This window comes from Nicotiana tabacum, chromosome 12 (genome assembly GCF_000715075.1).
Source record: "Nicotiana tabacum cultivar K326 chromosome 12, ASM71507v2, whole genome shotgun sequence".
Classification (NCBI taxonomy): domain Eukaryota; kingdom Viridiplantae; phylum Streptophyta; class Magnoliopsida; order Solanales; family Solanaceae; genus Nicotiana; species Nicotiana tabacum.
In genome coordinates, this window is record NC_134091.1 from 25,619,049 (window position 1) to 25,691,137 (window position 72,089).

The following is a 72,089-nucleotide window of genomic DNA, read 5'->3' on the forward strand; positions in this document are numbered from 1 at the left end:
AGTGAGAGCAGGTACCTTTCGAGAGTGTGTATTGAGGGCTGAGAGCCGAGGGTATGAGCTGTTGAGATGAGTTGAGTGGCTGCTGCCTTGAGAGGATATACTTGCTTTTATTTATTGTTGCACTTAGTTGCTATCTGATGTTGTTATGAAATTTCTGGAAGATTCATATCTATTTTACTTGAGCCCGAACGAAGTTGACTTATACCACCGGATTTGAAAGCATGTTCACTCTTTACTGAAATTTTTTGAAATGATCTATATTATTATAGTTCATCACTGCTTCTCAGTTCCTTATTTATTTCTGTTACTTGCTGAGTTGGTTGTGCTCATGCTACACCCTGCACTTCATGTGCAGATATAGGTGTGTACGGTTTTGGCGATCGCTGAGTTCGTGCGCGAGCTGATTATCGGAGACTTACGAGGTAGCTGCCGGCGTCTACAGTCCTTGTTTCTCCTTTCTTATTATCTTTTCTCTCTTGTATTGGCAGACTGTAGTAGACTCTGTTTTCTAGATTGGCTGTTAGATGCTCGTGACTTAGTGATACCCTGATGTTGGGATATCATTCCGCACTTTTGTTTTGGGTTTTTACCCTGTTATTATGTAAACCTTCAGTTAGTTTAATTACTTTAGCTCACTTCTGTTATATATTGAAAGAATATTGAGAATGTCGGCTTGCCTAGTTCCACGTTAGGTGCCATCACGACTGGTTGGGTATTTGGGTCGTGACAATTACATGACTAAAGATATTTACTTGTTTAATTTTTTATGAATCAGACAGTCGGAAAGTAATTATACCTATAGGATTCCTAATGTATAATATTTTGTCCTAAAACTAATATGATTATAAGGCTAGTATCTAGAATTTCGGTTATGTCATTTTATTATGAGATATTACGCTTAATATTATAAGGTTATTTTTGTAAACCGACATTGTATTCATGCTTTTATAATAACTAGTATCTATGAACGTGCGTTGCACGTTAATAATGGCACATGATAATTTAAACATTTATATATATGAAGGATCAATAAAATTTAATTAATGAGAGAAATTTTATGTATAATAATACAACAATCAGCTAAATGCTGAAAATTATTATTACATTAGCATAATACATGAATTTAAAATAAAAGAATATCATCAAAACTTACACAAATGATCAATTTTGTCATGTTAGTTGGATAATTATGTATTATAGTTTAAAAGTATTTAATATGGTGGTATCGTAATGAACACTTCTTTGTGGACAATATTTTTTGTGTATGTTTCTGTCACGGCCCAAAATTGTAATGACTCGGCCGGTCGCTTTGAGTATTTCAGCCTTGTTCCCCCATTTACTTCTCAATTTGTGCTTTACAGTTGTTATGTGACTCGCCGGGGTGATTGGTTCGGGTCCGATGAGGTTTTGGAATGAATTGGAACACTTAGTTCCAAGGTTTAAAGCTTAAGTTAAAATAGTGACCGGATGTCAACTTTTGTGTAAACAACCCCGGAATAAAGTTTTGATTATTCCAATAGCTCCGTATGGTGATTTTGGACTTAAGAGTGTATCCAGAAAATTATTTGGAAGCCCGTAGCTAAATTAGAAATTTAAGTTTAGAAGTTTGATCGGGGAGTTGACTTTTTGATATCGGAGTCGGAATCCAGTTCTGAAAATTTTCATAGCTCCGTTATGTCATTTATGACTTGTGTGCAAAATTTGAGGTCAATCGGACTTGATTTGATAGGTTTCGGTGTCGAATGTAGAAGTTGGAAATTTTTAGTTTCATTAAGCTTGAATTGGGGTATGATTCGTGGTTTTAGCGTTGTTTGATGTGATTTGAGGTTTCGACTTAGTTCGTATGATGTGTTAGGACTTGTTGGTATATTAGGTTAGGGTCCCAGGGGCCTCGGGTGTGTTTCGGATCATTTTAGGCTACTTTGGATGCTGATTTTCTGATGTCTGGTGTTGTTCTACGCGTTCGCAAGGAGCCTGTCGCGTTCACGAAGAAGTATTTGTGTCACGGCACAATTCTCCCTCCTTAAGATGTCGTGACGACACCTAGTCTCTACTACTAGATAAACCTAAGAAAAATGCGGAAATAAACAAATGAAAGGAAAAATTAACAACTAACAGCAATAGATAACTGATAACAATACCGCTCGGCATGTACAACACTCTAGTAATACACGGTATTCCCAAAACCCAGAATATCATAAGTCATAATCTACAGAGGAAACTAGAATCTCTATACAGCAGAGTCTAAATAAAGAAATACGGAATAACCAACACTCTAGTAATACACGGTATTCCCAAAACCCGGAACATCATAAGTCACAAGCTACAGAGGAAACTAGAATCTCTATACACTAGAGTCTAAATAAAGAAATATGGAAAGTAGATGACATAGAAGAGAATAGAGGGGGACTCCGAGATCTGCGGACGTGGCAGATATACCTTGAAGTCTCCGTACAGCAGCAAGCACTCTCACCTAGTAGCCGGGCTGAAAAGAAGTACCTGGATCTGCACACAAAACATGTGCAAAAGAATAGCATGAGTACACCATAACGGTACCCAGTAAGTACCAAGCCTAACCTCGGTAGAGTAGTGACGAGGTCAGGTCCGGGCCCTAAGACTCAAGCTTCCGTTTAGGGACTAAGTGTCCCAAAACACCCCAAAAATGAAAACAAACCTCCCGGCAAGTCTCATAAGGTGAAACAGATATGGGAAAGCAGTAAATAGTGGATCGGGGCTATAACTCTCAAAACGACCGGCCGGGTCGTAATAATTTGGCTTCTAGGATTTTGTTCTTCGCGTTCGCGAAGAAGGAAATCTCTGTTGCATAGGTCTGACTTTGGAATTTTATATCTCGCAATCTATAAGGAATCGGGAGATGAGCAACAAATAAAAATTATAGCCCTTGATGTCTAGTTTTCAGAAAGTTCAACCATTTATTATTTGGAGTTGTGTACAAATGGTTATGACCATTATACAAGAGACTATCTAGGAAGAGTTTGGAAATTGCGGTTGAGGAATTTGTTCATCGCGAACGCGAGGGGTAGGTCGCGAACGCGAAGAACAAACCCCTGGGGACAAAAGAAGCTCGGGTGAGGCGATGTTTTGAGAGTTTTTCAAGGAAAACATTGGGGTAAGAATTCCAAACTCGATTTTGGTTAAAATACATGAATCTATTATTGTTTTTATCATGAAATTAGTGAATTGGTTTGAAAACGGTAAAAAAATTCTATACCTTAAATTGAGAATTTTGAGGTCGATTCGTTGTCGTAATTTGATAAAATTGGTATGGTTAGACTCGTAGTTGAATGGGCTTTCGAATGTTGTAACTTTCGTCGGGTTCCGAGACATGGGCCCCATGGACGATTTTTTAGTGCAATTTTGGATTTTGTTGGAAAATTGGTATTTTCACATGGATTTAATTCCAATAATTTGTATTAACTGAATCAAATTAATTGTGGCTAGATACGAGGCTTTCAGAGACCAATTTGCGAGGTAAAGGCATAGCGGAGTGAAGAATTACACGATTTGAGGTAAGTAACACTTCTAAACTTGGTTCTAAGGGTATGAATCCCTAAAGTACGTGTTGTATAAATTGTTTGGAGATGACGCACATGCTAGGTGACGGGCGTGTGGGCGTGCATTATAGGAATTGTGATTAATTGATTCTGTGGAGTTGCGTAATTAAATAAATATCATTATCCGTATATCCTCTATGTGTTAGATAAATTGAGCTGAGACTCATATTAAAGATCATATTTAAGCTACACGCCGATATATTTTGGGACCCACATGGGTCGTATTGTTGTTGAACTATTTGTTTAAAATATAATTTTGTACTCAGTCACATCTGTCACTTGCATATTATATCTCGGTCTCTCTTGTCATTTATTGATACATCATATCATTATGTCAGGCTGATTTTCATGTCATTGAGATCCCGAGAGACTGGATATTCTGAGTGATATTTATGTTTATTTATTTATGCCTGGGTTTGGATATATAGCGCTTGGGCTGAAGGGCCCCCTCCAGAGTCTGCACACCCCCCTAGTGAGCGCGGTTGATTTATATTGAGGGATAGATCTTCCCTGGACATGGATCTTGTCCGAAGCATTTATATTGAGGGATGGATCTTCCCTGGGCATGAATCTTGCCCGAAGCATTTATATTGAGGGATGGATTTTCCCTGGACATAGATCTTGTCCGAATCATTGATATTTGGGGATGGATTGACCTTATACAGTACTGGGCGACTGACTGTCAGTAGATGTATACATATATACGAGGGATGGAACTTCCCTGGGCTGGATTGGCCATATACAGTACTGGGTGATTGAGTATTTTTAGATTGTGAGTACACGAAGTTTTCACTAAGGTGCATCACATACGGTATGTACATTGGCATTAGATACCGAGATGTAATATTCCTCATATTGTTCAGAATTGATCTATTTTTACCTATGCTGAGTTTAACTGTTGAACTTGAAAGCATGCCTACATTTCTGTACCGTTATTTCTGTTATGGACTGTACCTGCGGAGCTCGTCACTACTTTTAGCCCAGAGGTTAGTCTTGTTACTTATTGAGTTGGTTGTACTGATACTACAATCTGCACCTCATGTGCAGATCCAGGTGCTTCCGGACACGGCGACTGTTAGATCTCAGAGTGTCATCAATTGGAGACTATCAAGGTAGTTGCATGGCGTCCGCTGACCTTGACTCTCTTTCCTTCAGTTATTGTATTGTTCTATACTTTTAGACAGTGTTTTATTAGTCAGGATTTGTATTTATATTAGATGCTCATGTACTCAGTTACACCGGGCTTTGGGAGTATTTATATCTATATTTGTGAGATTTCTTCCACTGAATTTAAATATTATGTTTTCAAATTTAAAAGATAATGTGTTTTATTGATATTGTCAGCTTACCTAGTACTGAGATAGGCGCCATCACGATAGGTGATATTTTGGATCGTGACAAGTTGGTATCCGAGCCTAGGTTACATAGGTCTTACGAGTCATGAGCAGGTTTAGTAGAGTCTTGCGGATTGGTACGGAAACGTCTGTCTTCGAGAGGCTGCCAAACCCTTAGAAAATTTCACTTTCTTGTATTCTATCGTGCGACATTGATTTAGCTTGAAACATAACTCTTTGAGTCCCTTCCATGCATTCGTGTGCGCATGTGAGCGCTCGGTATTGTCTGTGCATTGCTGGCTTGTGATTCCATGAACGAGGTTAGAGATGAGTATTCTGTGTTTTGGTGATGGGCCAGTCTGGAGGACTTAAGGCCAGGGTTAGACCGCAGCTTAAGCTTGGTAGTTTCGGTTGTGAGAACTTGTGCGTTTGGACTTATGCGTTCGGTAGTATCCCTATAAGTGGAATTTGTGGCTTGATGAGCGGTTGAATGACTATATGATGAGTATGATGTGAATGTGGGATGTGTTCAGATGGGTTGAATGAGACAAATAAATTTTACTTGTGAATCAAGAGTTTGCTATTGGGTACTTGATTCCTGTTTTGATGTGACGTACGGTCTTGAGTTGTGTGTGCGTTAAGGGATCTATCATGATGTTTAATTGTAGAGTGAAGTAGATTTTCATGTCGTGTTGATGAGTTCAAACTCAGAAATATTAAGTGATTCGGTAGTAATTGTGGCTGTGAAAGGGCATATCAAGATGCCAATTTGAGGCTAAGCATGTGGGTTATCTCCTGCAGGGTAATCTATGTATGTGTGTTCTTTATAATGTCGAGTGGAGGGTTTCTTTTCTCCCAGCGGTGTATATGCGTTGAGATTTGAGTTTGGATTAGTTGAGAAAGTTGACTTGACCGTCACGGGGATGAAGGCGAGCTTACTAGATGATTTGAGGTATTTTATGGTTTGTGTTACCTGAGCTTGTGAAGAATTTTCGTGGAATTAACTGCGGGATTATGACAATAGTAGAGTATGGGTATGGTGAGTTATCAAATATTTTGTTATATGGCTTTGAGCCAAGTGGGGGAGTCTGCTATCTACGATTTTATTGCACGCTTATGTGCGTTATTGGTTTTGGTCCAAGACATACTTGTTGATTAGTTATGACTTGCATAGATTGAGATCGGGGATGGCTCGAGTAAGAAAATTTCTTGAATGCGGGTTATATTGCACTTTATGAAAATATGAAAAACAAATCATGAAATGATTAAATTGTTATTTTGAGGATGTAGTGCGCACGAAGTATGAATTTGATTGGTGGTGTTAAGGCATGGTTACTTCTTTGGGGGCTGTTGTACTAATGGGGCTTGTGTCTTTTGACCCGTTTAGACGGTGCAATTTAGATTTGATCATAGTGGGTGACTTTCGAAAGGGTTCTAATGGATTCAAAATGTATATGTGTTAATTGAAAATTTTTCGGAATTTGTATATCGCCAGAATTGGTTATTTACATTGGATGGTATCAGGACTTGCGGTAATTCTTTATGACTATGGATTCTACATTTCAGTATAAAAAGGAAAGAGAAACAATTTTAAAATTCATATAAGGTCCTTCAGAGTGGGTGTGTCGGTTGTGGTACTTTTATGGTGCTTAAGAAGAATACAATGGCTTATGGGCCTTGGGGCGGTATGGTTTTATGTTAGGATGTCTTTTAGTGAGCTTTGGGTAAGGATCGTAGTGTTCTGAGAAGGAGAAGTGTCAACTTGAGGTAATTATGATGTGGTGAGGCTCTGCAGATATTTTGGTAGCAATATTCTTGGGTTTGGTGACCTGCATTGCTTGGTCGAGTTAGAGGAATTTAGTTCTGATAGCTTGATTAGGTGAAAATGAATTTCAAAGTGTTCTTGATGGTTTCTACCATGGTTTGAACCGGATATTTTCTACCGGTGTGGGGAACGTGTTATGTATTGCGATTATCTCCTGGAAGGAAGCAAGAGGAAGGTTTCTAAATGACTGGGTATGTAATTTGCTAGTTACCAGAGTTAATAACGAGATTCTTGTGCTTGTCACATGATGGCATGATAGATGTGGTGTGTTGTGCGGGATTAAGGTTTACATGTACAAGGTGGCAGTTTATTCTTGAAGGGAAGGTCACGAATTCTGGACAGAATAGTCAGTTTCAGATATTTAGATTAATGTTATAACTGCTCGGTAATCCCTGTGAAGGGTGCATATTTCAGAAGGCGCATTGTGTTTTGACTTACAGATGTTCATCGGTATTGCGGTACTCACCTGGGTGATAGGCTGCTGATATTCCAATTATCGCTACGCGGCACAGAAGAATTATGGAAGTATTCCTAGTAGGATAATTGTGCATGAAAGATGTGTTAGTCATTCGAGTGTTGGAGTTGGGATCAGTTACGGTGATTCATGTGTTCTATGAATTTGGAGACTGGGAGTTCTCAAAAGCATATTGTTTCAGGGTGGCGGCCTGTTTGAGGTGAGTGTTTTTATTTAAACTCAATAGATAATTATTTGTGATAGCTACGCGCTATGAGGGCACATATATCTATGGTTTGAGCCCATATGTGGGCGTCGGAGCAAGTATTCATACTCAGAAGAATTCCTAGGCTATGATATGCCTAGAGTTGACTGTTAAGCGTAAAGTTATAATGTTTCTCGTATTCGTACCTTTGTCGAGAACTATATGGACCACACTTGAGGTTACAAAGAGACCAATTCCCTGAATAAATTAGGTAGTTACTATTTCTGCGTTAACTTGCCGATTTGAGTGGTGATAGCACACTTTGCACCTGCCTACTCTATGGCGTGTTATTTATACCAGTCCAGAAGCATGAGAATCTTAATTCATTTATCATATACATGTGTACTTACTCGATTTTTCCTGTATGATATGCTTGGACTAGAGGCATGTGGCAATGCCATGCGGATTATATTATTGGCACGTGAGTTGTTCGTGCGGATCCATATATTGATATTATTGGCACGTGAGTTGTCCGTGATGGTCTAGATATTGATACTATAGCATATGAGTTTTCCGTGCGAGTGATGTTAATGTGAGCTCTAGAAGAGCTGGTTACTGTTATTAAATTTGTGTGTCTTGGTTCTACTATATATAATGAGCTTATAGCATTGCAGTTGTGGTGGTGCTTATTGAACTCGCAATACGGTTCTCTTCTTTGAGACATTTTCCATTTTTGGGTACACGGGTTGCGCAGTTGTGGCTTGAGTTATATTGGTATGGCATGTCTTTGGGATAGTTATGTTTAATAATATAAGGTCATTGGGCCTAGAATGTGTACTATCGAATTTAGTTATGGTATATTTGGGAGGATGACATCGAAAGTCAGCTTAGAAAGTGATTATGGTTCGGGTTGGGGTGAGAGAGCTCCATGACTTGTTGATCTAATAAGTGGTTATGAGATTCCACGTGTTTCTTTTAATATCAGCATTATACAAAGGTTTTGGAATGAGGTTTGACTTGATATGGGGTTTAATACTATTACCGGGTTAGTTTGGAGTAGTTACTGTGATCGGGAATGGTGCTGCGAGCATGCGAGTTGCGTAGTATGTTACGTGATAATATCTGGGGTTATGGTTATGGCTTGATACAGCTTGTTCAGACTCATACAGTGTGTAGATGTGAGATTCGGGTCTTGAAAAGAAATTCTGAATGTTGGAAATTGAATTCCAAGGTTTATGGGCTAAGGTTGAAGTAATGATCTTCAGTTACGTGGTATTGTCATGCCTATATGGAATAGGGTAGCATGGGATCACCCTCAGGTGTGTGCGTGGTAAAGTGGAATAGTGATGTGATGGCTTGGAAACAACTCTTGGCACGTTCAAGGACGAACGTATGTTTAAGTGGGGGAGAATGTAATGATCCGGCCGGTCGTTTTGAGTATTTCAGCCCTGTTCCCCTATTTACTGCTCAATTTGTGCTTTACAGTTGTTATGTGACTTGCCGGGGTGATTGGTTCAGGTCCGGTGAGGTTGTGGAATGAATTGGAATACTTTATTCCAAGGTTTAAAGCTTAAGTTAAAATTGACCGGATGTCGATTTATGTGTAAACGACCCTGAAATAAAGTTTTGATGATTCAAATAGCTCCGTATGGTAATTTTGGACTTAGGAGCATGTCCGAAAAATTATTTGGAAGCCCGTAGCTAAATTAGGCTTGAAATGGATAAAATAGAAATTTAAGTTTGGAAGTTTGACTGGGGATTTGACTTTTTGATATCGAAGTCGGAATCCAGTTCTGGAAATTTTCATAGCTCCGTTATGTCATTTATGACTTGTGTGCAAAATTTGAGGTCAATCGGACTTGATTTGATAGGTTTCGGCGTCGAATGTAGAAGCTGGAAATTTTTAGTTTTATTAAGCTTAAATTGGGGTATAATTCATGGTTTTAGCGTTGTTTGATGTGATTTGAGGTTTCGACTTAGTTCGTATGATGTGTTAGGACTTGTTGGTATATTTGGTTTGGGTCATGGGGCCCTCGGGTATGTTTCGGATCATTTTGGGCTACTTTGGATGCTGATTTTCTGATGTCTGGTGTTGTTCTTCGCGTTCGTGAGGAGCCTCTCGCGTTCACGAAAAAGGATTTGTGTCACGACCCAATTCTCCCTCCGTAAGATGTCGTGACGGCACCTAGTCTCTACGACTAGGTAAGCCTAACAAAAATGCAAAAATAAACAAATGGAAGGAAAACTTAACAACTAACAGCAATAGATAACTGATAACAATGCCACTCGGCATGTACAATAACCAACACTCTAGTAATACACGGTATTCCCAAAACTCGGAACATCATAAGTCACAAGCTATAGAGGAAACTAGAATCTCTATACACCAGAGTCTAAATAAAGAAATACGGAAAGTAGATGACATAGAAGAGAATAGAGGGGGACTCCGAGGTCTACGGACGCGGCAAATATATCTTAAAGTCTCTGTACAGCAGCAAGCACTTTCAGCTAGTAGCGGGGTTGATAAAAAGTACTTGGATCTGCACACAAAACATGTACAGAAGAGTAGCATGAGTACACCACAACGGTACCCAGTAAGCGCCAAGCCTAACCTCGGTAGAGTAGTGACGAGGTCAGGTCCGGGCCCTACTGGTATATAATAATAAGACATATGCTATAATAAACATGAAGTAAAAACGAAGAAGACAACAGCAAGTATTCACAAAGCAATAACAACACCGCACAATGATAAAACAACAGGGGCGCTCCCGAGGTACTGCCTCGTAGTCCCAAAAGTAAATATGCAGGGAGAACTCCCGAGGAACCGCCTCGTAGTCTCAAAAGTAAATGTACAGAGAGAACTCCCGAGGAACCGCCTCGTAGTCTCAAAAGTAAATGTGCAGGAAGAACTCCTGAGGAACCGCCTCGTAGTCTCAAAAGTAAATGTGCAGGGAGAACTCTCCTGCTCCGGCACCGGCCTCTTGCAGCTCCAACAGGGGGCGTGAGTGTTTGATCATCAGATCAAGTTGTACGTGTCCTCACCATCTGTGAGAGAATAGAAAGACAATGGTTTAGAACTTCAAAGTCAACAAATGTGCACTATGAGGAATCAAAGAAGTGAACATATTCCTAACAGTTCCATAGCCTCCCGAAGATAAGTACAGACGTCTCTGTACCGATCCGCGAGACTCGACTAAACCTGCTTGTGACTCATAACACCTATGAACCTAGGGCTCTGATACCAACTTGTCACGACCACAATTCACCCTCCGTAGGATGTCGTGATGGAACCTATTCTCTAAGTCTGAAACTCAAACGTCAATAGTTTTAATAGATGAAAACTGCAAGTCAAATAACTACAATCTCCCAAAACCCAGTAGAAACAAGTCACAAGCTTCTAAGAGAAATACTAATGTCTCTATACATCAGAGTCTACTAAAATAAGGAAAACAATATGATAAGGATAGAGGGGGACTCTGAGGTCTGCGGACACTGGCAGATGTACCTTGAAGTCTCCGTATACATGTAGCTCAGTGATATCTGGGCTGGTAAGAAGTACCTGGATCTGCACAAAAAGATGTGCATAAGTGTAGTATGAGTACACCATATGGTACCCAATAGGTGCCAAGCCTAACCTCGGTAGAGTAGTGACGAGATCAGGTCAGGCCCTACTGGAAATCATAGAAAAATATGATAGAGGATATAATAGTATAATGAAATAACTGAAGAGAGAACAACACAGCAAAAAAAGGTAAAACAATAGGGGCGCTCCAGAGATAGTGTCTCGTAGTCCCAAAAGTAAATGCTCAACAGGGGATCTTCCGAGATACCATCTCGTAGTCCCAAAATAAATATGCAAGGGGGATTTCCCGAGGTACTGCCTCGTAGTCCCAAAGGAAATATGCAGTACAGGGGGATCTTCCGAGGAACCGCCTCGTAGTCCCAAAATAAATATACAGTACAGGGGGATCTCCCGAGGAACCGACTCGTAGTCCCATAATAAATATGCAGTACATAGGGATCTCCCGAGGAACCGCCTCGTAGTCCCAAAATAAATATGTAGTACAGGGGGATCTCCCGAGGAACCACCTTGTAGTCCCAAAGTAAATATGCAGCAGGTAATCGAAGGATAAATAATAATATATAGATAATATATAGATTATCTAATATCAGCGATCTCGCACCTGCGGGCCAAGAATCGCACCTGTTCCACCGCACCGGCAGAATTCCCATCGCAGGTGCGGATTCCTCTTAAAAATTTAGCATCCTCTTCTGCTATCAAAGGGTCGCACCTGCGGATCCATGTTCGCTTCTGCGGTCTCCCCTTCCAGCTCACTCTCCGTATCTGCGGAACCTTAAGCGCATTTGCGGGCTCGCAGATGCAAAAATTCCCTCGCACCTGCGAACCCTAGCCATCTCCCCAATATCGCCTTTGCGTTTGGCCTCTTGCACGTGCGTGTCCATACCTGCGGCCACCCCACTGCAGGTGCGATTACACCAGAAGCTTAAAAGCTTCAGCAATTACACAAGTCCAAATATCGATCCGTTAAGCATCCGAAACTCACCTGAGGCCCCCGGGACCTCAACCAAACATACCAACAAATCCTAAACTACCATACGAACTTAGCCGAGCCCTCAAATCACATCAACCAAAGCTAAAAACATGAATCACCCTCCGATTCAAACTTAATGAACTTGAAACTTTAAATTTCTACAACCGATGCCGAAACCTATCAAACCAAGTTCGATTGACCCCAAATTTTGCACACAAGTCATATTCAACATTATGGACCTACTCCAACTTCCAGAATTGGAATCCGACCCCGATATCAAAAAGTCCACTTCCGGTCAAAATCTCCAAAAATTGGACTTTCGCCATTTCAAGCTTAATTTAGCTACAGACCTCCAATTCACATTCCGGACATGCTCCTAAGTCCAAAATCACCCAACGGAGCTAATGGAACCGATGAAACTCCATTACAGAGTCATCTTCGTAGAGTTCTAACTACGGTCAAAATCCTAAGACTCAAGCTTCCGTTTAGGGACTAAGTGTCCCAAAACACCCCAAAAACCAAAACAAAACCTCCCGACAAGTCACATAAGCTGAAACAGATACGGGAAAAGCAGTAAATAGGGGATCGAGGCTATAACTCTCAAAACGACCGGTCGGGTCGTTACAATTTGGCTTTTGGGATTTTGTTCTTCGCGTTCGCGAAGAAGAAAATCTTTGTTGCACAGTCTGACTTTGGAAACTTATATCTCGCAATCTATAAGGAATTGGGATATGAACAACAAATGAAAGTCGTGGTATGATTGTCGGGCCCTCTCCTCGTTCCGCCCATCCTATTGGGATAGCTACCTTCGGGCTTTGCCTACCCTTTATAATAAAAAATTCCGGCTCGGCCTGGGAAAGTGCTGGCAACAACAGAAAGGAAGGGGTCCATGTAGCAGCTGTGTTTGCCCCCTTCTTATTCAATGGGGCACAACAGCTTTGGCATAGACTACAAAAGAGATAATCCACTTCAGATAACCACGTCTCTGCTAGGCAGCCTGTGTAATGGCCGAGAGTGGACCTTTTTGGATATATAATCCAAGTTGAGAGTAGAGTTATAGGAAAAGTCGTCTGATGGAAAACTACTTTCACGTTCAGTTCAGAGAGAACTTTTTTTGTTGAGAATTCCTCGTTCCCTGTTGTGTGAATTCCCCAGCAGCGAATTCAAAACTTGTGGGTAGTCCTTGGTGTCTAGTTTTTAAAAAGCTCAACCATTTGTTATTTGGAGTTGTGTACAAATGGTTATGACCATTATACAAGAGACTGTCTGGGAAGAGTTTGGAAATCACGGTTGAGGAATTTGTTCATCGCGAACGCGAGGGGTAGGTCACGAACGCGAAGAACAAACCCCTGGGGAGCAAAATAAAGTCCAAATGCGTCTCACTCTTCCATTTTTGGACCAAGGAAGCTCGGGTGAGGCGATGTTTTGAGAGTTTTTCAAGGAAAACATTGGGGTAAGAATTCCTAACTCGATTTTGGTTAAAATACATGAATCTATTGTTGTTTTTATCATGAAATTAGTGAATTGGTTTGAAAACGGTAAAAAATTTCTATACCTTAAATTGAGGATTTGAAGGTCGATTCGTTGTCGGAATTTGGTAAAATTGGTATGGTTAGACTCGTGGTTGAATGGGCTTTCGGATTTTGTAACTTTTTTCAGGTTCCGAGACATGAGGCCCCACGGGCGATTTTTGAGTGCAATTTCGGATTTTGTTGGAAAATTGGTATTTTCATATGGAATTAATTTGAATAATTTGTATTGACTGAATCAAATGAATTGTAGCTAGATACGAGGCTTTCGGAGACCAATTCACGAGGCAAAGGCTTAGCGGAGTAAAGGATTACACGATTTGAGGTAAGTAACACTTCTAAACTTGGTTCTTAGGGTATGAATCCCTGAAGTACGTGTTGTATAAATTGTTTGGAGATGACGCACATGCTAGGTGACGGGCGTGTAGGCGTGCATCATAGGAATTGTGACTTAATTGATTCTGTGGAGTTGCATAATTAAATAAATGTCATTATCCGTATATCCTTCACGTGTTAGAGAAATTGAGCTGAGACTTATATTAAAGATCATATTTAGGCTACACACCGATATATTTTGGGACCCACATGGATCGTATTGCTGTTGAACTATTTGTTTAAAATATAATTTTGTACTCAGTCACATCTGTCACTTGCATATCATATCTCAGTCTCTGTTGTCATTTATTGATACATCATATCATTATGTCGGGCTGATTTTCATGTCATTGAGAGCCCGAGAGACTGGAGATTCTGAGTGATATTTATGTTTATTTATTTATGTCTGGGTTTGGATATTATAGCACTTGGGCTGAAGGATCCCCTCCGGAGTCTGCACCCCCCACAGTGAGCGCAGTTGATTTATATTGAGGGATGGATCTTCCCTGGACATAGATCTTATCTGAATCATTTATATCTGGGAATGGATCTTCCCCTAGGCTAGATTGGCCTCATAGCATTTATATTGAGGGATGGATCTTCCCTGGGCATGGATCTTGCCCGAAATATTTATATTGAGGAATGGATTTTTCCTGGACATGGATCTTATCCGAATCATTGATATTTGGGGATGGATCTTCCCCTGGGTTGGATTGGCCTTATACAGTACTGGGCGACTGACTGTCAGTTGATGTGTACATATATATATGAGGGATGGATCTTCCTTGGGCTGGATTGGCCATATACAATACTGAGTGGTTGAGTATTTTTAGATTGTGAGTACACGAAGTTTTCACTAAGGTGCATCACATACGGTATGTACATTGGCATGTAGATACAGAGATGTAATATTCCTTATATTGTTCAGAATTGATCTATTTTTACCTGTGCTGAGTTTAACTATTGAACTTGAAAGCATGCTTATATTTGTGTACCGCTATTTCTATATTGGACTGTACCTGCGGAGCTCGTCACTACTTTCAGCCCAGAGGTTAGTCTTATTACTTATTGAGTTGGTTGTACTCATACTACACTCTGCACCTCGTGTGCAGATCCTGGTGTTTCCGGACACGGCGACTGTTAGATCTCAGAGTGCTATCAGTTGGAGACTATCAAGGTAGTTGCCTGGCGTCCGCTGACCTTGACTCTCTTTTCTTCAGTTATTGTATTGTTCTATACTTTTAGACAGTGTTTTATTAGTCAGGATTTGTATTTATATTAGATGCTCATGTACTCAGTGACACCGGGTTTTGAGAGTGTTTATATCTATATTTGTGAGATTTCTTTCGCTGAATTTAAATATTATGTTTTCAAATTTAAAAAATATGGTATTTTATTAAGATTGTCGGCTTGCCTAGTATTGAGATAAGCGCCATCACGACAGGTGAGATTTTGGGTCGTGACAAAAATCCACCTAGTCGTGATGGCACCTAACCCAACCCGTCAGGTAAACCAATTAACAACTATCCAATTCCATTAATATATAACTGACTCTAATACACTTTCCAAGGACTGGTAGCACAAATCATGAGCTTCTAAGATTAGAATTTACAAAGTTGGTATGAAATAAATACATCATCTGTTCGAAATGTATATAAACAGATTTTTATAAATCTAAGGCTATCATGAACAAGAGGCAGCTACGACCGAAACACATGTACATCTTCAAATCCAGCCCCCGTCGATCGCAGCAACATCAACATCCAATATCTGCACGCAAGGTGCAGAAGTGTAGTATGAGTACAACCGACCCCATGTACTCAATAAGTAAGAAACTTCACCTTAGGTTGAAAGTAGTGACGAGCTGGAACAAAGGTTAGGGTCCAACACCAATAGCCAAAAACAGTTCATAACAACACAATAGAAGTAATAAAAGAAGTAGCTCTGAGATAAAATGCTCAACTCGTTCACAGTTCCAGAAAAATAGTCCTGCTTTTCAAATATATCAGTAAAAACCCAAATCCTTTACCGAAATCACCAAATTTATGAGTAAGTTTGAAAACTGTGATTTTTTCCAAAACATTCAACAGGTAAATATTTTATTTTTAAAAGGCGTGAGAAAAATACATCTCTATGCCTACATGTCAATATGTAGGAGAAGTCATGAATGACGCAATATTGTACAGGATGAGGAAAATATATCTCTATTCCTGTATGTCAAGTGTGCATGTCAATACGATGCAACTTAGTGATAAAACCATATGCGTACTCTCAGAGTATCATTTCACTCAGTCCTCCCAGTCACTCAGTCCTTCCAATCACTCAGTCCTCACAGTCACTCAATCCTCCCAATCGCTCGGCACTCGCACTCAATAGGTACCTGCGCTCACTGGGATGTGTACAGACTCCAGAGGGGCTCCTTCAGCTCAAGCGCTATAACAAGACAATCATGGCATAAATCAATAAAACATGCTACGGCGCGCAGTCCGATTCCATAAATATTCTCACCATCAGGCCTTCGGCCTCACTCAGTCATCAATCTCTCCAGTCTCTCGGGCTCACAATGTCATGAAAATCGGCCCAAAAATGATGATATGATGAATCAATAAATAGCAACAGAGACTGAGAGATGATATGAAATAAATGAATATGACTGAGTATGAAGTTACAATTTAAACAAATAATTTGACAACAAAAATGACCTCAGTGGGTCCCAATAATACCAACATTTGCCTAAGCATGATTTCTAACATGAGTCACAACTCTACGGAATCAACCGAGTCTCAATTTCTACGGTGCATACCCACATGCCTGTCACCTAGTATGTGCACCTCCAAACAATTCACATAACACGTATAATCAGGGTGCATACCCTCAGCTCCAAGATTAGAGATGTCACTTATCTCGAATAAGCCGAATCCAATGTCGAGCAAGCTAAACAATGCTCCAGAAATTCCATTCTGCGCGTATTAACTTCCGAACGGCTCGAATCTAGTCACAATTAATTCAAATCAGTCAACAAAAATTATAGGAATTAATTCCAAATCAAAATACTAATTTTCCCACAAAATCCGAAACTACATTCAAAAATCGCTCGTGGGACCCACGTCTCGGAACCTGACAAAAGTTACAAAATATGAATGCCCATTCAACCACGAGTCAAACCATATGAATTTTACCAAATTCTGACATAAACTCGACCCCCAAATCTTCGAATTAAACCAAGAGGATTTTCTAAATTTTCCAACTTAATTCACCAATTAAATGTTAAAAACAACCATGGATTCGGGTAATTTGACCAATATTGAGTTAAGAACACTTACCCCATTATTTTTCTTAAAAATCTCTCAAAAATCGCCTCTTCCCGAGCTCCAAATCATCAAAAATGGAAGTCCCATTTTCAGATCTTAAACATTCTGTCCAAACCTTTCTTCTTCGTGAACGCGGCCACTTCCTCGCGTTCGCGAAGCACAATTTTGTTCTGCCTAGTTTTCCTCCTTCGCGAATGCGGCACCTCCCTCGCGTTCGCGAAGCACAAAGTGCTACTTCCCCACAAGCTTTATATGCAGATGCGAGGAGCCTCCCGCGAACGCAATGCATGACTGACCCACCTCTTCGCGAACGCGACCTCGACTACGCGAACGCGTAGAACAAATGCTACGGTTATCCCGCGTTCACGATGCACCACTGCCCAGCCCTTCGCGAATGCGGCTCCCACTTTGCGAGAGTGAAGCACAAATATTCACCTGCCACCAACTCCCCTTCGCGAACGCGGAACTCCCCTCGCGAACTCGAAGAAGGAAACTAGCAACTGAAACACTAGATTTTCTACAATTCCAACATGTCCAACTCTAGTCCGTTAACCACCTGGAATCCACCCGAGGCCCCAAGAACCTCACCCAAACATACCAACAAGTCCTAAAACATCATATGAACTTAGTAGAGTCTTCAAATCACATCAAACAATGCTAAAAACTCGAATTATACCCCAATTCAAGCTTAACGAAACTAAGAAATTCCAACTTCTATATTCGATGCCGAAACCTAACAAATCAAGTCCGATTGACCTCAAATTTTGCACACAAGTCATAAATGACATAACAGACCTATAAAAATTTTCAGAACTGGATTCCGACCCCGATATAAAAAAGTTAACTCCCTGGTCAAACTTCCAACTTAAACTTCCTATTTCCGTCATTTCAAGCCCAATTTAACTACGGGCTTTCAAATAATTTTTCAGACACACTCCTAAGTTCATAATTACCATACGAAACTATTGGAATCATCAAAACTCTATTCCGGGGTCGTTTACACATAAATCAATATCCGATCAACTATTTCAACTTAAGCTTTAAACCTTAGAACTAAGTGTTCCAATTCATTCCAAAACCTCACCGGACCCGAACTAATTCCCCCGGCAAGTCACATAACAACTGTAAAGCATAAATTGAGTAGTAAATAGGGGAACGGGGTTGTAATACTCAAAACGACCGATCGGGTCGTTACAGTTTCCTCCTAATGCTTTGGTTGCTCTACCTTAACTAAAACTCTTGTTGTCGATCTTGATATCTCTCTTGAAAGTGCAACATGCAGTTGTTCGTGCAAGAAAATATATTACGGTTAAATATAGTCTAATATTTAGTATGTTTGTCCTTGTGCTTTATTTATTATATTTGCAAAATATAAACATACTAAAAATTATTTTCACACAAATTTAAAAGGATATTCCTTAGTTTCGGTTGACGAAAGTTGAATTCAGGGATAAGAATATACTTAGAATCACATTGACCAGTGTCATAATTTTTGCATGTATGACATTATTGTCAAAACTTCTATATACCATCTATGTGCTATTACATAAGTTATTTGGCATATCTAAGTTTTTCAATAGCATGACGAGCAAATTTTTCTTCAAAATCAACTTATATACAATGGAAGATCAATTTTAGCTTAGTCTATTATATAAACGGTGACACTAACATACGTATGAAATAATAAACTTGACAATAAATATTTAGCACTATTACTCTGCTTTGAAATATATGTGATGGTTATTTAAGTTGTTTGAAGACGTATATCAAATCTAAAGTGGGTGGCCTCACAATAAAATTATTGTTGGTACACCACTTGCTATTATTGTTAACAGTGGCATGCCTCTTGATATGATATTTACAAGTAATGCATGACATAGATATATTGTTTCGATTCCGCCGGAGGCATCTACAAAGAATAATCTCGTTATAGCGGAGTCGACTCTTTAAAATATAATCTTGAAAGCTTGTTCTTGTTTAGGATTTAGCTTTGATTGTGCTTCATGAGACACTTCTATGGCATTTTGATTCTTAATAATATACTAACCTTTTCACTTTGTGTTCTAACTCTCTTTTTATGGAATAAATTTATGTACCCTAAGATTATTTTTTTTAACTTGAATAAGAATTTTACTCATATGATGAATTTAAAAAATAATTGAATTGGATTCTCTTGCCAAATAATTAATTAAAAAATTTAATTATTTGGTTTTAACATAAAAAATAATTTATTTTATGTTGATTCAGATCTTAATATTACTTCATCTCTTTGAATATTTAATATTAATTATAATTTTAGCCACCATAAATTTTATTTTCAAAGAGTAAAAGATTGATATGACATTTCACTTTTAGATCTTTATGTTTGTAGAATCATTAGTGGTATAAACTCTTACCAACCATTTTTTTCTCTTTCTCATACATTTATATTCTTAAATATATAATTAGTTGTTGTTTCATAATTGGGTACTTTTTAATATTACGCAAAAAATTGATTTAAAATATTATTTGAGTAGAAAAATAGTTCAAATATAATATAAAAATATATTATCGTGGGGGTATTTGTTTTTCAATTTCAACTCTTTATGCAGTCCATTTAATATTACTTTTATTTTTTCTTGGTATTGGACATTATGGAGTGATAATGTATTGCAAATACGGAGGATTCTTATGAAATTGATTTTATTAAACCTTCCTACATATTTTTAATAAGAATTTTATAAACAAAATTTTATTAATTTTAAAATCTTAAATATTAAAAATTAGCATAGAAGGTATTGTAATCCAAAAGGTAGGTTATTGCAGTTATGTCTTGTTCCTATGAGTTCTTCGTTTAATAATTTAGGGCTATTTTGATATATTATTATTATATTTATGCTTTTATAATAATACATGCTCTCCTTTTTCTAAATGAATTTGGACAATATAATACATTCTCAAATTAAATTAGTAATAGGACATTATAGTACGTTTTCAAATTAAATTAGTAATAGGAATTTTAAGAAGTATATCCTGAAAGTAATAGGATTACATAGACTAAAGATATTTACTTGTTCAATTTTATATGAATTAGTCAGCCCGAAAGTAATTATACTAATAGGATTCCTAAAGGTAATCATGTAGGATTCTAACGTGTAGTGTTATGTCCTAAAACTAATAGGATTATAAGGTTAATATCTAGAATTCCGGTTATGTCCTTTTATTATGAGTTATTATGCTTAATATTATAAGGTTATTTTTATAAGCCGAATTCACATCAGAAATCGCCAACATGAAGACAAACGAAATCTTGAATTGCGTATAGAAACAAAACGAACCACTTCTATTCTCGGAGCTGAGGTATATGATCCGATTCAAGATCATCGAGAGGTAATATTCATTCATTGAATTTACAGGCCAAAGATTTATCATCTCTATGGGTAACTGAATGCGTATCCGGTGTGGCACTTGACTTTCAATTGATTCTTTTATCACACTGTGATATTTTACATCCTTGAATGGCCCCATAAGGATTGTTTCCAGCCATGAGTTCCCCTATGACATAAGCGCTCTTGGGTGGGGTGGGCCATTCCATCAAATCTTTGAGAAGGGGCCCAATCTCGTATTTGATGGTCGGCGTGGCGATAGGCTTCGTTTCTACGACTGCCTTCCCAGCCGTTGAAAGACTGAGCGAGAACGGTAATTGAAATAGAAATTGTGAAATAATAATAGAAATTTTCTACCAAGTCTAAAACTAAATAGATTTTCTCTTCCATTGAGTCCTATCTTTAGCTAAGTCGGTATTAGTTCCAAGGATTTGTAGGTATTTCGGTACAACCTCATTCCATGTGATTTTAGGTCTAGCCCGTCCCCCTTTTAACAACTTCCCCTACCATGGTTTCACACCTACAGACCGGTCCATCTGTGGGTTGACGCAGGACATAAAACTTGTTACAGCTAATAGTTTTGGAAAATAAATTTACATCTTTAGAAGTTTTATTTTATAAGAAACATATATTAAGTTTGATCAAATTTACATCTTTAGAAGTTTTGTGTTATAAGAAACAAATTCAATTTGATCTTTGTATCAAAGAACAATAGAAATAGAAAAATATTTCATCCATAAGTAGAACGCCTTCAAGGAAATATTCAGTTTGATCTTTTGTTTTAGATACTACAGTATTTCTCAAGAATCAAAGTTCTAAGTCAAAATAGTTATCTTGTTCATACTCTATCGAGGATCTAATGATGTGATCGTGACTTCATTATTTGAATTTCCTGCCTGCGGTCCTGAGTTTTCTGGACCAGGTACCTTTCTTTCTGTGAAAAATCCTGGTTCTTTAGCTTCTGACAGTACAATCTCATTACCCAACATCATAACTACAGAAGACATGTTTGGTCTAACTTCTGGACATTGTTGCACGCATAACAGACCCACTTGGATTGACCTTAAAACTTGAGATATATGGCAAGAATCAGCTAGCTGCTCATCAATTAATTCCAAGGACCTATCTTCTTTGTAAAGCTTCCATGCCTGTTTGAATTTAGATCATGGATCATGACAAATTCCATATATGTATAATAGAGACTATGTATAGAGTGCCTACATGACCGAGAAGGTTAAGGTTGTGATCTGGATGAAAAAATCCTCTATTTCTCTTGCAGCTCACAATCTCTAACACCAAGACGCCAAAGCTAAATACATCTGATTTTACCGAGAAGATCCCATCTACTGCATATTCAGGGGACATGTAGCCACTGTGCCAAAAACAATATGTATGCTAAAGAAATGTGATGTCATATGAAAGTACTTTGTATGAAATTAGAGATTCTTACTGTGTCGCAACCACATGGCTTGTGTTTGCTCCCATCTCATTCCCTGCAACGCTTCTAGCCATACCAAAGTCTGATATCTTTGGGTTCATTTCTGTATCTAGCAAAACATTGCTTGCTTTAAGATCTCTGTGGATAATCCGTAGTCGAGAATCTTGATGGAGATACACTAAGCCACGAGCAATTCCGTTTATGATGTCAAAACGCTTTGGCCAATCAAGTAATTTGCTCTTTGTTTGATCTACAAAAAAGCTTTCTGATTAGTTGTTTCTGTGAACATGTTTCTGCCTGTCTTAATGTACATGTGTTGACTAATAGAATAAAGCATTGTTATTAAATTAAGCTTGTGTAGTAGGTGAGAAATCCAAACCAAATATGTAATAATCCAAGCTTTTGTTAGGCATGTATTCATAAATCAATATCTTTTCTTCCCCTTGAATGCATAAACCCAGAAGTCTGACAAGACTGCGATGCTGAAGATTGGCAACATAGGTAACTTCGTTCTTGAATTCATCAATTCCTTGCTTGGAAGACTTTGAGAGTCTCTTCACATCTATTTCATGTCCTTCTTCAAGAGCTCCCTACAAATGGCAAAAGTATATCAAGAGAACATATATTTCACAAAGACAAGAATCTTGAGCATAAACTGGTTTCTACAAATTTGCAGTGTGTACCTTGTAAACAGGTCCAAATTCGACCTCTCCAATCTTGTTGTTAACGAAAAAGTTATTTGTGGCTCTTGTTATTGTCGACAATTGGAACAGTTTCTCAAAATCTTCTTCAGGTTTTAGTTTCTTCTTTTTCCATAAGTACAAGAACAAAATCAGGCCTAGTAGAATAATTGCCATCAATAATGAGTATCTCCTTCTTTCTATTTGAACCTGCCTCAGATACTATAACCAATTTTTTCTATCAGCCACTACAAATCGAAATAGGCCACTAATTTTGCATAACACCATCTCCATGTGTTGAAAAGCTAAGGTTAGAAGACACATCATAGGAAATCTCTTAAACATAAGTTCTTACCTAGCTCTGAAGAATCCATCCTGATGTAAATGTCTTGCCCTCTTCCAGACAGCTTTCTGATGTCTATTAACTCCCCAAACCAAAACAAGCAACCTTTCTCCACATTGATTATATCTAGACTTGAATAAGCTGTGCAAGAGCAGTTCCTGGAGCATACTTGCCTACAACCTTCGAGTGTCATGGTCTTATCATACAGAGAGTACTTAGTATCCGGCAACTTGATTCCAGAATATTTTAGAAATATATGTTCCTTGTTGCAATCGAATGGTTTCCTCCGAACACACCCTTCTGACCAATCTCTCTTTTCCCATTGTAGCGGATATTTAGCTATAAACTTATCCAAACATCCACAAACGGGGGAACTATCTATGTCAAAGCTCCCATAGGCACCAAATAAGCTATATGTATCACAAGTATCCAGAGGTACATTGAGGTAAAGATGCCAACTCTTGGTCCGATCCACCCAAATTGAAATGTACATATGCTACTTTGTATTAGTAGCAGTGTGGGTGCCCCACTCCACCATAAACCATTCCATGGTCCTGCCCGAGCTGATACATTTGTGCCACGTCTGATAAGGCCCTGTGGATATCCAGTGGGATCAATGTGAAGACTGAATTCCCCTGGAGTTGGATCATTATTGTTCTTCCATGCTGAAATGTAAAACTCATGGCCAGTTTTAAAATTCTTGCCAAGCTTCATATCTGGCAAGAATGTATCAGTTGGGTCATTAAAGCTCTGCCAGAGGAAATCTTCTGGGTTGCCATCATTTGCATCTTTCACAACAAGATTACCATAATCCAAAAGTAATGCAACTGGATTTTGGACTGATCGTGTGGTGCTAGTAGACCATATAATTTCATTCTTGTCATTGATAAGAGCTAGTATTCCTGGCTTGGTCACCTTCAAAACAACTAAAGATGTGTTCATGAGTGGTTTCTCTCTGTTGGCAACCCATACAACTGTCTGCACATGAGGAAGAATTTGCTTGTACCATATCCCAATATATCGCTTTGAGGAACCATTGGGGCTGAAAAATCCCATTTCAAAGGTTCCACCAGATGAAACAACAGTTTCACCATCTACAATGGAGTGATTTGTAGTGATTAAATCTGTTGTGGTAGAAATCTTGTGTATAGTAGAGCAGAAAAACAATAGAAAAAGTAGGAGGAAACTAGCTTCCATTGACGATGCCTAAGCCCCTTTAATTTGGTCGCCTATATATCGCCTATGATATTTTGACTTAAGGTGTTGTTTCAGAGTCTTGAAATTGTACGTTTTACTTCACAACCTTTGGGACACAACACTATACTTGTTTTGTTTCGAGTCCTTATCACATATTCCAGTCCTGAAGTTTACTTCCAATATTTGAATAGTAGGGACCATTTTGGAGAAACAAGACTGAAGGCTATGACCAGCCCACCAAGACCTGAGAGGTTCCTCACAAAGTCTCATACAACTTGCAGCAATTGTTCACACTCGGGTTCGGCCCTTCTTCAAGCGTTTGCTTATGCGTTGTGTTTCTTTTTCTTTCCATTATGAAGTGGCTACTTACTAATACTTCTGGTTAACAAATTAATCACTGCGGACCTACATTGAAGCTGCTGGATTCTTTAGCACCCTCTTTTTTTACCCAAACATTATATTTACTAGTAATAACATTTAAAGATATTGACTAAGCACCCAATCTTAGAAAGTAATTATAGATTAAATGCAGTTGGGTCCGCCAGACTCTCTTGCTCCTCTCTCACTCTCTCCCTTCTTTCCGTTTTTTTGGGTGCTTAAGTTGTCAATTAGCAGAACTTTCGACGATGCAAGTAGTCATTTACTGGCTACAAAAGATCTCATCGTGGCCCGTATATGCTCCATACTCCATTGAAATATGACAATGACATTGCTTGGTCCGATAGTCATTGGGCATGCAAGCAGAAAAGAGATTTCTCAGATCAACTTTTTAGCTTTGACAAATAAATGGTAATTGGGGAGTTTGGAGATAGTTTTCAGCTAGTGTCTCTATACAATTTTACTAGCTGGTCTTAGTCCCAACCCCCAAGCACAAGTTTAGAAATGAAGGGAAATTTTGATACCCTGTGAAGTTTCAATTTGTAGCAGAAATTAAAGAAGAAATTGTATATTAAGGCTTGAGAAATGAGAGGTCGAAGAGGAATGAACCGCTGAAGTTTTATTCATCTGTGTAAAAATGAACTCTCTTTACTACTGAAGGTTCTAAAGTCTATATTTATATACAAGGGTAAAAGTGTAAAGAACTAATGCTAATTCTGTGGGCCGACTCGGCGAATTACATGTGAATAAGAAAAATGAATGTGGGCTGCTAAGCCCAATACAAATAAATATATTTCAGACTTCTGCATAGTCTATGCCAATACCCCCCTCCCCTCAAGTTGGAGGGTGGGCACACACCCAACTTGGCAGCCACAGGATGAACCCCACCTGTCAAGCACTTGGTAAAAATGTCAGCCAACTGGGAAGTAATAGAAACATGATGTAAAGAGATCAAACCATCAGCCAACTTGGTCCGGATAAAATGACAATCAACCTCTATATGCTTGGTGCGCTCGTGAAAAACAGGGTTCTTGGCTATGTGAATGGCAGCTTGATTGTCGCAGAAAACAGGGAGAGGAGTAGAGGCTTGCAAGCCCAGGTCAGATGACAAATGGACCAACCAAGACAACTCAGCAACAACTTTGCTCATGGCCCTATATTCAGCCTCAACAGAGGATAAAGAGACCACCTATTGTTTCTTGGACTTCCAATTAATAAGACTACTACCCAAGAACACACAAAAATCACTAACAGAGCGGCGAGAATCAGGGCATGCAGCCCAATCACTATCACAATAACCAACCAAAGAACAATAAGCAAAAGTATTAAGAAAGAGACCAACATCAGAAGTCCCCTTTAAGAATCGTAAGACATGTAAAGCATCAGCCATGTGAGGGACTCTAGGTGTTCGGAGAAAATGACTAAGGTGTTGGACATCAAACCAAATGTTAGGGCAAGTGTGGGTAAGAAAGTTAAGTTTCCCTATTAGGTTGCGATATGTATCAGGTCTGGGCAGAGGGTCACTAACATCAGAGTGCAACTTAACATTCAAATCCAATGGGGATACAACAGAAGACACAGCAGAACAGTCAAAATTAGCAAGTAAATCAGTAATGAACTTTTGTTGATGCAACAGAACACCAGAAAAATGATAATGAATCTGAATACCCAAGAATTAATGGAGAAGCCCGGGATCCTTTATTCGAAATTGGTCATCCAGAAAACTTTTCAAGGCAGCAATTTCAAGCATATCATCCCCTGTTAGAATGATAGCATCTACATATACAGCGAGAAACACAATAGACTGAGGTGATTTCTTCATAAACAGGGAGTAATCATTTAAAGAATGGCTATAACCTCTAGAGCAAAGGGCATAAGATAATTTAGCAAACCACTGGCGAGAAGCCTGTCGCAAACCATACAAAGACTTATTCAACTTACACACCAAAGTATGAACAGGAGAATCATAAGCAACAGACACCCCTTGGGGAAGTTTCATGTACACTTCTTCATCCAAATCACCATGCAAAAAGGCATTATTGACATACAATTGGAATAAGGACCATTTCTGTTTAACTGCACAATCTATAAGATATCTAATATAGTACACATTTTGACTACAGGAGAAAAGGTTTCATGAAAGTTAATACCCTCTATTTGTGTATCTCCCCTTACAACTAGTCTAGCTTTGTATCTTTCCAACTACCATCAGCTTTATATTTGATTTTGTACACCAATTTACAGCCAATTAGTTTTTTACCTTTGGGTAGTTCCAAAATATCTGAAGTCCCATTAGCTTCCAATGCTTCAAACTCTTTCCTCATAGCTTCCTGCCAAGCTGGATTAGTAGCAGTCTGAGCATAAGAGTGAGGCTCAACTGCTGCAGGTTGAGCAGCAGAAGTCGAGGTAGTAGAGGAGCATGAAATAGAAGGGGGAAGTTGAACTACATAGTTTTGAAGATGATAAAGGAGGTGATGACTTCTAGTAGACTTTATGACTGCAGGTAGATGGGAAAGAGTAGCTGGTGCAGAAGCAGGTGAAATAGAAGTAGGAGAAGAAGTAGCAGATATAAGTGGAAGGGAAAAAGAAGGAGGAGGAGGAGAGGGAAAATTAAAGGTAGATTCATCAAAATAAGGAGGGAAACTAGGAGGAAAAAGAGAGGAAGGAGAGGAAAAGGAAGGAGAATTTAGATTGAGGGGAAAAATAGACTCATGGAAGAGGACATCTCTGGAGACAAAAATAGACTTGTTTTTAAGGTTGTAAAGCTTGTACCTCTTTTTGCCAAAAGGATAACCAATAAAGATACAAGGGACAGCCCTAGGTTGAAATTTATCCCTATGATACTTGGGCACACTTGCATAACAAAGACAACCAAAAGTTTTTAAATGACTATAAGAGGGTGTTTTGCCATAAAGAATTTTAAATGGGGATTTGTTAGATAAAACAGAGGAAGAAAATCTATTTATAAGATAAGTGGCTGTTAAAACACAGTCCCCCCAAAATTTTGTTGGAAGTTTGGATTGGAACATAAAGCTCTTGATATTTCCAACAAGTGTCTATGTTTTCTTTCAATAACCCCATTCTGTTGTGGTGTATAAGAGCATGTAGTTTGATACAGGATCCCATTGTCAGAAAAGAATTGGCAAGCTAAGTTTGAAGAACTAAGCTCCAAGGCATTATCACTTCTGATTGTTTGTACAGAAAGATTAAATTATATTTTGACCATGGCAATAAAGGCTTTAAGTAAAGTAAAGGCATTGCTCTTGGAACTCATTAAATGTGTCCAAGTTTCCCTACTAAAGTTATCTACAATTGTCAAAAATTATTTAGCACCAAAACAAGTTTGGGTATGGTAAGGCCCCCATGTATCAATATGAATAAGTTGACATAGAGAAGTAAAGCTGGATGTACTATTAGGAAAAGGCAATCTAGCTTGTCTGGACAAAGGACAAATAGAACAAATAAAAGACTGTTTAGTAGATAAATTAGAAGAAACAGGAGGTATATATTTCAATTTTGCAAAAGGAAGATATCCCATTCTATTATGCCAAATCATATCTAGATTATTCATATATTGTACAGAATGAATAGAAGGAACAGATGGAACCACACTTTCATTTAGACTACATACAGAAGTATTCAAAGATGAAGGATACAGAGTCTGCAAATCATTATTCAAAGTATAGCTAGATACATTCTGCACAACATTATTCAAAACAGAACCAGTAGGGGATGAAATGGGAAGGTGATGAAGTTTGTATAGTCCTTGGTGCAGTCTACCAAGAACTAGAAGCTTCTTCCTGAAAAGGTCCTGTATCAAGCAGGAACAAGAAGTAAAAACGACTATACTATGAAACTGTTGAATCAGCCTATGCACAGAGATGAGATTGTACTTGAAAGTAGGTATGTAAAGCACTTGGTGAAAGACAAACGAAGGATTCAGAGTGAGTGACCCTGTGCATGTGACTTTTACTTTGTATCCATTAGGTAAAGTGACTAAGTAAGGACCAGAAATAGAATAATGTCAAAAGGAAGTTCTTTAGAAGAGGTCATGTAATTATTGCTCCATAATCTACTATCCAAAAACTTCTAGCTACAATAGTTAACATGCAAACAGAATAAGCAGCAACACCATTAAACTCGGGCAAAGAGGGATTACTACCAGGAAAGTTAGTAGACTCCACAAAGTTGGGTTGAGGATTGGAATCAACAAGACTGGATTATTGCAGCAAAGTCAAGAGTTGGGAATACTGCTCTATGGTAAGACCGGGTATGGCAAAAACTGGACCATTGGAACTAAATGTTGCAGGAGAATTAGAGTTTTCAGAAGTGGAAGACTCAGCATTTGCAGCAGTCCCAAACCTTTTACCCTTGGTAAACTTGAAACCTTGGGAAAATCCAATCAATTTATAATACTTATCAATTGTATGACCACTCTTTTTGCAGTACTTGCATAATAAGTCTTTGTTCTGATTAGAAATCGGCCTCTGATTAGGTGAGTCAAAATTGACTTTTTGAGTGTACTGCCTTTGGAACTGAAAATGAGGAGGAAACCTAGTAGGAGTAGTTGTATTTTCATTGAAAGATGCTAAGTCAGGTGTAAAATGATTATTAGGAGTCACTTGTCTCTGCTTTTCATCTTGCAAAAGAATGTTATACATATTATCAAGTGAAGGGAGTGGATTCATCATGAGAATGTTGCTTCTAACAGTTATATAAGTTTCATTCAGGCCCATTAAAAATTGGTGAACTTTATTTTCTCCATCTTCCCTCAACAAATCATCCTTTGCAGCACAAATGCATATATTTGCATGATTTAAACCCATAGTCCCCAATTCATCCCACAATTTCTTTAACTTGTTGAAATAACAAGCTATATCAAGAGGTCCCTGACATGTGGAAGCCAATTCGTTTTTATTTCAAATTATTTTGTTCCATTAATAGTTCCATACCTATTGTTCAACTGTTTCCAGATGCTTTCAGCAGTGTCAGAATATTGCACGCTCTCAGCAATCTCAGGTGTGAGTGAGATGGTTAGCCAGGATATAGCCATGTTGTTATACCTGTCCCACTGTTTAGACTCAGGGGAACCAGTAGTTTGCTTGGAAAAACTACCATCAATGAAAGCAATTTTATTCCTAGCCGACAAGGATACAATAATGCTCCTTCTCCACCCACCAAAGCCACAACCAGAAAAGGGAACAGCAACTAAGGACATCCCAGGTATATCAGATCAATGAAGGAATAATGGACTAGAAGCACGTGGTGTAAATTCATAATCAACAATAGTACTACTAGACCTATTAGTCATGTTTGAAACTAGACGGAGCAACACCAGCAGAATATACCACAGAAATCAGCAAAATATACCACAGAATTTAACTTCAATCAACCATGCTCACTAACCGGTAGAGTATACTCATTAAACTCTACACATGCAAAGTACTAGCAGAAGCAGTATAGAAAATAAAATGCATTTACCAGCCTTCTTCGCAACCGGAGAAGAACGGCCTTGAAAACAAATACACGACGCCACCAACAAGAACAATACACCGGACCAGGTAGACTCACAAAACCCTAGTTTAGAACCTTCTCTCGAAATTGGAGAAAAGACTAACAATCGGAGTGAAACCTCAACAAAGCAGAAGAAAACCACTATGAAACCAACAAATCTTCGCCGGAAATTAAGAAATCAACAATGTGAGTGAATCCCGACGAAAACAGACCTGAACGGAATTGGACAAGGGTACCATCGATCGACTCGAGAGATGAAGATCTACAATATTCCGGGCTTTGATACCATGTGAAGTTTCAATTTGTAGCAGAAATTAAAGAAAAAATTGTATATTAGGGAAATTGTATATGGGTTGTTAAGCCCAATACAAATAAATACATTTCAGACTTCTGCATAGTCTATGTAACGCCAATATACCCAAATAAACTTTATAACGGTCGGTCAGAGATACAACTAATTCTAAGTTGGGTCTAATTTGTTGAAAATTAAATACAAATTCAGAGCCATGCGACGGAAATTAAATCGAAACTTACTTCAGACATAGCTTTCCAAGTGTTGTACCAAGTCGCCTTTGATGTAGTATTGACTTGTAACCTTGAATATATTGATTGAAACCTAAGGTCTTCTAGCCTATGCTTATTATAGGATGTCATGCTAATGGAGTCACAAACATTTTAATAGGTAGTCTAAGGTTCTTTACCAAAAACTTTAAGTAAATTTGAGTGGCCTTTAAATTACAAAAAAATAGTTTTCTAACTTCATTGATAACTATGTACCTTCTTTTGTTCTAAAAAACAAACTTTGGTTATTTTCATTTCTGGTGTACTTCTCCAGCATGTGTCTAAAAGCGAACAAAGTTGATCAAATACAAGCACTTTGTTTATTTGTGTTGGTATAAAAAGAATATGTATATGCCTCAGCATCCTCCCATATGTAACAACTCAGCCGGTCGTTTTAAGAATTTAAGTCTCGTTCGGTGGCATAAGGTCTTGAGCAACTTCGTATTATGTATATTGACTTGCGTGCGTGGTCGAGTTCAGTTACCGGATGATTCGGTGTCAAATCGGAAGAAGGATTCTAGTTTTGGAAGCTTAAGCGGTAAGAGTTGATCGGAATTTGACTTTTGTGTAAACGGCTCCAGTATGGGTTTTGGATGATTTCAACAGTTTCGTATAGTGATTTTAGACTTAGGCGTGCGTCCGGATTTGGATTTGGAGGTCTGTAGGGTGATTTGAAGCATTTCGGTAAAAGTTGAAAAAAGTTGAAGTTTGGAAGGTGGACAAAAAAATTCATCATTTCTAAGAATCTTCAGGTTCTTTAATGGATGCCCACTCAAATTTTCAGTAATTCGTCTCATCGTTATTGATCCAGGATGGCCCAAACGGCCATGCCAAAGCACAAAAATATTTGAATCAGTAAACTTCTGGTTTGCGATAGAATATGCTTTAACTGTACTAATCTTTGAATAGTATAAGCCAGAAGATAAAGTTGGTAACTTTTCTACAATGCACTTCTGGCCAGAAACATTCTTTGTAATACAAAGATATTCCATATTCATTTCATCTATCATCTTAACATGATACACATTTCGACGGATATCTATAAAACTCAACAAGTTTCTTCGGGACTTGGAGGAGAATAATGCATTGTCTATAATGAGTTTTGTTCCCTTAGACAGAAATATAATGGCTCTTCCGGAGCCTTCAATCAAACTTATATTACCAGAAATTATTGAAACATTTGCTTTTTTCTTATACAAACAAAAAAAATATTTCTGATCTTTGAATATGGCATGAGTTGTTCCACTATCAATTGCACAAATATCTTCATGATTGGTTTTTGATCCAAACATAATTTGAGGATTATCCATATTTTTCAAAATGACATAAATAAAATATATTATAATAATTATCATTATCAAAGCATAACTTTTATTTATGTACAACAATTACATAACCATACTATCTACTACAAAAAAAAATATATTTACATTTCTACAGATTCATCACTGATCACATGACTTGTTTCTCTACATCCAAATGCATGAAATCTAAATAAAATTTTATCGTTAGAAATAAAATTTGCTTCAGCATTTTTCTCTGTCTTCTTTAGGGAAGCTTGATAAAGCTCAACCAGGTACTTTGGCGTACAACAAGTACGTGATCAGTGCCCTTTTTCTCCACATCTATAGCATGCATTTTCTGCATTTGTTGCTTGCACCGCTTCATGCTTTGGTTCCTTCTTTTTCCACTGCTGGTGGTGAGTAGGATTTATTGGTGCATTATTTTTACCATGATTAGAGTTTCTTCCCCGACCATGGCTATGATCACGGCTGGGGCCATGACCTCTTCCACGCTTAGCTTGGTGGAAGTTCATCTCATTCACTTCAGGGAATGGACAAGAACCAGTAGGTCGGCTTTCATGGTTTTTTATTAATAGCCCATTATTTTGCTCGGCTATAAAAAGATGTGAGATAAGTTTAGAATATTTTTTGAATCCCATCTCTCGATATTGCTGTTGCAGGAGCATATTTGAGGCATGAAAAGTGGTAAAAGTTTTCTCCAACATATCATGATCAGTAATATTATTACCACATAATTTCAATTGGGAAATAATTCTGAACATAGCAGAATTATACTCAATGATAGATTTAAAATCTTGTAGTCTTAGATAAGTCCAATCATAACGTGCCTGTGGAAGAACGACCATCTTCAGGTGGTCATATTTATCTTTCAAATTATTCCACAATATGACTGGATCTTTAACAGTGATATATTCTATTTTCAAGGCTTCATCAAAGTGATGGCATAGAAATATCATTGCTTTGGCACAGTCTTGGTTTGATACTTGATTTTTATCCTTTGTGGTGTCTGCCAGACCCATCGCATCAAGATGGATTTCAACATTACGCACCCAAGACATGTAGCTTTTGCCCGATATATCTAGGGCTACAAATTCAAGTTTAGAAAGATTTGACATTATTTAGTAATAAAAAGTTCGTACCTCTGATACTTTCAAAGTATTTGCTCGAGATGGCAAAGTCTTGTGCTGATAACGTATTATAAAGTAAAGACTGTAAAGTAAAGACAAGTATAGAGAAAAATTGATATATTATTCAACTTCAAACTGATGTACATAATGAACTGAAATCTCCTCTATTTATAGAAAAAATGAAGCTGATGTGTAAGCTGCTACTGCAAGCTACTATAACAAGTAAGCTGTTATTGTACCAGATATAGATAATCTTCAACCGGAGGTAATATTTATCCATAATGGAGTACCGAATGGATAAGCTTTTTCACGAGACTTATTTCCAAAAGAATACTAAATAGATAAATATATTTACGACGGAGTCCCATATGGATAAGCTTTTTCGTGAAGCTTATTTACAACGTAATACTAAATGAACATCCATAATATAATATATTTATAACAAGCTGGTCCTTTTTATTTTGTTTTATGTACCTTTATTTCTTTTGGAAAAAAGTTCCAAAATTTGATCATGTAAATTCTGCTTCCTTTAAACTTTTGATCAATTTATATTTTATCGTTATCATAGTGTCCAGGGGCAGAGCCAAAGTGGAAGATGCTGGTTTGGCCGAACCCAGTAACTTTTGTTCAAATCTTATATTTATCTTAAAAAAATTATTGAATATATATAAATTTTTAATTTAGAACCCAGTAATTTAAAAAGATTATAATTCTGAATCCATAGGCTTTAAATCCTGACTCTGCATCTGATTGTGTCTGCATATTTCTCCTTGTTATTAACGAAGCTCTAATATGAAATGAATAGACTCCACGTGTCCAAATATTTTAAGAAAAATGGTTCAAATTTACCCCTTAATATTTTTATTATATTTAAAATTACACTATGGTTCAAATATAATATTTTCCCTTATTATATTTAAGGGGGAAAAAACACGACTTTTCCCCCTAACGACACAGTTAGTATTAGACGAAAGTTTAACAGAATAAAGTTACTGCATTTTTGGTGGAGGGAAAAAAAAATTACTCCATTTTGAATATTACTGATTACACTCACTAATTTCCTTTTTAGCTTTCCTATTTTCCTTTATTTTGCTGCATCTCTTCACCCCATCCCACTCCAAGCTTTACTTCGAGACCTTTCATCTTCCGGAACTCTCCCGTTCCGTGACTCGGCAGTCGCCTCTCCATTTTCACTCTATGGGCCACATATTTTGGTATACTTCTTTCTTTGCTGCTATTTTAATTATTTTTATTTTTATATTTGGGGCAAATTGGTGACAGTGATACTGCAATGGAGCTGTGAGTTTAGTTAACTCAACCATTCACTTTTAAAAATTACTACTTATTTAAGAAGAAAAGAATCTGATCACATTCTTTTGAAACGACTTTCTGATTTTCCTTATTTGTTATTCAGAAAACAGGGGATTGTTTAGGGGTTTCAATTGTATACTTATATCTCTGATTAGAGTGCTCTGACCCTTAAATGCTTATCTGGGTTTTGAATAGTTCAAATATGTTGCTTCTATTTAACGGAAGTTAGTGAGATAAAGAGAAGTTGTGGGCTGATAAAATATGACAAATGAAACCTAACCATTTTTGGTCTCATGTTTGAATGGGCATTAGTTGGTTATTGAAATCAGTTTCTTCTCCTTTGTTTGTTATGCAATTCAAACAAATTGACGTTGTTGAGAATTATTTATATTTTTCCAAGAAGTATAATGCTGCTGCAGCAACAACAACAACGACCCAATAAAGTCCCACAAGTGGGGTCTGGGTAGGATAGTGATACACATACCTATTCGATAGACCCTCGGCTCAAAATAAGTATAATGCAAATATGAAAATTCATGTATCATAAATGAATGAGCAAACTACTTTTTGAGGTGAATGCAGGTTGTTGAAATCAAAATGAGCTGCGATGATTGATAAATTTGTGCGTATTGGTTCATAGCTTTCAGCTCACAAATTTGTAAATTTTTCTTTTATCTTTCAAAAACTTAAATAGTTAGGATTTAATTTAGTCGGCTAGATGTGTGATTTCCCTATTGAAAAAGAGGATGTGTGTTTTGTTATTGTCTTGTTGTTTGTGTTGTAGATAGAGTGAGGCATGAGTAAAATAGGATTTTTAAATGAGTGTTTAATTCATTATGCAGAGGTGAAGTATTTGCTTGTCTAGTAATGTGCTATTATCATCGTTTCCAAATGTGAAAATTAATAGATGACAATTGTGAATTTTTTTTTTTTGTTATGGTAATATACATGATAACACTCATTAAATTTTTTCATTGTCAACTTTTTTTTTTTTTTTTAAACGGATGGTGGCAACTCTATGTTAATGGCGGTGGAGCAGCTATTACCTTGAAATCTTGGGTCTGACACTAGTTCGACCTTAGAAATATAATCAAAACATAATAAGCAATAATAGATTTGTTTCTTTGTAGGCTAGGAGAATGCTAAGTGCATATTTGAGAAAAGATTTTAATAATACACCCTGTAATACTATCAGTGCAGTTTAACCTGCGAACAAGTTAATTATCTTTTTTACCAATTAATGGTTATCGTTCAGATTTACTTATAATTATCTTATAAGTAGTTTGATTGTATGAATATATATCACATTGTCACTGCATAAAACTTAAACTCATAGGAGAAATAATAGACTCGTTTGTACACAAGTGGACTGAAAAACAAATGGCATAATCAATTAAACCTCATTTCTCCAAGAACTACGCATTTCACTTTGTTAATCCCCATATATTTCTCCATTACTTATGTTAAAGAGCTATTTATTCTGAAGTAGTGTTAGGAGCTAATCTATGGGGATATCCATTATTTTCGATAGCAAACTTGACCGTACTTTGATGCCAAATTGAAGATTTAAATATTACGTTATTATTGCGGCCTTGGTCTACCGGTAAAAGTGCAATTCCTCAAGTAGTGTTAGGAACAAATATGGGATATCCATTCTTTTAGATAGCAAACTTGACCCTACTTTGACCCCAAATTGAAGATGTAAATATTACGTATTATTACCCTCAGAGCCTTGGTCTACTGGTGAAAGAGTTATGCCTCATGTGTGGGTTACGCATGTTATAGGTTCGAAATATTTAAGAAGAAATTTGTTGAAATATTTAATTATTAAAGCTCTTGACGCAAATAGGGTGCTATTCTCTGAACAGAAACATTACAAACTCAAAAGCTCTGAAATTATTATTGGAGTTTACATTTTCTTAGTAAGATGCAAAATTCCTGTATGTCTCACAAATTCAAAAAGAAAACAAGTTAAGGTAAAGGGCTGCTTAAATTCCGATAACAACTTTGTACCATTTTCTAGATAATTTAACTAAAAACTGGAGTTACAATGTGCAAAATTTTCATTACTAATATTCATTTTTGTGATTTCCAATTTCACGAGAAAATTGTTATAGCTAATAGTTCAGGAAACAAATTTATAACTTTAGAATTTTTGTGATACAAGAAACATATCTAAAGTATATATTCAAAGAACAATAGAAATAGAGAAAACATTTCATCCATAAGTAGCTAACATCTCCAAGTAGAAAAATTCAACTTTATGTTTTATTTCAAATACTACTGTATTTTTCAAGAATCAAAGTTCTAATATATTTTTCCTATTCGTGTGCACGCAAGTCAAAATAGTTAACTTGTCACACACTACCGAGGATCTAACAATGTGATTGTGACTTCATTATTTGTACTGGTTATCTGCGATCCTGATTTTGCTTCATCAAATATGTTTCTTTCTGTGAAAAATCCTGGTTCTTTAGCTTTTGGCAGTAGACTCTCATTAGCCAACATCAGAACGACAGAAGACATGCTTGGTCTATCATCTGGATGTTGTTGCACGCATAATAAACCCACTTGGATTGACCTTAAAACTTGAGATACATGGCAAGAATCAGCTAGCTGCTCATCAATTAGTTCCAAGGACCTATCTTCTTTGTAAAGCTTCCATGCCTGTTTGAGTTTAGATCATATGGATCATGACAAACTCCATGTCTTGTAAAGTTAAAAAAATGAGTTCTGTGTGTAATGAAGATTACACAGTGCTTACATGACCGAGAAGGTTAAGGTTGTGATCTTGATGGACAAATCCTCTATTTCTCTTGCAACTCACAATCTCTAACACCAAGACGCCAAAGCTAAATACATCGGATTTTACCGAGAAGATCCCATCTACTGCATATTCAGGGGACATGTAGCCACTGTGCCAAAAAAAAAAAAAAAATGTATACTAAAGAAGTGTGATGTCATATGAGAGTACTTTGTATGAAATTAGAGATTCTTACTGTGTCCCGACCACATGGCGTGTTTTTGCACCCATCTCATTTCCTGCAACACTTCTGGCGATGCCAAAGTCTGATATCTTTGGATTCATTTCTATATCTAGCAAAACATTGCTTGCTTTAAGGTCTCTATGGATAATCCGTAGTCGAGAATCTTGATGGAGATACAATAAGCCACGAGCAATTCCGTTTATGATGTCGAAACGCTTTGGCCAATCAAGTAAGTTTTTCTTTGTTTGATCTACAAAATAAGGTTTCTTGTTAGCAGTTTTTGTAATCATGCCTTGGTCTGAACGTACATGTTATGACTAATAGATCAAAGTATTACTCATTTTAGCTTGTGTAGTAGGTTAGAAATCCAAACCAAATATGTGTGCATTCAGGCTTTTGTTAGACATGTATTCATAGATCAACATCTTTTCTTCCCCTTGAATGCAGCAACCTAGAAGTCTCACAAGATTTCGATGCTGAAGCTTGGAAATATAAATAACTTCGTTCTTGAATTCGTCAAGTCCTTGCATGGAAGTCCTTGAAAGCCTTTTCACAGCAATTTCTTGTCCATCTTCCAACACTCCCTAGAAATGGCAAAAGTATATCAGGAGAACATAGATTTTGCAAAGATGAGAATCAATTGCAGAATGAAAATTATCTCTAACACACTAATCTTGATCATAAACTGGTTACTCTTCCAACAATTTTTCACTGTGTACCTTGTAAACAAGTCCAAATCCACCCTCACCAATCTTGTTGTTGAGCGAAAAGTTATTTGTAGCTCTTGTTATTGTAGACAATTGGAACTGTGGCAGCTCAAAATCTTCTTTAAGTTTCAGTTTCTTCTTCTTTTTCCGTTTGTATAACATAATCAGGCATAGCAAAATCATTGCCATCAACAATGAGATACTCATTGTGAGTATCTTTGCCTTCTTTCTATTTGAACCTGCGTCAGATACTACTACCAAATTTTTCTATCAGCCACTGCAGATCGAGATAGGCCACTATTGTTGCATAATATGGTCTCCATGTGTTGAAAAACTAAATTTAAAAACACACCATTGGAAATTTCTTAAACATAAGTTCTTACCTTGCTCCGAAGAATCCATTCTGATGTAAATGTCTTGCCCTCTTTCAGACAGCTTTCTGATGTCAATCAACTCCCCGAACCAAAACAAGCAACCTTTGTCTCCATTGCTTATATCTAGACTTGAATAAGCTGTGCAAGAGCAGTTCCTGGAGCATACGTGACTACACTCTTCGAGTGTCATGGTCTTATCATACTGAGAGTACTTAGTATCCGGCAACTTGATTCCAGAATACTTTAGAAATACATGTTCCTTGTTGCAATCAAGAGGTGTCCTCCGAACACACCCTTCTGACCAATCTCCCTTTTCCCATTGTTGTGGATATTTAGCTACAAACTTTTCCAAACATCCACAAATAGGGGAATTATCTATGTCACAGCTCCCATAGGCACCACATAAGCTATATGTATCACAATTATCGGAAGGTAAATTGTAGTAAATATGCCAACTCTTGGTCCGAGCCACCCACGTCAAGCGTTGGACATAACCATTGCTAGTGAGGACTAGTCTTGATAAAACTGAGCTGTTAATGATTGAAAAAATATAGTAGACCTCCTCTGTATTGAAAATAAATTGAAATGTAAAAATGCTGCTTTGTGTTAGTAGTTGTTTGGGTATCCCACTCCATCTAAAACCATTCCATGGTCCTGCACGAACTGATACACTTGTGCCACGTTTGGTTAGGGCCTGCGGATATCCAGTAGGATCAATGTGACGAGTGAATTCTCCCGGTGTTGGATCATTATCGGTCTTCCATGCTGAAAGGTAAGCCTCATGGCCAGTTTTAAGATTCTTGCCGAGCTTCATACCGGGCAAGTGCGTATCAGTTGGAAAATTGAAGCTCTGCCAGAGGAAACTTTCTGGGTTGCCATCTTTTGCATCTTTTACAACAAGATTACCAGAATCTAAAAGCACTGCAACTGGATTTTGGATTGATCTTGAGGTGTTAGTGGACCATATAATTTCATTCTTGTCGTTGAGAAGAGCTAGTATTCCTGGCTTAGTGACCTTCAAAACAACTGAAGATGTGTTGGTGAGTGGTTTTTCTCTATTGGCAACCCATACAACTGTCTGCACAGGAAGAATTTGCTTGTACCATATACCGATGTATCGCTTTGAGGAACCACTGGGGCTGAAAAATCCCATTTCAAAGGTTCCACCAGATGAAACAACAGTTTGACCATCTATGATGAATTGATTTGTAGTTATTACATCTGTTGTTGTAGAAATCTTGTGTATTGTAGAGTAGAAAGACAACACAAAAAGTAGGAAGAAACTAGCTTCCATTATTGATGACTTGATGATGCCCAAGTCTTTGGTCGCCTATATACTATTCCCTCCGTTTCATATTAAACGTGGTAGTTTGACGGGTACGGAGTTTAATAAACAAGAGTAGACTATTGTCAAATCACCTTAAGTACCAATTTTACCCTTAAGGGTCCACATGCTAGCTTTTTAATGAAAATCATTATAAAGTAGATACTAAATCAAATGTGCCCACATGTCCACTTTAACTAAGTCAAAAAACTTTTTCTTCAATTCTCATAGTCTACTAGCTACTCGCTATTCTTAGAAATTTCTTCAATTCTTGTGGCGCCAAAAAAAAAATGTCTTTCATTCTTGTGGCGCCAAAAAAAAAATGTCTTTCATTCTTGTGGCCCCAAAAAAAAAATGTCTTTCATTCTTGTGGCGCCAAAACTTCTCTTTTTTAATTAGGTGATAAGCTTGTCTATTTATGTAGAGATATTTGAGATTATTCACTTATGCTTTCAGTGTTTCTCTTCATAATCCTATTGTTTCTCCTAGTGTTTCTAATTTTCTCTTACATTTTGATTATTTTCTTTAATCCTATTTTATCTAGCATATGAGATTAATTATACACAAATGAGTGACTCGCAATTAGACTCAACTATTAGAAAAAGAAGACTAAAAATTGAGGAGTGTCATGCTATAACCGAATGGCTTTTGAAGGAAAGCAAAAATGGAGTTGTTAAATATGGGTCTTTAAAACAAGCTGTGATTTTATTTAATACTTCAAGGAGTATTGTGGAAAGAATTTGGCAACATACAAAATTAAGTATCGCTAACGGTACTCCATTAAATGTGTCTCCCCATATTGTAGGTAGAGTTGGGAGAAAACAAATTCATGTCGATATTAATATGGTAAAAAAAATTCCTCTTTGTCGCCGAACAAATATTCGATCTTTGGCATATGCTATGGATATGTCAACGTCAACTATTTTTCGACGCATCAAAGAAGGAGCTATAAGGCCACATACCAATGCCATAAAGCCTCATTTGACGGAGGAAAATAAGAAGGCAAGACTTCAATTTTGTCTATCAATGATTGAGTCTGGTACGCTAAATTCAAATCCTATATTTTCAGACATGTTTAATTATGTTCATATAGATGAAAAATGGTTCTTTATGTCGAAAAAATCTGAAAAGTTTTATCTTCTTCCTGAAGAACAAGAGCCAAACCCATATAGATCTTGTAAAAGTAAAAATTTCATAACAAAAGTTATGTTTATGGTTGCTGTTGTGCGCCCTAGGCTTGCTAAAGATGGAACTGAGTTATTTTCAGGAAAAATAGGAATATTTCCTTTTGTGTTCAAGGAACCCGCCAAAAAGAATAGCAAAAACAGAGTAGCTGGAACTTTAGAAATAAAGCCTATTTTATCAGTCACTAAAGATGTCACTAGGACTTGTTTAATTGAAAAAGTTCTTCCGGTGATTCGATCAAAATGGCCACTTTCGCAGTCAAATACTCCTATTTTTATCCAACAAAATAATGCGAGACCTCACCTTAGTGTTAATGACTTGCAATTTACCGAAGTTGCTCGGCAAGATGGATTTGATATTAGGCTTTGCTTTCAACCTCCTAACAGTCCAGATTTAAATGTTTAGGACCTTAGATTCTTCAGAGCTATTCAATCTCTTCAACATCAAATGGCTCCTAAAACTATTGACGAGTTAGTAAATGCAGTCGAGAAATTATTTAATGTCATGAAAGTTGAACGGCTGAATCCCCTGTTTCTGACTCTACAATATTGCATGGTTGAAGTGATGAAAGATAAAGGTGAAAACAATTATAAAGTACCACATATGAAAAAAAAAACATGCTAGAACGACATAGAACTCTTCCTACGCAAGTTTGTTGTGACATTGGTATTGTTAATGAAACTCTAGCTCTGCTTTAAGCTAGAGTTATAGATCAAGGTTATCTGCAACTTATTTTTGTAAAGTTCGTCACGACAGTATTTGTGATCGATTATCTAGTGACTTTGGTCAAATAATGTCGCTTCATAACTTCAATCAATGTGTCTTTATTGATAATTTGGGATAAAAAATAAAACACGTAAGTAAGTTACATATGGCTCGCAATATTCTAATTTCTTGAAAAATAATTGTAACTGCAACATAATGGAAGAAGCCACGTGCCAACAAGCCTAGAAAAGATCTGACACTAATGGCTTCACTTTTTCAACATTTAACTTTTAAACTAACCTAATAAAGTTATATCACAAACTATTTACTCTTAAATTCAATGGTCCGTATCAGATTTTTGCATTAAGAGTAATATGGGTAAAATGAATAGTTCAAAGTTGAATTATTTTCCAAATTTAGAAATGTATTATTTATTTTGAAACAGACTAAAAAGGAAAGTACCTCATTGTTTAACCAAAAATATGATTCTTTGGTCAAAGCTAAAGACAAATAGAAATTCGGGCTACTGATAATCAGGAGACGAAAAAGAAATAATAGATTTTTTTAGAATGACAAATAAGCAGTAAATAGACCCTTGTTCTGGCCTTTCTCCGGACCCTGCACATTGTGGGAGCTTAGTGTATCGGGCTGTACGGTGTACTTTGTTGCAGTGTTGAAATTTGCTAGCACGTGTTTGAATATTTACAGCTTCTGAACAAAAAGAGGATGGAAATTTCATTTTTTTTAAAAGCAGCATCTGGACAACGGCACTAAACTATCGCTGATTGTGCTGTTTCTAACATTTGATTAGTAAAACAAGATGGAAATTTCGGAATTGTGATTTTAATATGATATGATTGTCTTCCTAATTTATCAATATCAGGAGGTTATGGTCAATTGGTCATTCCCCAAAGATCTGACTTTTGTGGAGGATACAAAACTCCGTTGCAAGTCAATAGTATTACTTGATAACTATTATCTTTTCGTTGGATAAGAAGGGCTCGCTTCTGCAAAACTTACAAAATTCGACAACCTATTCAATTGCGAGTCCAACCATACTACTCAAATTCGATTCCAAATCGGTCTCCTATTTACCTAGTAAAGTTTACTCGATAAATAATTCTTTCACCAATTAAACAAAATATTATTCCATTTACCCATAAACCTTGCCATATAATAAAATTTTCACCCAATAAAAGGGACACTAATTTGAGGAACAAACGTGTGAAAAAAGTTGTTGTAATTAGAAGTCCTTTACGCAATGAATAAATAATTGTTCTTAATGTGATGGCAAGTGGGTAAGCAGGTAGAATATGGGAAGTGGAAATTCCTGATCAAACGAGACTTCAAAGGTCAGCAGATGAGAAAAGTTGGTAATATTCTAACTTGTTTGTGTGGAAGAAATACTTGACACAAAATTTCTGGGAATTCCGACCGACTGAAAGTTTTCTTTCAACAGATCTTGTGTTTGTTATTTCTCCCGTAATTAGCACGTCAGCAATATTCTATTAATTTTAACAGAGTTTTGTTTTTTGCATTTTCTTTAGTTCTAGGATTTTGGACTAAAAGTGCTACTGTTTACAAACATGAAGGACTTTATTTGCGTCTAGAGGTATCTAACAAGGGTCAAAGTAATCTTCACACATACATAATGGACCATTTTGATTTGTTTTCTCGGCTTGGGGCCTTAATTTATGCTCATGATAGCTATTTATTGCAGAAGTGTTTTCTGAGAATAAGTTTGACCTAAGAAGAAATGTGACCGAGGAATTTGAGGCGTTGACCAACAATGCTGGAAGAAGATTCTGAAAGGGAATGGGGGAGCTTACATTCAAAGAGTTGATGATGCTGATCTTATTTCCCACTCGGTAAATTAATCAATTAAAACTATAATCATTGATGTACTATAAAATTTCTTCCCCAATCGAGAAGTGGAAAAAGAGACAGAAAAATAGAGGATCGTTCACCTGGAATTTTTTTTTCTTTTTCTGTTTTAGGGGCGAGCACTATAAAACTGATGCTTTAGTAGTTAAATAAGGAAATTTGATAATGTTGATAAGTTTGAGTTTGGTTGTTTTGCAGTTCTGGTACTACTCACCTCACGGGAATTCAAAGTTTGTTACTTCCAATGATGAATTGATGGAGTACTCCGCCATGTAGATATTCAAGACCTCTTTTGCTTTTATGAACAGGTAATGCTGTTTTCGTTTTACTTATTAATATTCCACAATTTTTATTCTTGAATATGAGTATTATCATGGCTGAGGTTGAGTTGGAGATTTGTGTATGATAAAGGCTTTTATGTTTGGAACTTCTAATAGTTAAACAATTTTACATAGTTCAGGGACAAATTTGGAATTTTTCCTTATTAAGATTTATATTTCTTTTAAAAAAAGGCAGTCTGGTGCATGAAACATCCCGTGTTTGGTCCGAGGAGGGCCGCACCCCTTCAAGTAAAAATTAAAATTCAATTGTATGACTCAAAAATGCAAAAACCAATCAAGGCAAAGGGGTGCTTACAATCGGGTAACAACTTTGTACCATTTTCAAAGTATATTTAAACTAAGAAATGGAGTTATAATAAAGTGCAAAATTTCAAATAATAATATAGATTGGTTATTTCTAATTACACGATATAATTTGTTATAACTAGTAGATATTGCTGTATATTTCAAGAACCAAAGTTTCAAGTTTTTTCCAAAAATATTATTCATGTGTACACAAGTCAGAATAGTTAACTCATTCGCACTCTATCGAGGATATAACAATGTGATTGTGACTTCATTTTTTGAACTGGCTGTCTGTGATCCTGATTTTGCTTCATCAAATATGTTTCTTTCTGTGAAATACCCTGGTTCTTTAGCTTCTGGCAGAGGACTCTCATTACCCAACATCAGAACCACAGAAGACATGTTTGGCCTATCTTCTGGACTTTGTTGCACACATAAAAGACCCACTTGGATTGACCTTAAAACTTGAGATATATGGCAAGAATCAGCTAGCTCCTCATCAATTAGTTCCAAGGACCTATCTTCTTTGTAAAGCTTCCATGCCTGTTTGAGTTTTGATCAGGGATCTAATAAATTCCATGCGTTGTACAGAAAGAAAATGAGTTATGTATGTGTAATGCAGACTATATATAGAGTGCTTACATGACCGAGAAGGTTAAGGTTGTGATCTTGATGGACAAATCCTCTATTTTTCTTGCAACTCACAATTTCTAACACCAAGACGCCAAAGCTAAACACATCAGATTTTACCGAGAAGATCCCATCTACTGCATATTCAGGGGACATGTAGCCACTGTGCCAAAAAAAAAAAAAAACACAATGTATACTAAAGAAGTGTGATGTCATATGAGAGTACTTTGTCTTAGAGATTCTTACTGTGTCCCAACCACATGGCTTGTGTTTGCTCCCATCTCATTCCCTGCAACACTTCTAGCCAAGCCAAAGTCTGATATCTTTGGATTCATTTCTATATCTAGCAAAACATTGCTTGCTTTAAGGTCTCTATGGATAATTCGTAGTCGAGAATCTTGGTGGAGATACAATAAGCCACGAGCAATTCCATTTATGATGTCGAAACGCTTTGGCCAGTCAAGTAATTTGCTCTTTGTTTGATCTACAAAATAAGCTTTATGATTAGCTATTTCTGTTAACATGCTTTTGCCTTGGTCATAAATGTACATGTTATGACTAATAGGACAAAGCATTATTACTAATTTTAGCTTGTGTAATAGGCAAGAAATCAAACCAAATATGTATGAATCCAGGCTTTTGTTAGGCATGTATTCATAGATCAACATCTTTTCTTCCCCTTGTATGCAACAACCCAGAAGTCTCACAAGATTCCGATGCTGAAGCTTGGCAATATAGATAACTTCATTCTTGAATTCGTCAAGTCCTTGCATGGAAGTCCTTGAAAGCCTCTTCACGGCTATTTCTTGTCCGTCTTCCAGCACCCCCTAGATGACATAATCCAATCTATACACATAATTACTCAGTATATAATATATATGACATAATCCAAAATTAAAACAAATACCCCATCAACCTATACTTGGCCGTAGGTGTAGTCAAAGCACCCAAGTTAGCCTGACCAAATCCAATGCAGCTCCCACCCCTGCACCAAAATTGTGCCGGATCTACACTGGTGCGGCAAGGATTTTATAGGAGCTAAGCAACATAACAGATTTGCAGTGTATACCTTGTAAACTGGTCCAAATCCTCCCTCTCCAATCTTGTCGTTGACTGAAAAATTATTTGTGGCTCTTGTTATTGTCGACAATTGGAACAGTGGCAGCTCAAAATCTTCTTTGAGATTCAGTTTCTTCTTCTTTTTCCGTTTGTATAACAAAATCAGGCATAGTAAAATCATTGCCATCAACAATGAGAAACTCACTGCGAGTATCTCTGCTTTCTTTCTATTTGAACCTGCGACAGAAACTACAACCAATTTTTGCTATCAGCCACTGCAAATCGAGATGGGCCACTATTGTTGCATAATATGGTCTCCATGTGTTGAAAACCTAAGTTTAAAAACACATAATTGAAAATTCTTTAAACATAAGTTCTTACCTTGCTCTGAAGAATCCATCCTGATATAAATGTCTTGCCCTCTTCCAGACAGCTTTCTGATGTCAGTCAACTCCCCAAACCAAAACAAGCAACCTTTGTCTCCGTTGCTTATATCTAAACTCGAATAAGCTGTGCAAGAGCAGTTCTTCAAGCATACTTGCCTACAACCTTCGAGTGTCATGGTCTTATCGTACTGAGAGTACTTAGTATCAGGCAACTTGATTCCAGAATATCTTAGAAATACATGTTCCTTGTTGCAATTAAGAGGTGTCCTCCGAACACACCCTTCTGACCAATCTCCATTTTCCCATTGTTGTGGATATTTAGCTACAAACTTTTCCAAACATCCACAAACAGGGGAATTATCTATGTCACAGCTCCCATAGGCACCACATAAGCTATATGTATCACAAGTATCCGAAGGTAACTTGAGGTAAATATGCCAACTCTTGGTACGATCCACCCATGTTAAGCTTTGTATATCACCATTGCTAGTTAGGACTATTCTTGTTAACCAGTTGTTAGTGAGAAAATAACTATAGTAAATCTCCTCCTCATTAAAAACAACTTTAATTGTACTAGAGTTGCTTAGTTTTTGTAGGTATAATGGTGCCCAACTCCAATATAAACCATTCCATGGGCCTGAGCGAGCTGATACTTTCGTGCCGCGTTTGAGGAGGACCTGTGGATATCCAGTAGGATCAACGTGAAGAGTGAATTCCCCTGGAGTTGGATCATTATCGTTCTGCCATGCTGAAAGGTAAGCCTCTTGCCCAGTTCGAAAACTCTTTCCAAGCTTCATATCAGGCAAGTGTGTATCAGTTGGAAAACTAAAGCTCTGCCAAAGGAAGTTATGTCGGTTCCCATCATTTGCATCTTTTACTACAAGATTACCAGAACCTAAAAGCTGTGCTACTGGATTTTGGACTGATCGTGAGGTGTTAGTGGACCATATAATTTCATTCTTGTCATTGAGAAGAGCAAGTATTCCCGGCTTGGTGACCTTCAAAACAACTGAGGATGTATTTGTTAGTGGTTTTTCTCTATTGGCAACCCATACAACTGTCTGCATATGAGGAAGAATTTGCTTGTACCATATCCCGATGTATCGCTTTGAGGAACCACTGGGGCTGAAAAATCCCATTTCAAAGGTTCCACCAGATGAAACAACAGTTTCACCATCTACAATGGAGTGATTTGTAGTGATTATATCTGTTGTAGTAGAAATCTTGTGTATAGTAGAGCAGAAAAACAATAGAAACAGTAGGAGGAAACTAGCTTCCATTGTTGATGTCTTGATGCCTAAGCCTTTGGTCGCCTATATACTGCTTATGATGATTTAGACTTGAGAACCAAATTCCACGTAATCAGCTATTGTGCAATCTTGCAATTGGCTTCCTCATTTCGATATTTCTGAAAATTGTGTTACTTTAGTGTTGTTTCGACTACGTTATCGCCTATGCAGATTTGAAGTTTATGATATTCTTATAGTCTACTCTTCGGGAAGGTTACTTCCAACATTTGATTAGTAAAAGAAATGGGACCATTTAGTGGGGGAAAAGATGGAAATTTCGCAATTGTGATCTTATATTATGTGGTATTTTCTTCCTAAATTGTATTACAAGTCTATATATTGGTCAATCCACCAACCCTGACTTTTGAGGAGGATTCAAGTGATAGGTCATTTAAATTCAAGTGTGTTTGTATGTGTGTGTGGGTGACACTTAAGTTGTCAATTACCGAAATTTTCCATGATGCAACTAGCCATTGACCGACTAAAATTATCTAATTGCGGTCCACACCTGCTTTGTTCAGTAGTCACTGGGCAAGCAGAAAAGGGAATACTGTGACTCTCAGATAGCCACTAATTAATGTTGGACTAGTGACTGGAAATTATGGAGTTGGAGATAGCTTTCAACTGTGTGTTTCGATTAACTTCACTAGCTGGGTCGTAGCCCAAGCACAAGTTTAGATTGGTAAAGTGTAATTTTGATACCCCAATAAATATTGGACTTCTTTCACTTTTAGCCCGTACCAGAAATTATTTACATTCGGTAGCCGAAAAAGTGTATAAAATTCATGAGCGTAGCATGGCGTCCGATCTCGGCCCGATCAGCTAGGCCGCCATACCAAGGCATTTCCATTTTCCATCCATCATCTCATTTCAATCTTTGTTTCCCATAAATAATTTTATAGGTACTTGGGGCCACAACTATCACAACATATATTTGGCACTAGGCCACATCATATACCATTCCCAATTCCAATGTTATGAGTATGCTTTGCAATAATAACCAAAATACGTAGTTCATTTATACTTGCAAATCAAAATCGCTATTTTTACGTAGTACCATCATTTTTCTGTTGGTTAAAGTTAATTGCCCTTGGCAATTTCTGGAACAGACAATCACCTTTACTGTCACTTGAAGTTAGCCCAATATTGCTCGATTAGGGCATTGGCTTGATCGGGATCTTTACATGAATAGCCGATCGAATTCACTGTTTATTTTTTCTAGTTGGTACATAAATTATACACATATTATACATAGATTATACGTATATTATACGTCGCCTATTTTTAATTTAAGAGGTTGAGTAAGCGGCTATGTAAGTTATTTCTTCTTTCTTTTTCAACAGATGTTAACATATAAGTCTCCTCAAAGGGTGGTTCCGCAAACGAGATGAGCTTGAAAGGAAACTTTTGAGAATTACCAATTAGACGTTTCAATCTAAACCCGGCCCATAATGAGATGAGTTCAAAGTTTCCATCATTTTGGGCTCAAAGCTTCGATTTGCCTTCGTGCACCACTTTCTTCCTTTGGTCATTGATCTAGCTAAATAATGTACATCTCTTCGGACAGTTTTATTGTGTAAAGTAATATCGACACCCAAAATGACAAAAAAAAATAACAATTCACAATCATCTCCAGTACAGTATAGGGGTGTTTGAATAGATGAATCATTTCAAACACAACTACTAAATGAAGTACGTAACTTACCTTCTTTTTGGGGGACAGAACTACAAAACCACAACTATTTAGTTTAATTTCTTATAGGTACAATAACCCATGCTTTTAATTTCAAAAAATATTAAATAAAAGAACAGACTTCTTTTCAGGTAATTGGATAGGACAAATCTCAAGGAATTTCTTATCTTAGTGAGTGTCACCATCTTTTGTTTAAACAATTAATTCACTTCAATATTTTAGATATTATATGTTACTGTGAGCTTAATATTTTATTAAAAAGTTGTGAGGATACTCGTCGTTTGGCTGTTGTCATGGCAAAGAAAAGGCCTTAATCACGGATTATTTTTGGTGATTATTATCGTTATTAACTGTAGACAGGTTGTGCTTTCAGTATGAATTCCTTTTTCTTTTCTTTTTTCTTTTTTTTTGGGGGGGGGGGGGGGGAGGGGGCTGTGTGGAGGATTTTGGTTTTTTGTTTGGGGCTTTTTCTGTGTTGATCTATCTTGCTAAGGATATTCTTCTGACTTTACAGAAACTTAGGCGCTTAAGCTTTTTTATCCTCTTTTTTTTTTTTTCTCGGTCATAAAGCGAACGCTACCTTGTGCAGTTGTGCCTTTTAAAATGTGGAATTTTATCTCTACTTATTTGGCTTTCTTGGCTCCCCGATTAGCTTTATTTTCACCTACAATTTAAAACAAAGAGCTCTCTCTCTTTTTAAGATTCTTTGGGAGGTGTTCTGCTCAGATAATTTTTGTTTAATAAATTTTTTTAGCTTTGCCTTAGCTAAGATGATGATGTATTAGAAGAAAGCGGATACTATTTGATTTCTTCTGATTTTCTATTTTCCTCTTCTTTTCGAGTGGATGACAAAGGATAGCTGATTATATACACAAAATTAATTTGGAAAATAACATAGTAATAACTATTTTAATGATTTGTTAAATTTTGACAATAAACTCAAGCCCAACAGCATGCCAAATTTCAAATCAGTGAATGGACTATATTTTTCTCGGAAATCCCAACGAAAAATACAAACTATTTCTTCATTTCTATTGAATCGATCATAACAATTACCTACATTCCAAGAAATTGTGCACCACAAATAAGAGCTAATAAGGAGATCCGCAATTCCCTAGAAAGACATCACGATTCCTTGTAGAAAAAAATGATTGCTAAACTTACAATTGATGAAGTTTTTAGCTCACAAACACGAACACATATATGTAGCTAGAAGGAAATTTAAATTTAAATTAGTTGGCATTAGGTCATGAAAATGATTTTGTTTCTTAAAGAATTTCGTGGGAACTATAATTAAGTTACAGGTGTATATGGTCCAAAAATTTCACAAGAAAGAGTAAGATGAATTATTCACAAAAAATTTACCTAGCATGTTTAGAATATATGTAATTTAATTTTCATATCAATGCAGAAGTAGAATAATTTTTAACGCATAATCAAACACAGGGATATAGTTTTGAACGGTAGTTTTCGCTAACTCAAATAGCTAACTTATAAGTAACTTTTTAACATAAACAAGTTTTCTTTCTAGACCTCCAGCTTAATTAGGAACAAGATTAATAGCCTCTATTACAGAATTTTAATTCATAGGCTAATAGAACATTTTACTTGGAGTTGAAAAGGGATTTTGAGTACGCTTTCCGTTGGAAAACAAATATAAACAGCGGAAGCAAATAGCCAGGATCACTTGCATGTAATATAGACAACACATAATCACAAATTTTAATCAAACATAAAATCGATACTTATCTCTTGAAGCGTGACCGCGATCGCGAAAAGACCTTCAAGCATGAGAGAAACCATCCACGAGATCATCCTTCAGTTCCACGGTCTTCTGCTGTGTGACCCGAATAATGCTCGAAATTAGCAAAACTCGTGTGGGCGAGCTTCTCCTAGGAAAATCGTGTACTAAAAACCATGGTCTCTTATGGAATAAGACCCCTTTATATAGCCATAGGTTTTAGGGTTTAAAACCTTTTCCTAAACATGTTGGGTCGTTACTATCACGACCCAAACTAACCCTATCGTGATAGCGCCTATCGTGAAACTAGGCAAGCCGACTCATTTCCAAAACAAACCGATATTTTCATTTCAAAGATAATTTCAAGGCTATTTAACATAAAAATCTTCGTAAACGAGTTCAAATCAAAGCAAAAATACGGAAAAAACAAAGTCCGACATCGGGGTGTCACTAAGTCATAAGCAACTACTACAAACTGTCTGATAACATCAAGACTAGCATAGTCCGGGGAAAAAAAAACCAATACAACTAAGGGGAAGATAAGGAAAGAGAAAAACAGGGTTGCGATCGCCAGGCAACTACCTTGCTATCTCCGATGATCTGCTACTGAATATATCAACAACCGCTACCATGGCCAGAAATGCCTGGATCTGCACACAAGGTGCAGGGAGTAACGTGAGTATACCAACTCAGTAAGTAACAGCAGTAAATAAAGACTGAGAAGTAGTGACGAGCAATAATGCAAGTAAAGTTCATATCACAAAAATTCAGTAAAATACAGCATGCTTTTAAAATCAGAGTTTGAATTAAATCAGCCCATTTAAATTCAGTCCCAGTAAAATCATTTAAAGACATCTTTCAACAGTTTTCCAACAAAGGCTTAATGCAAAGGTGAGCAAAAATAATGAAATCATAATCAGCCCCTCGGGCAACATTACTCATAAACAGCCCCTCGGGCAAACCTCACATCACTCGTATACAGCCCCTCGGGAAAACCTCACCATCACTCATGCCTCCCAGTCACTCAGCACTCGGCACTCGCACTCAGTAGGTACCTGCGCTCACTGGGGGTGTGTACAGACTTCGGAGGGGCTCCTTCAGCCCAAACGCTATATCAAGCCAATCATGGCATAAATCAATGAGGCCCTCGGCCTATATCAAACATGCTGCGGCGTGTAACCCGATCCCATAAATATCCTCACAAATCAGGCCCTCGGCCTCACTCAGTCATAAACCTCTCCAGCCTCTCGGGCTCTTAGAAAAATAAAGTATTCAGCCCAAACAACATTTATATGATGCATCAAAATAGAGTAATAGAGACTGAGTTATGCTGTAAATATGTATACCCATAATTGAGTATAGATTTTCAATCAAAAAGAATGAGAGGATAGCAAGAAAAGACCTCTAAGGGTCCAAGCAATATTGACATAAGGCCTAAACATGACATCCAACCTGATTTACAGAAATTCTTTCTAAAACACATAAGAATCATATAGTTTCAACAAAATATTCAACTTTACAATTGATACGGGACGGACCAAGTCACAATTCCCAATAGTGTACGCCCTTACGCCCGTCACCTAGCATGTGCGCCACCTCCAAATAGTAAAATAATACAAAAATTCTGGGGTTTCATACCCTCAGAACCAGATTTACAATCGTTACTTAGCTCAAACCGATCAAATCCCTACTCCGCGATGCTCTTGCCCCTCGATTCGGCCTCTAAATGCTCCGAATCTATTCAAAATCAGTACAATACCATCAATTTATGCTAAAGGAATGAATTCCACAAGAAAAACTACCAATTTAGACCAAAAATCCAAAATTGGCTCAAACCCGCCCCCTGAGCTCACGTCTCGAAATCCGATAAAAATTACAAAGCTTGAAAGCCCATTCACTCATGAGTCAATACATATGAAATTTATCAAAATCCGATACCGTTTGATCCCTCAAATCCTCCCATCAAACTCTCCAAAATCCCAAGCCCTAACCCCTCATTTTCACCCCTAATTTTTACTAATTAAATAATTAAACAACGAGAAATCACCATAGATAGGAGTATTAGAGCTCAAGCAACTTACCTTAATGAAAACCCCCTGAATCTCTCTTCAAAATCACTCCAAAAGCTCCAAAAACCGACTTGAAAATGGTGAAAATGAACCAAAATTCGCAAAGTGTTATTTTATACTTTCTGCCCAGGGCTTTCGCACCTGCGGCCCAAATATTCGCACTTGCGATGCCGCATCTGCGCAAGAAACTCCACACCTGCGGAAAATCATTAATTCCCCCAACTTCGCACTTGCGCTTCATATCCGCATCTGCGACCACGCAGGTGTGACCTCCCCTACGCACCTGCGGACCCATCCTACTTCAACTCCGTCTGCACCAGCGAACTCCCGCGCGCGCCTGCGACCTCGCACCTGCGGCTCCCCCTTCGCAGGTGCGGAAATACCAGTAGCACCAGCTTCAGCTGCATTTTCCAACTTTAAATAATCCGTTAACCACCCGGAATCACCTCGAGCCCCTCGGGACCTCAACCAACCATACCAATAAGTCATATAACAACATACAAACTTACTCAAACCTTTGAAACACTCAAAACAACATCAAAATACCAAATTAACCTCGGATTCAAGCCTAAGAACTTCTAAACTTCCAAATTCCGCAAACGATGCCGAAACCTACCAAACCATATCCGAATGACTTCAAATTTTGCACACACGTCCCAAATGATACTACGAACCTACTCCAACTTCCGGAATTCCATTCTGACCCCGAAATCAAATTTTCCTCTGCCGACCAAAATTGCCAAATTTCTAACTTTCGCCAATTCAAGCCTAATTCTACTACAGACCTCCAAATCACATTCCGGACACGCTTCTAATTCCAAAATCACCTAACGGAGCTTAAAGAACCATCAAAATTCAAATCCGAGGTCGTTTACATATAAGTCAATGTACGATTGACTTTTCCAACTTAAGCTTCTACTTTAGAGACTAAGTGTCTCAATCCACTCTGAAACCACTCCGGACCCAAACCAACTAACTCGATATATCATAATATAGCTAAAAAGGACCAAAGGAAGCAGAAATGGGGAAAACGAGGCTATAACTCTCGAAACGACCGGCCGGATCGTTACATCCTCCTCCTCTTAAACAACCGTTCGTCCTCGAACTGGTCTAGAAACATACCTGGAGTCTCAAATAGGTGTGGATATCTTCTCCGCATCTCCCGCTAGGTCTCCCAGGTGGTCTCCTCCACAGGCTGACCTCTCCACTGCACTTTCACTGACGCTATATCCTTTGACCTCAACTTTCGAATCTGTCGATCCAAAATGGCCACCGGCTCCACATCATAAGTCATATCACCCTCCAACTGAACCGTGATAAAGTCTAAAATATGGGACGGATCGCCAACATACTTCCGGAGTATGGAAATATGAAACACTGGATGCACACTCGACAAGCTGGGTGGCAAGGCAAGCTTATAAGCCACCTCCCATATCCTCTGAAACACCTCATAAGGCCCAATAAACTGGGGGCTCAACTTGCCCCTCTTCCCAAACCTCATAACACCCTTCATGGGTGATACCTTCAGCAAAATCTTCTCCCCAACCATAAAAGACACATCACGGACCTTCCTGTCCGCGTAGCTCTTCTGCCCAGACTGCACTGTGCGAAGCCACTCCTGAATTAATTTCATCTTATCTAATGCATCCTGTACCAAGTATGTACCTAAGAGCTTAGCCTCACCCGGCTCAAACCATCCTAATGGAGATCTACACCTCCTCTCATATAAAGCCTCATACGGAGCCATTTGAATGCTCGACTAATAACTGTTGTTATATGCAAACTCCGCGAGCGGCAGAAATTGATCCCATCAACCCCCAAAGTCAAAGATACAAGCGCGCAACATGTCCTCCAATATCTGAATAGTGTGCTTGGACTACCCGTCCGTCTGAGGGTAAAAAGCTGTGCTCAACTCAACCTGAGTATCCAACTCTCGCTGCATGGTCCTCCAAAACTGCAATGTGAACTGAGTACCTCTATCTAAAATGATGGAAACTGGGACACCATGCAAGAGAACAATCTCTCGAATATAAATCTCGGCTAACCGCTCTGAAGTGTAAGTAGTGCCAATAGGAATGAAGTGCGCGGACTTAGTCAGCCGATCCATAATCACCCAAATAGCATCGAACTTCCTCGAAGTCCATGGCAGCCCAACTACGAAGTCCATGGTGATTCGCTCCCACTTCCACTCTGGGATCTCTAACCTCTGAAGCAAGCCACCCGGTCTCTGATGTTCACACTTAACCTGTTGACAGTTGAGACACCAAGCTACAAACCCGACTATATCCATCTTCATCCGCCTCCATCAATAGTGCTGTCTTAAATCCTGGTACATCTTCGCGCCCAACCGGATGGATGGAATACTGCGAGCCGTGGGCCTCCTCAAGAATCAACTCCCGAAGCCCATCTACATTAGGTACACATATCCGGCCCTGCATCCTCAACACACTGTCATCACCAATAGTCACATCCCTAGCATCATCTCGTCAGACCTTGTCCTGAAGGACATGCAAGTGGGGGTCATCATACTAACGCTCCCTGATACGGTCATAAAGAGAAGACCTGGAGACCACGCAAGCCAATACCCGACTTGGCTTCGAAATATCGAGTCTCACAAGCTAACCTGCTAAGGCCTGAACATCCAATGCCAAGGGACTCTCTGCTGCTGGAAGATATGCTAAACTCCCCAAACTCTCCGCCCGGTGACTCAAGGCATCGGCCACCACATTGGCCTTCCCCGGATGGTACAAAATAGTGATATCATAGTCATTAAGAAGCTCCAACCATCTCCGCTGACGCAAATTAAGATCCTTAACAGATTCTGTAGACTCTGGTGATCAGTATAGATCTCACAATGAACCCCATACAAATAATGACGCCAAATATTCAAGGCGTGAACAATAGCTGCTAACTCAAGATCATGGACAGGATAGTTCTTCTCATGGGTCTTCAACTGGCGAGAGTCATAGGCAATCACCTTACCCTCCTGCATCAAATCACATCCAATGCCTATCCTCGAGGCATCACAATACACGATATAAGAACCTGAAGCTGATGGCAGAACTAACACTGGAGCTGTGGTCAAGGAAGTCTTGAGCTTCTGAAAGCTCTCCTCACACCCATCCGACCACCTGAATGGAGCACCCTTTTGGGTCAATTTGGTCAAGGGCGATGCAATAGATGAAAATCTCTCAACAAAGCGACGGTAATAACCAGCCAAACCAAGGAAGCTCATAATCTTCGTGGCTGAGGACGGTCTAGGCCAACTCTGCACCGCCTTTATCTTCTTCGGATCCACCTGAATACCCTCACTGGACACCACGTGCTCCAAGAATGCTACTGAACCGAGCCAAAACTCACACTTGGAGAACTTTGCATAAAGCTTCTCCTCCCTCAAACTCTGTAGTACAATCCTCAGATGCTGAGCATGCTCCTCCTGGCTACGAGAGTACACCAGGATGTCATGAATACAATAATGAATGAGTCCAAATAGGGCTGGAATACACTGTTAATCAAATGCATGAACGCTACTGGGGCATTGGTCAGCCCGAAATACATCTCTAAGAACTCATAATGGCTATATCGGGTCCTGAAAGCTGTCTTAAGAATATCCGAATCCCAAATCTTCAGCTGGTGATACTCGGACCTCAAATCAATCTTGGAGAACACCCTCACTCCCTGAAGCTGGTCAAATAAATCATGAATACGAGGCAAGGGATACTTGTTCTTGACCGTGACCTTGTTCAACTGCCTGTAATCAATGCACATCCTCATGGAACCATCCTTCTTTTTCAAAAATAGAACTGGTGCACCCCAAAGTGACACACTAGGCTGAATAAACCCCTTATCAAGGAGATCCTGAATCTCCTCTTTCAATTCCTTCAACTCCACCGGTGCCATACGATATGGTGGAATAGAAATGGGCTGAGTGCCCGGCACCAAATCAATACCAAAGTCAATATCCCTGTCATGCGGCATGCCCAACAGGTCTATAGGAAATACATCCGGAAAATCATGTACCGCCGGAACAGAATCAATGGCAGGAGTCTTTACACTAACATCCCTCATAAATGCCAAATAAGATAGACAACCCTTCTCAACCATACGCTGAGCCTTCAAATATGAAATTACCCTACTAGGTATATAATCTATAGAACCGCTCCACTCAACCCTTGGAAATACTAGCATCGCCAACGTCACGGTCTTAGCATGACAATCTAGAACAACATGACATGGAGATAACTAATCCATACCCAATATCACATCAAAGTCAACCATACTAAGCAGTAAAAGGTCCACTCGGGTCTCCAGACCCCCAATAGTCACCATACATGATCGATATATGCGGTCCACAATAATAGTATCACCCACAGGAGTAGATACATGAACATATGAAACTAAAGACTCACGGGGTATATCCAGAAAATGAGCAAAATATGAGGAAACATATGAATATGTGGAACCAATGTCAAATAATACGGAGGCATCTCTGTGATAAACTGAGACGATACCTGTAATCACGGCATCTGAAGCAATAACATCTGGTCTGTCCGGGAGTGTATAGAAATGGGCCTGACCACCACCTGATCGACCTCCCCTTCTAGGGCGACCCCTAGCTGACTGACCTCCACCCCTAGCTGGCTGGTCGGGTGGTAAAGTAACTGGTGCTGAAGTCGATAGCTGACTCCTCTGCTGAGGCGGACCCCCATGACGACGAGGACACTGCCTCCATATATGCCCAAACTCCCCACACTCAAAACAACCCCCTGGTGCTGGAGGCGGGGACTGAAGGGAACCCCTAGCACCATGATAATTGGTAGAAGAACCTGGCATGGAGGAGCCCTGAACTGATGGAGCACGGGATGAACTCTGGGCTGGGAGGGCACTAAGTGATGAGTGGCCATGATGAGAACTATGAGAACTATGGCCCGATGATGCACCATGGTGAACTGGGCGAGCTGACGGAGCATGCCTGAATGGACGACCTCTGCTGTGCTGGAACTGACCCCCATGAGGAGCACCACTAAATCCACCCTGACCACGAGGCCTCTTGGCCTCCCTCTCAACCCTCTCTTGACCGCGAACCATCTCAATTTGTCGAGCAATGTCGATAGCCTCATCAAAAGTAGCACCAGACACTCTCTCTTTGGTCATAAGCAACCGAAGCTAAAAATTGAGGCCATCTATAAACCTCTTGATCCTCTCTCGATCTGTGGGAACCAACCAGATCGCATGACGAGCCAACTCAGAGAACCGCATCTCATACTGTGTCACAGACATATCACCCTGACGAAGCTGCTCAAACTATCTGTGCAGCTCCTCTCTGCGCGACTGAGGTCCAAACTTCTCCAGAAAGAGAACAGAGAAATGCTGCCAAGTAAGGGGTGCTGCGCCAACCGGCCTACGCCTCTCGTAAGCCTTCCACCAACTGAATGCAGCCCCAGAGAACTGGAAAGTAGTGAATGAGACCCCACTGGTCTCCAGAATACCTGCTGTCCGGAGCATCCTCTGACACTTATCTAAGAAACCCTGTGCATCCTCACCCTCTGCACCACTGAAAGATGGAGGCTGGAGTCTCCCAAACCTCTCCAATCTACGCTGCTCTTCCTCAGGCATAACAGGAACTACATAGCCTGAGCAGTTGCAACTGGCTGGGCTAGTGGTGCCCCCGGTGTCTGAAGCCCCTGAACAACCTGCTTCGGTGTGCGAGCGGCAGGAGTCTGAGTGCCTTCGAGATAGAGACCGCCTGAGCAAGGCCGGTACATGCTGCCAGAATCTAAGCTAGGGCCTCCTGAAGGCCTGGAATCACAATAGGCACAAGTGGTGCTTGAGCTGGTGCATCAACAACTGGAATCTGATCCTGATTCGGGGAAACTAGTGGGTCTGCATGTACTGCCCTAGCTGCTGGGCGAGATGCACCTCTGCCCCTACCGCGGCCTCTACCGTGACCTCGGCCTCTCGCGGCCCTGGCTGGTGGTACATGTGGCTATCCATCCTACCCAATAGTACGAGTCCTCACCATCTGTGAGAGAATGAAACAACAGAAGTTAAGTTACTAGAATCAACAGATTTGCACGACAAGAATTTAAGAATGTGAGATTTCCTAAAGGTTCTGCAGCCTCTCGAAGATAAGTACAGACGTCTCCGTACCGATCCGCAAATCTCTACTAAACCCGCTCATGACTTGTGAGACCTATGTAAGCTAGGCTCTGATACCAACTTGTCACGACCCAAACTAACCCTGTTGTGATGGCGCCTATCGTGCAACTAGGAAGCCGACTCATTTCCAAAACAAATCGATATTTTCATTTTAAAGATAATTTCAAGGCTATTTAACATAAAAATCTTCGTAAAGGAGTTCAAATCAAAGCAAAAATGCAGAAAAGAAAATAAAAAGCCCGACATCGGGATGTCACTAAGTCATGAGCAACAACTACAAACTGTCTAATAACATCAAGACTATCATAGTCTGGAAAAAAAACCAATATAACTAAGGGGAAGATAAGGAAGAAGAAAAATAGGGTTGCGATCGCCAGGCAGCTACCTTGCTATCTCCGATGATCCGCTACTCAATATATCAACAACCGCTACCGTCGCTCGGGCACCTGGATCTGCACACAAGGTGCAGGAAGTAACGTGAGTACACCAACTCAGTAAGTAACAACAGTAAATAAAGACTGAGAAGTAGTGACGAGCAATAATGCAAGTAAAGTTCATATCACAAAAATTCAGTAAAATACATCATGCTTTTAAAATCAGAGTTTGAATCAAATCAGCTCGTTTAAATCTAGTCCCAGTAAAATCATTTAAAGACATCTTTCAACACTTTTCCAACAAAGGCTTAATGCAAAGGTGAGCAAAAATAATGAAATCATAATCAGCCCCTCGTGCAACATCACTCATACACAGCCCCTCGGGCAAACCTCACAATCACTCGTATACAGCCCCTCGGGTAGACCTCACCATCACTCATGCCTCTCAGTCACTCAACACTCGGCACTCGACACTCGGCACTCGTACTCAGTAGGTACCTGCGCTTACTGGAGGTGTGTACAGACTCCGGAGGGGCTCTTTCAGCCCAAGCACTATATCAAGCCAATCATGGCATAAATCAATGAGGCCCTCGGCCTATATCAAACATGCAGCGGCGTGCAGCCCGATCCCATAAATATCCTCACAAATCAGGCCCTCGGCCTCACTCAGTCATAAACCTCTCCAGCCTCTCGGGCTCTCAGAAAAACAAAGTATTCAGCCCAAACAACATTTATATGATGCATCAAAATAGAGTAATAGAGACTGAGTTACGCTGTAAATATGTATACACATGACTGAGTATAGATTTTCAATCAAAACGAATGAGAGGATAGCAAGAAAAGACCTCTAAGGGTCTAAACAACACTGGCATAAGGCCTAAACATGGCATCCAGCCTGATTTACAGAAATTCTTTCTAAAACACATAAGAATCATATAGTTTCAACAAAATATTCAACTTTATAGTTGATACGGGATGGACCAAGTCACAGTCCTCAACGGTGCACGCCCATACGCCCGTCACCTAGCATGTGCGCCACCTCCAAATAGTAAAATGATACAAAATATTCGGGGTTTCATACCCTCAGGACCAGATTTACAATTGTTACTTACTGCAAACCGATCAAATCCCTACTCCGCGATGCTCTTGCCCCTCAATTCGGTCTCCAAATGCTCCGAATCTATTCACAATCAGTACAATACCATCAATTTATGCTAAAGGAATGAATTCCACAAGAAAAACTACCAATTTAGACCAAAAACCCGAAATTGGCTCAAACCCAGCCCCCGGGCCCATGTCTTGAAATCCGACAAATATTACAAAGCTTCAAAGCCCATTCACTCACGAGTCCATACATACAAAATTTATCAAAATCCGACACTATTTGATCCCTCAAATCCTCCCATCAAACTCTCCAAAATCCCAAGCCCTAACCCCTCATTTTCACCCCTAATTTCCACTAATTAAATGATTAAACAATGGGAAATCACCATAGATAGGAGTATTAGAGCTCAAGCAACTTACCTCAATGAAAACCCCCTAAATCTCTCTTCAAAATCACTTCAAAATCTCCAAAACTGACTTGAAAATGGTGGAAATGAACCAAAATTCGCGAAGTGTTCTTTTATACTTTCTGCCCAGGGCTTTCGCACCTGCGTCCCAAATATGCGCACCTGCGGTGCCGCATCTGCGCAATAAACTCCGCACCTGCGGAAAATCATTAATCCCCCCAACTTCGCACCTGCGCTCCATATCCGTATCTGCGACAACGTAGGTGCGACCTCCCCTATGCACTTGTGGACCCATCCTACTTCAAATCCGTCCGCAACTGCGAACTCCCTCGCGCGCCTGCGACCTCGCACCTGTGGCTCCCCCTCTGCAGGTTCGAAAATACCAGTAGCACTAGCTTCAGCTGTATTTTCCAACTTCAAACAATCTGTTAACCACCAGGAATCACCCCGAGCCCCTCAGGACCTCAACCAACTATACCAACAAGTCATATAACAACATACAAACTTAGTCGAACCTTGGAAACACTCAAAACAACATCAAAATACCAAATTACCCTCGGATTCAGGCCTAAGAACTTTTAAACTTTCCAATTCCGCAAACGACGCTGAAACCTACCAAACCACATCCGAATGACTTCAAATTTTGTACACACGTCCCAAATAACACTACAAACCTACTCCAACTTTCGGAATTCCATTCCGACCCCGATATCAAATTTTCTTCTGCCGACCAAAATCGCCAAATTTTCAACTTTCGCCAATTCAAGCCTAATTCTACTACGGACCTCCAAATCACATTTCGAACGTGCTCCTAAGTTCAAAATCACCTAACAGAGCTAACGGAACCATAAAAATTCATATCCGAGGTGGTTTACACATAAATCAACATCCGGTTGACTTTTCCACCTTAAGCTTCTACTTTAGAGACTAAGTGTCTCAATCCACTCTGAAACCACTCCGGACCCAAACCAACTAACTCGATATATCATAATATAGCTGAAAAGCACAAAAGGAAGCAGAAATAGAGAAAACGGGGCTATAACTCTCGAAATGACCGGCCGGGTCGTTACAGTTATACTTTTCCACCAAGAAATATAATTTCATTTAATTCCTAATTATTCGGGCACAACATGAACCGCAATATTTAATTAACGAGGCTTCCTATTATGGAATTAATTAGAAATATACGAATTAATACTACCATAATAAATTACGAATTATTCTACTAAAAATTTGTAACTGCACTCCTCAATTAAATTTCGAAATTCTTCCATTAAACCTTATTTAACTCCCCATGTTAAGATTCAGATACTAATCAAATAAATTAAATTACTGACAATTTAATTCATTAATTATTTCTTTTAGACTTTCGCTTAACTTATTTCATGTGACGGATACAAATTCACCTGCAAGGTTTACACATGAAAACTTATAAGCTTTCGTAAAGGTGTATCATTAATCTCTAGACCGAGACATGGATTCCATCAACTAACTATTACTTTGCCAATGTATATCATTATTGTCTAATTTACCAGGCATATTGATCCATGAAAGGATCTCGCCTTTTAATAAATCAGAACAATAATAATATACACAGCTAATAATAATTATATCAAGATTAAGAGTATAAGTACATTTAATGGCTAGAGACTTTATTTTATTAAGTCAGTATTAAATACTTATCTCTACTTGGTCCGTTCAATACATATAAAATATACTAGCACAAGAAGTCAGAATTAAACCATTCACATAATCAAGATAAATTATATTTAATCTTGTGCTACAATCATTCCTGATGGTTTGTCCAATTCCATCATTACATTGTGAACATGAACTTTATACTTATAAAAACCGATGATTTAATCTTCCGTGTATAAGCTAAACTCCATACACTAAATCATCTACTATATAAGTAAATGACACAAACGAATATATGATCTATTGAAAACTTTATTAAAATTTAATAAATAACTGTTCCATAATAAATACTACATCCAAATCAAAATCCATGGTTAATAGTATATATCCCAACAATCTCCCACTTAGACTTTTAGCCATGAGAATTATTAGAATATACTATATCTAAATGCATGGTTAATAGTATATGCCTTAACAATCTCTACTTAGACTCATAACCATGTATCTATAACTTTCACAGCTATCCTTTTGCACGACTATTAAAAGCCTCTGCCAATAAGCTTTTGCTAAAAGGAACTTGCCAAGTTATTTTCAAATGCAATCTTTGTCTAGTAGTGCTTTGATGTAACTAACTAGTTTGGTATTAAACTCTTCAGGGATCTTGTTATGAAACTCTCCCAAGAGTACATACCAAACTATGATTTTCCTTACTATTCTCCCACTACGACGAAGTACTACTAATATTATCTTCATTACCTTACGGTATTGAAATATTAATGAATTCTTCCTATAGTGTTCTCTGCTCAAAATCACTCCCACTACTTGGAGGTAGTAAATTTCTTTTTGTCTATTAACGTTTCTCCCACTACTCAAATGCAATGGAACGTCAATTCCGACATATAGAGTTGTATGTTCTTCATCGTTTGAATTTTCAGATGATTCATTTGTTATTTCTTTGCTTAGTTCCTGTAAAACTAGTTTACTTCTAGGAACATAGTTTATTAAATAATCCTATTATAGAGAACTGGTATTTGTGCTAACAATTACTTTCTTTTCTTTAGGAAAATAAAATAAACCCCATTTCGTTCCTTTGGATATCCATTATACGCGTAAATATTCATCCTTGATTTTATCTTATCCGTTTTCCCTTTCGATATATATTGGACTATTCCATTTCCGAACTTGCGCCAGACCAGACTTACATTAAATCCACAGTTCTATGGGGTCCAAGATAGTGACTTAGAAAGAACTAAAATCAGAATGTAATTACAGTTTCTAAGGCATCCAGAAAGAAAAGAGAAATAAATAAGAATAACTCACCATTAATCTAAACATCTCCGTAAGAGTTGTATTTCTTCTCTTTACTACACCACTCTAAACATCTCCAGTTGACTTTTCCAACTCAAGCTTCTACTTTAGAGACTAAGTGTCTCAATCCACTCTGAAACTACTCCGGACCCGAACCAACTAACTCGATATATCATAATATAGCTGAAAAGCACAAAAGGAAGCAGAAATGGGAAAAACGGGGCTATTACTCTCGAAATGACCGGCCGGGTCGTTACAGTTATACTTTTCCACCAAGAAATATAATTTTATTTAATTCCTAATTATTCGGGCACAACATGAACCGCAGTATTTAATTAACGAGGCTTCCTATTATGGACTTAATTAGAAATATACGAATTAATACTACCATAATAAATTACGAATTATTCTACTAAAAATTTGTAACTGCACTCCTCAATTAAATTTTAAAATTCTTCCATTAAACCTTATTTAACTCCCCATGTTAAGATTCAGATACTAATCAAATAAATTAAATTACTGACAATTTAATTCATTGATTATTTCTTTTAGACTTTCGCTTAACTTATTTCATGTGACGGATACAAATTCACCTGCAGGGTTTACACATGAAAACTTATAAGCTTTCATAAAGGTGTATCATCAATCTCTAGACCGAGACATGGATTCCATCAACTAACTATTACTTTGCCAATGTATATCATTATTGTCTAATTTACCAGGCATATTAACCCACGAAAGGATCTCGCCTTTTAATAAATCAGAACAATAATAATATACACAGCTAATAATAATTATATCAAGATTAAGAGTATAAGTACATTTAATGGCTAGAGACTTTATTTTATTAAGTCAGTATTAAATACTTATCTCTACTTGGTCCGTTCAATACATATAAAATATACTAGCACAAGAAGTCAGAATTAAACCATTCACATAATCAAGATAAATTATATTTAATCTTGTGCTACAATCATTCCTGATGGTTTGTCCAATTCCATCATTACATTGTGAACATGATCTTTATACTTATAAAAATCGATGATTTAATCTTCCGTGTATAAACTAAACTCCATACACTAAATCATCTACTATATAAGTAAATGACACAAACGAATATATGATCTATTTAAAACTTTATTAAAATTTAATAAATAACTGTTCCATAATAAATACTACATCCAAATCAAAATCCATGGTTAATAGTATATATCCCAACAATCTCCCACTTAGACTTTTAACCATGAGAATTATTAGAATATACTATATCTAAATGCAAGATTAATAGTATATGCCTTAACAATCTCCACTTAGACTCATAACCATGCATCTATAACTTTCATAGCTATCCTTTTGCACGACTATTAAAAGCCTCTGCCAACAAGCTTTTGCTAAAAGGAACTTGCCAAGTTATTTTCAAATGCAATCTTTGTCTAGTAGTGCTTTGATGTAACTAACTAGTTTGGTATTAAACTCTTCAGGGATCTTGTTATGAAACTCTCCCAAGAGTACATACCAAACTATGATTTTCCTTACTATTCTCCCACTACGACGAAGTACTACTAATATTATCTTCATTACCTTACGGTATTGAAATATTAATGAATTCTTCCTATAGTGTTCTCTGCTCAAAATCACTCCCACTACTTGGAGGTAGTAAATTTCTTTTTGTCAATTAACGTTTCTCCCACTACTCAAATGCAATGGAACGTCAATTCCGACATATAGAGTTGTATGTTCTTCATCGTTTGAATTTTCAGATGATTTATTTGTTATTTCTTTGCTTAGTTCCTGTAAAACTAGTTTACTTCTAGGAATATAGTTTATTAAATAATCCTATTATAGAGAACTGGTATTTGTGCTAACAATTACTTTCTTTTCTTTAGGAAAATAAAATAAAACCCATTTCGTTCCTTTGGATATCCATTATACGCGTAAACATTCATCCTTGATTTTATCTTATCCGTTTTCCCTTTCGATATATATTGGACAATTCCATTTCCGAACTTGCGCCAGACCAGACTTACGTTAAATCCACAGTTCAATGGGGTCCAAGATAGTGACTTAGAAATAACTAAAATCAGAATGTAGTTGCAGTTTCTAAGGCATCCAGAAAGAAAAGAGAAATAAATAAGAATAACTCACCATTAATCTAAACATCTCCGTAAGAGTCGTATTTCTTCTCTTTACTACACCACTCTATTATGGAGTATCCAGTGTAGACAATTGAGATATAATCTTCTATTTCGATAAGTTACTAATGAAATTTATAGAGAAGTGCTATCCACCTACGATCAGATCGTAGTAATTTAATATATTTTCATGGTGCTTCTCCGTATGAAGCCTTAAAATCCTGAAATTAGTTAAAGCATTCAGACTTATGGTGCATCAAATAAATATATTCATAGTTCGAGTAATCATCTATGAATGTCATAAAATTTTTTCAAAGCCACCTTTTGTCTATATATTCATTAGACAACACAATCAAAAATGGATTAGTTTTAACTTATCACTAGCTCTCTTTCCTTTGGAGCAAAAATGTCTCTTAGTCATATTTCCTTCTAAACAGAATCCATAAGTTGATAGTGCCTCTTCTTTAAATGAACCTTAAGGTTCATCATTGACCAACTAAAATCCTATCCAAATAATTATGACTTAGACGTAAGTGCACAGATAAGTTTCACTCAATTTTGAAGAACATTTTCTCTTATAAGGTAGACCAATATTATTCAGTTCAGGAGATCGACATTAACAATAACAAGGTCATGCATCCATGTACCACAAGAGATAGAATATTTATGAAGCTCAATAGCACAAAAGTTATTCTAAAATAAATTGAATATCCATCTCTTATTTTGCTCAAAAACCGAAATTAAATTCCTTATAGCAAATGGTACATACATGGCATCCATCAAATTAATGTTTTATCACGACTGAAGGAAATCTTTGACAAGTGATATGACAAACTACATGAAGTCATTGTGGAGTTGAGATATACAACATTGAATAGATCATAATAAGTTAATTAACATTGAATAATAAAATTCTGTCTGCGTTCAATATATATACATATATGCATCTCGAATAGTGAATTTCGATGGGAAAAGAGTCATTCATGCAAAGTATATTATATAATGCAAGAATTATACAATCCAAAAAGAAACAGAACAAACTCAGATGGAGAGCAAACTGTTATTTTTAGTCAATTGTATATAACCATTTAATGAAAATTTCAAATGCACTACACACATATATTCATGCACCTTGAATAGCAAATTTCGATGGGAAAAGAACTACTCATGCAACATATACATGTAATGCTAGATTATTCACCCCAATAAATAAAAATGGACCCAACTCAGATGGAGAGTATACTGTTAATTTAAGTCAAGTAAACATCACAATTAATAGCTCTAGTTCCATTGATCCAACATGTATACTCAGATGGAGACTAAGTACATGATATCAATAACTAGTATTTCACCTAGTGAGCTTACAATAAATTTATCCAATATGGAGTAAGACCTAAAGTCGACATATAAATTTACCCTCACTTGAAATTAATATTGGAAGACCATAGAAATATATTTCTATCACCACTTAATAATGGTTGCATTATAATTACAAAATTGATTCAACGTGTAAACTCAGATGGAGAGTCAATATATGTTATCAACTACTAGTAATTATACTTAGTAAGTTCATAATAAATTTATCCGATATGGAAAAAGACCTAAAGTCGACTCGTAAATTTATTATCTCACTATAAATAAATAGTGGAGACCATAGGGGTTAATTCCTATCACCACTTGATCACAACCATGAAATTTTCTCTAAGGATTAAGTTCTAAAATTCGAAAAAAATTCCCAAAATATGATGACCCAATAGCTCATCTTATGTTTTAGAATCTTATTCTGTGCTTTGAAGTCTTAAATACCTTATTTTAGCCTTTCTTAATTTACGTGCGCAGTCCGAGTGTTTTTACGGAAAGCTTTCATGTTAAAAACTGAGAAAATATGATTTTTTTGCCTTAAAAATCTATTCGTATTTTGACGGTCCCGGTGGATACGTATCGTAATTTGAGACTTAGGAGTATGCCTGGAATCGAATTCGGAAGTCCCTAGCCCGGGTTATCGCACTTTGTTGAAATTTCAAAGTTAAAGGCTTAATGACTTTGAAATGTTTGACCAATGTTTGACTTTTTGGATACCGGATCCGTATTTTTGTTCCAGAATCTGGTATAGGTCCAATACTAAATTTATGACTTGTTTGTAAAATTTGGTGAGAAACGGAGTTGGTTTTACGTGATTCGGACGTCCGGTTGTGAAATTAGAGGTTCATGAGTTTTCTTGAAAATTTTCTTTGATTTGATGCTAAATTCGTAGTTTTAGGTGTTATTTTGGCGATTTGATCATGCAAGCAAGTTCGTATGATATTTTTAGACTTGTGTGAATAATTGGTTTAGAGACTCGAGGGCTCGGGTGAGTTTCGGATAAGCTACAGAGTGTATTGGACTTAGAAACTATTGTTGGTGTGTCTCAGTTCTAGTGCAGGCCTCTGATATCGCATTTGCGAGGTCAGGCCTCGCATTTGCGATATGGCAGCAAACCTGTCAGTTTCACATTTGCGAACATAACCTTCGCATTTTCGAAGAGACCCAGTTGCGCAATTGCGACCAGGTCTTCGCTTTTGCGATGGGGACTTGGGGGGGGGGGGGTGAGCTACTTCACATTTGCGATCGATGGGTCGCATTTGCGATCTGGCCAGTTCACATTTGTGAACAATTCATCGCATTTGCGATGGAAGAAGAGATGTGAAGATCTTCGCATTTGCGGGGTTCGCATTTGCGAACCCCAGGTCACAAATGCGACATTTGCAACTGATCTAAATGGGACTTAGATGGAATTTTTGTTCATTCTCTCAAAATTTCAAACTTAGAAACCCTAAAGGTGATTTTTCAAAGAACTCTTCTTCCCCAAATCATTGGTAAGTGATTGTAAACTAGTTTCTTTCAATCTTTCACTACATTTCCTAAGATTTCAACCTAAAATCTTGTGTTTTCATGGTAGAAATTGGGGGTTTGGGTAGAATTAGTGATTTTTGTAAAATGGGAATTTAGATCTCAAATTGAGGTTGGATTCTAAATTACATAACCGGGCTCGGGGGTGAATGGATAATCGAATTTTGGTCCGAATTCCGGGATTGGACCAAGCAAGCCCGAGGGTTGACTTTTGTTGACTTTTTCAATAATGACCTAAATTGAATGCTTTGCAATCTTGGGTAGTTCCTAAGGCTTAATTTGAATCGTTTGGTTGGTAATTTGCTAGATTCTGTTGGTTCGGAGGCTTGTTTGAGAGGAAAAGCTGTGATTGAGCTTTGAGTGGACTTTTGGAGCAAGGTAAGTGTCGTAGTTAACCTTGACTTGAGGGATTAGGACTTGTTTTGTGTATTTGCTACATGTTTAGATGTTGGGTACAACGTATATGTGAGGTGACGAATACTTATGCATTGTTGTCGAGTTAAAACATACGGGTGAGACTTGTTCCTTGTAGTTTATTGCTTACTTTGATCATGTTATCCATGCTTAGACTAGTTACTTACAAAATTGATCGTTCTTACCGTGTTTACGGGCTTTTCGTTTTAATTGTGTATTGATTCCAAAGTTGAGATTGGTATTGTGGAACCATTATTGATGTAAGGCTTGTTCTTGTTGATTCTATCTCCCTGCTATTACTTGTTCATTGTTATATGGTAAGGGAGAGTGTAATGCAAGAAGGGTGATGTCGTGCCATATCGTGAGTGCTAATGCACGAAGGGTGATGCCGTGCCATATTGTGAGCGTTAATACATGAAGGGTGATGCCGTGCCATGTTATGAGAGTTAATGCATGAAGGGTGATGCCGTGTCGTATCTATTGATTTACATTGTTAGGTTGAGAGTAAAAGCACGAAGGGTGATGCCGTGCAGTATCATAGTTCCATTGTAAGGCTGAGAGTAAAAGCATGAAGGGTGATGCCGTACAATTTTCTTTATTGTGCTTAATTGTTTTCACTGGTTAAAGGCATATTGACTGTTTTGGTTATCATTTCCGCTGTATTTCTCGTATCTTGTATCCCCTTTAGCATGTCCCCCTTCCAATAGTACATGATTAGCTTTTATCTATTGTTATCTTATACATATACTGTTATTTGCCTTTATTATGTGAGTGTCTTGTCATAGCCTAGTCACTACTTCGTCGAGGTTAGGCTCGACACTTATAAGTACATGAGGTCGGTTGTACTTATACTACACTCTGCACTTCTTGTGCAGATTTTGGTACTAATCGTGGCCAAACCAACACCACTATATAGTAGCAAAGAATGGTTGATGCAGTTTTATCCGATGAGGTCAGGATCGATTTCCACAGGGAGTTAATTTGGTTTGGAGTCGGGTATCTAACTAATCTAGATGTGCGTATTATTTCTAATTGCACTTCCAAACATTGTTGTGATTGATTCTATTCTAATTTTTATTCTATTGTATGCCAAGTGTAAGCTAAGTACAATATTTTTGGTGAAAGTTTTCAAGTGTTAAAAGGCACTAGGGTAGTGACTTTCGCCTAGGTGAGTATCTAATGGATGTCAAGAATTTAGGACAAGCTTGTTACGATTGGGGTCATGATATAACCATCACACGTAAGTGCTCACTCTATACCTCTCGGTAGTTTGAGTAACTTTGCCTGATTTGGCTTTCTCAAGCCCAAATGGGTGTTCGCACAGTCCAAATAAAACTGGCTCAAGTCGGGTATTACTATCTCTAGGTTTAACCCTTTAATCGGGGCTATCAATCTCTTGAGTTCACCCCAATTCCTTGTTAGCCTAATTTTCCTAGACTTAGTCTCTCTTTCTCAAGAAGAGGCTAAGTTATAAAGGCATGAATCAGTGTTTGCAACCACTAATTCTACAATTTTATCATGAATTACGCTAAATATCACTAACCCATAAACAATTAAGCCCCAAAATTCAAGACCCATTAAATACCCACACTAGGAATGGGTCACCACCCTAGCTACGGGGTCTAGCTACTCATGAATACAGCAGAAATCAAAGGTGAAGATGAAATATAAGCCATAATATTAAAGTACAAGATGAAAATCTAAAGTTTGAAGGTAAATCTATTATAAAATTGCCCAAAAGGGGAAGAACCAGCCGTTCACGTGCTCTACTCTACAAAACTTGACCCAAAAATGTCAAAAAGATCTATTTATACACAGCTGAAATTTCCGAACAAAAATGCCCCTACGGAGGATTCGCGGACGCGTAATTCTGACCGCGTCCGCGCTTGAGCTTTCGTGGCCGCATAATAATAAGCGCGGTCCGTGTTTCTTCAATACTGGGCTTGGACTGGACTAGGTTTCGCGGACAGCGTAAATACATTTGCGTCCGCGTTAGCTTCAATCGCGGCCGCGTATTATGTTCGCAGACCGCATTCTTCAGTTAGGTTTCACTTGCCAAATCTCTGAACTTTTTATCACGCTCCCAGCGGAATTTCCACCATATCCGCGTCTGATAACTTCGCGGCCGCGTAATGTAGACGCAGGCAACAGTGGTGTTTTCTCTGGATTGCAGCTTCTTTGAACCTCTATCTCACCGACTATGGAATATTATCCGCCTCAGCGGTGAACCCTATGCGGCCGTGCTTTTCCATCGCGGTCCGCGGTTCAGTTTCAGCCTTTGGCTTGTGCAAGTTTGATCCTTCATGAGCTTATTTTGGCTTCTTTGCCTCATTTTGACCAAACCCTGCAAGTAAGCACATTATGTTAGTTTTCGGGACTACCTTTAGCCTTTTTCCCCCAAAACCTAAGCAAAAGAGAGCAAATAATAGGCTAAAATCCCTAGTTGTCAACTCCCCCAAACTTAAGCTTTTTCTTGTCCTCAAGCAAATAAGGTAATTCTCACCTCCGTAAGAAAAAGAAAGGAAAATCTCAACTGTCTTAAGGTGACTTCATCAACATCAATTGGAACTAACAATTACCCTCAACACAAATGCATTATCAACAACATTATGCTACGACTTTTTGA

General features: G+C 38.0%; 3 protein-coding genes, 1 long non-coding RNA gene and 1 pseudogene across 10 annotated transcripts; 2 read left to right on the forward strand and 3 right to left on the reverse strand.

Moving 5' to 3' along the window:
* Nucleotides 1-21,257: 21,257 nt before the first annotated feature.
* LOC107773117 (G-type lectin S-receptor-like serine/threonine-protein kinase At4g27290) lies at nt 21,258-24,198 on the reverse strand (annotated as a pseudogene).
* Nucleotides 24,199-36,540: 12,342 nt separating this feature from the next.
* Nucleotides 36,541-39,796, reverse strand: LOC107831205 (G-type lectin S-receptor-like serine/threonine-protein kinase At4g27290). The gene is made up of 6 exons (XM_016658949.2): nt 38,457-39,796; nt 38,086-38,324; nt 37,740-37,950; nt 37,379-37,616; nt 37,144-37,294; nt 36,541-37,046 (listed from the first exon to the last, which is right to left on the reverse strand). Exons 1-6 carry the CDS (start codon nt 39,739-39,741, stop codon nt 36,744-36,746), a joined length of 2,427 nt encoding a protein of 808 aa, XP_016514435.1. The 5' UTR covers nt 39,742-39,796; the 3' UTR covers nt 36,541-36,743.
* A 542-nt stretch (nt 39,797-40,338) lies between these two features.
* LOC107831196 (uncharacterized) lies at nt 40,339-41,361 on the forward strand. Its single transcript, XM_016658941.2, has one exon. It carries the CDS (start codon nt 40,339-40,341, stop codon nt 41,359-41,361), a length of 1,023 nt encoding a protein of 340 aa, XP_016514427.2.
* A 1,300-nt stretch (nt 41,362-42,661) lies between these two features.
* LOC142166817 (uncharacterized) lies at nt 42,662-47,605 on the forward strand. 6 transcript variants are annotated; one of them, XR_012697227.1, is made up of 5 exons: nt 42,662-43,034; nt 43,209-43,292; nt 43,382-43,529; nt 43,744-43,853; nt 46,843-47,605. It is a non-coding gene; the product is annotated as an uncharacterized LOC142166817 (long non-coding RNA). The 6 variants fall into 6 exon arrangements; XR_012697229.1 differs by having other exon boundaries at nt 43,209-43,273; nt 46,834-46,970; XR_012697224.1 differs by having other exon boundaries at nt 42,666-43,034; nt 43,209-43,273.
* LOC107831221 (G-type lectin S-receptor-like serine/threonine-protein kinase At4g27290) lies at nt 44,346-47,526 on the reverse strand. Of its 2 annotated transcripts, XM_016658969.2 has the most exons (6): nt 46,242-47,526; nt 45,871-46,109; nt 45,418-45,628; nt 45,048-45,285; nt 44,814-44,964; nt 44,346-44,714 (listed from the first exon to the last, which is right to left on the reverse strand). In XM_016658969.2, the coding sequence occupies exons 1-6, from the start codon at nt 47,524-47,526 to the stop codon at nt 44,412-44,414; spliced, it is 2,427 nt and encodes an 808-aa protein (XP_016514455.2). In that variant the 3' UTR covers nt 44,346-44,411. The 2 variants fall into 2 exon arrangements, with proteins under 2 accessions (XP_016514455.2, XP_075082350.1); XM_075226249.1 differs by having other exon boundaries at nt 45,048-45,628.
* Nucleotides 47,606-72,089: the final 24,484 nt, after the last annotated feature.

Excerpts from the sequence above, each read along its gene's own strand:
- LOC107831196 (XM_016658941.2), top strand. The coding sequence starts at position 40,339 with ATGAGTGACTCGCAATTAGACTCAACTATTAGAAAAAGAAGACTAAAA.
- LOC107831221 (XM_075226249.1), bottom strand. The coding sequence starts at position 47,526 with ATGGAAGCTAGTTTCCTCCTACTGTTTCTATTGTTTTTCTGCTCTACT. Across the intron at positions 46,110-46,241 it reads GATGGATTCTTCAGAGCAAG|TTTCTGTCGCAGGTTCAAAT; the intron begins GTAAGAACTTAT and ends AATTGGTTGTAG. Across the intron at positions 44,965-45,047 it reads AGCCATGTGGTTGGGACACA|TGGCTACATGTCCCCTGAAT; the intron begins GTAAGAATCTCT and ends TTTTTGGCACAG.
- LOC107831205 (XM_016658949.2), bottom strand. The coding sequence starts at position 39,741 with ATGGAAGCTAGTTTCTTCCTACTTTTTGTGTTGTCTTTCTACTCTACA. Across the intron at positions 37,951-38,085 it reads GATTTGGACTTGTTTACAAG|GGAGTGTTGGAAGATGGACA; the intron begins GTACACAGTGAA and ends TGCCATTTCTAG. Across the intron at positions 37,047-37,143 it reads ACCTTAACCTTCTCGGTCAT|GCATGGAAGCTTTACAAAGA; the intron begins GTAAGCACTGTG and ends AAACTCAAACAG.